Source organism: Patiria miniata, unplaced genomic scaffold (genome assembly GCF_015706575.1).
Source record: "Patiria miniata isolate m_02_andy unplaced genomic scaffold, ASM1570657v1 HiC_scaffold_3, whole genome shotgun sequence".
In the NCBI taxonomy this organism is placed as follows: domain Eukaryota; kingdom Metazoa; phylum Echinodermata; class Asteroidea; order Valvatida; family Asterinidae; genus Patiria; species Patiria miniata.
Genome location: NW_024037069.1, coordinates 25,834,427 through 25,906,515, shown reverse-complemented (window position 1 = coordinate 25,906,515; position 72,089 = coordinate 25,834,427). Strand labels below are relative to the sequence as shown.

General features: G+C 41.1%; 4 protein-coding genes across 4 annotated transcripts; 1 reads left to right on the top strand and 3 right to left on the bottom strand.

The window, feature by feature from the left end:
- Window positions 1-66: 66 nt before the first annotated feature.
- Window positions 67-6,600, bottom strand: LOC119736584 (fucolectin-5-like). The gene is made up of 5 exons (XM_038210601.1): window positions 6,504-6,600; window positions 4,592-4,708; window positions 2,809-2,895; window positions 1,192-1,452; window positions 67-329 (listed from the first exon to the last, which is right to left on the bottom strand). Exons 1-5 carry the CDS (start codon window positions 6,598-6,600, stop codon window positions 67-69), a joined length of 825 nt encoding a protein of 274 aa, XP_038066529.1.
- Window positions 6,601-13,826: 7,226 nt separating this feature from the next.
- Window positions 13,827-35,565, bottom strand: LOC119736877. Its single transcript, XM_038210887.1, has 6 exons — window positions 35,135-35,565; window positions 33,131-33,209; window positions 26,768-26,931; window positions 22,765-22,955; window positions 17,838-18,019; window positions 13,827-15,961 (listed from the first exon to the last, which is right to left on the bottom strand). Exons 1-6 carry the CDS (start codon window positions 35,465-35,467, stop codon window positions 15,909-15,911), a joined length of 1,002 nt encoding a protein of 333 aa, XP_038066815.1. The 5' UTR covers window positions 35,468-35,565; the 3' UTR covers window positions 13,827-15,908.
- Window positions 35,566-41,677: 6,112 nt separating this feature from the next.
- LOC119736583 lies at window positions 41,678-53,404 on the bottom strand. Its single transcript, XM_038210600.1, has 7 exons — window positions 53,072-53,404; window positions 51,080-51,158; window positions 47,593-47,756; window positions 46,362-46,546; window positions 44,820-45,010; window positions 43,110-43,309; window positions 41,678-41,800 (listed from the first exon to the last, which is right to left on the bottom strand). Exons 1-7 carry the CDS (start codon window positions 53,402-53,404, stop codon window positions 41,678-41,680), a joined length of 1,275 nt encoding a protein of 424 aa, XP_038066528.1.
- Window positions 53,405-59,849: 6,445 nt separating this feature from the next.
- Window positions 59,850-68,399, top strand: LOC119737089. The gene is made up of 6 exons (XM_038211181.1): window positions 59,850-60,221; window positions 61,137-61,218; window positions 64,336-64,499; window positions 64,625-64,809; window positions 66,014-66,201; window positions 67,446-68,399. The coding sequence occupies exons 1-6, from the start codon at window positions 59,889-59,891 to the stop codon at window positions 67,496-67,498; spliced, it is 1,005 nt and encodes a 334-aa protein (XP_038067109.1). The 5' UTR covers window positions 59,850-59,888; the 3' UTR covers window positions 67,499-68,399.
- Window positions 68,400-72,089: the final 3,690 nt, after the last annotated feature.

The window sequence follows — 72,089 nt, the reverse complement described above, 5'->3', positions numbered from 1 at the left end:
CCAATGTTTTTGCCAAGGTTAGTCCAATATTAGCCCTGCGTCTGAGGCTTGCTTGCTTGGTTGATTCTATTTGGACTGGAACTTCAGAACCACATAGACAGAGGAACCCTCGCTGGGAGTTATCCCAATGTAGGTTGCGTTCAGATTGTGGAGGTGGCACTGCTTGCCGGAGCCGTAATCAAAGGAGAAACACTGGCCATGTTCCATACAGTAACCGGCGCATAGTGCCAGCGATCGCGCCACTTCGGTGGCCAGTGGGCTCGCGTTGGCGACTAAGCTGTTCTTGTGGAGTACTTCGAAAGTTGCCGATTCGAATTTGGGAGCCAGATCTGCGTGGAAAGGAGTGAGTGGCTGATTTATGAGATCATACCTTCGGAAGCGTAATGCTGCCCCCCCCCCCTCTCAAAAAAAGAAAGAAAAATTGCCCCGAAATTTTGGTTATAGCCAAAAAGGAAACCAAACATTTTTTCGCTTTTTGACCAGTTTGCCCTGGTCTTCCAAAAATGGCCGCCCATATTATATTAACGTTCTACGCGTACATACAACGAGCGCTGTATCATGATTTGACGCGTATTTTTTGTTCATGTAGGCCCTACATGTTTTATTATGTTCTAAAAAGGACAATTTACGGCGAAACGATATTTTCAAACCTCGCAAAAATTGAACTGCGGCATTCAAAAAGTGAACAACGACGTTGGAACACTTGTGAATCGTAGTCAGTGGTAGTGATGAACGTCGACAAAAGGTAGACCAGGTGAACCATGATGTTACAAAAGTGAATCACAACTGCTTTTAGGCCGTCTTAAAAGACGACAACTTGTCCTTTATAGAACACCAACCGGTCTCCCCAATATGGCTTCAAAAGGTTTTCTTATGCGGTTATCCGTACGCTATCCATGTCTTTATGAAGAGATCAGTGAGCAGCACGCTTCCGTACGTACCAGACTATTCCGTGCCTCTCATAAGGTTTTTGAACATGGAAAATAAGTGTCCAGTAAGGGTAAAAGAGTTGCTAGTGGGAGAGTAGTGCTCAAAGCTATGGGGATGAGGTTGGGTAAATACGCCCGCGTGCATGTTGCACGCGTTCATAAGCTAGAGTCTTGCATGCAATTTGGTAATTGTATTGGTCAAAAGAGTATCGAGTGCGCGCGTACCACATGGCGCAAAATCGTTGTTTAGATCCATACTTACTGCTATTTTTGGTACATTCTCCCGATGTGTACTCGTCCACCATCACTTCAGCAAGCTGCAGTATTGGAAGGGTGACGTCAGGACTGGCTAGGTCTATGTCCAGGGTGACATACCTGGCCATACGTGGGGTGTCACACGGGAAATCCACCGTTGCACCAGTGGTAGATTCGGTTCTTGTGGCCGGCGAGCCGCACGGTCGGTTCTCGGCGTAGTTTGGGCTCAGACCTGCTCGGGCTAGTGCTGCAGTAAATCTGTATTGGTCTTTTTGGCGGAAAAAGAGGGTATAAAAAGATTTGTACACGTCTTCCGTCTTTCTTGACGGAGTCCTTATCCAAAACCGAACCCCAACAGAAATCCATACCCTAACCCAAATTTCTGACCCAAATCAAAACCAAAATTGGAACTTAACCCCGATCGCAAAACCGAACCTAAACCTGCATCTTAACCCACAAAAATCGAAACCCTCCCCCAACCCCAACTGTAAACCAAGATAAAACTCAAGCCTCAAACCCGATGGTCCAGTGGTTACGGTATTTGACTCATGTACGATGGTTTGTGTGTTCGAACCCTGCCAGGAACATGGAGTTTGTGCACTTGGGCAAGACACTTAGGGCCTGTTTGTTTCGCGCAGATCCGGATCGCGATCAGTGATCCGATGCGTCGATAATTGCTCCGGATATGGTTTTAATGGAGGTGGGTTCGCAAGAGCAATGATAGCGACGTGCGCGACGGACAGGAGAAAAGGTGAGTAGATTTGAAGCATCAAATGAACTTTTGTGACAACATTTCTTCGTAATTCTTTTAGAGTGTATTTTCGTGATTTAAAAAATAGAAGGATTGATTTACTTTTTTTCTGGAAAATTATAGATACATTATCCTATAAAATAGCCCTTCTGCCTACAGAATCTAAAGGAGACAACAATCGTGTGCGCCCTAAATGATTCGACGCGGGAGAGCTCCTGTTTGTTTTCGCATCGCGCTTGATCACATGACCTCGATCAGGATCTGCAATGAAACAAGCGGCCCCAAAACAATTGCCTCTCTCCACCCAGGAGTAAGAATGGGTACCTACCTGTGAGGGTAGAGAAACGGATGTGTGCTGATATCGGCTGCCGCGTGGCGCCGTGGCCTGATGAATATTATTTTGAAGCGCTTTGAGATAATGCAATGGAAAGCGCTATAAACATTACAATTTACTTAACTTATACATTTAACCCCATGCCTCAAACCTCAACTTCACACACAAAACCAAACCTTAACAAAAATTCCGAACCGAACCCCAAATCAAAAATCCCCAATTCGATACTAAGACTTAAGCCAATACCCTACCCCAGACCCCCGAAACCAATACTAAAACCAATACACAAACCCTATCCCAAAATCGAAACCTAAATATTAACTTAAACTAAACCTCGAACCCCAACCTTAAAGTCAAATCAAAGCTAAAACTAAAACCCAAACCTAAATCAAAAATCCAAAACCCAATATCCAACACCAACACCAACACCAAAAACAAAATCTATAACTAAATCACAATTATTTTTGTAACGAACCACAAATAAAAACCCGCTTGGAAATCATGGACAATGATATAGCTAATGAAAAAATGGGACTTACCACAGCACCCTTGTCGAGTAATGACAGTGATTCTACCCAAGCAATGCGGGGTACCGAGGTCCAATCGCCACCAAGGATGCGGATCGGCTAGTACAAGGCGGGATGAGGGAGGGGGGGGGAGATGGTATTAAGCTATAGCTATCATTATACTGGAACTGTTAGTGTGTCGATCATTATACTCTTAAACTGTCACAAGGCTATGTCCGTGTGCTGCCGAAAATATCATTCGCCGATAGCGAATTCAGGAAGAACTGTGTACTGTATATTGTGTGATGGTATTGATGAGAAAATATACGCAAAGTTATGCAAATGACGTCAAACTATTTGCTTAAATGAATATTTGTTTCATTTAGGTAAAACAACTAGAGTTTTCATTTAAACATGTATTACATATAATATATAGGCCCACCGTTGGATGAGATAATTATTCAATTGGTTACTTATCGTGGGCCGATTTCTAGTTCTGTGTGCGATGTTTTCTGGAATGACGTTAATGAGCAATTTAATTTCAAGCTTAAAGGGAATATACATCATTGGCTTTTGCTGCAATTTTCAGAAATGAACTATTTGAGGGGTTAGTATAATAGATCAAATATTGTTTAACTGACATGTTTGAAGTTTTGTGTTACGAAAATGCTTGAAAAACCAAGAAAAACAAAAATATTTAAGTAGTCTGGTTCCCTGATTCTACTAAAGAAAAAATGGATCAAATTATAGATGTCAGAAAATTGTAAGGTAAGGGAACCAGTCTAGCTGGCCTGCACCCGTTCATGAACATGTAACCAATAACAAACAAATTTTGGACTGATTTTTTTTTGTAAATTTGGAGCAGTAGTTGAAAAATAGTTAGGTTTTTCCAACGGTGGTCGGCCGACCACCGTTGGAAAAGTATACAAAAATACAATTTTCTTGAAAATGACTTGACACCAGGTGCCATAATTTTAAAGGATGCTTTAGGCTGGCATTTACCAACATCCTAGTAAGGTATTTCGTAAAAACTTGGTAGTTTTATTTTTCGATGTTTGCAAATGTTGTATATTCCCTTTAATTTTTGCAGGACATCATGTACCATAATTATACAATGGCGTAGCAAGGTCCTTTTTATTGGGTGGGGGGACATTTCTTGAAAAGGGCACTTGCACATCTGTGCTGAAATGTAGACACGTTTTTCTCTCCAGACACTTGGCCTCCATAAAATCAAATAGTGGGGGGGGGGGGGGGGCTGGGCTGGTAATATCTGTCGATGGGGCGCTGTTCAAAACCGACAATTCTCCACACTAATGGACAATAATGGTGCTTTTCAGGGCGAAACATGCGTGCAATTTACAAAAAGGGCATCTGGAACGGCCAATGGTACAAAAAAGGGCACGACTTCTTTTTAAAAAGGGCACTTGTTCCGAAAAAGGCCACTTGTTAAAAAAGGCAATCTTTACAAAATATTTGGTAAGCGCTGTTGAAAAAAGGGCATTTCAATGGAAAAGGGCAGTCTTTACAAAATATTGGGGGACCCCCCCCCCTCTGGCTACGCCTATTATTTACCAAAAAAATAAAAAATTGACACACTTTACATAATAGTTCAGACTTTTCTTGGCCATGTGAACATTCTCAAATATTTCCATTTTGGTTTTGGAAGCTTGAGGGTATTGAAATGAAATGTGTTTAAAAAATGTACTTGAACGACAAATTTGTATAAATGTTTATAAAGTGGCGAAGGCCAGGCACAAATCTCTAAGCCATTATACGGGTGGCAGTTTGCCATGGAAAAATATCTGTTTGTACTTACGGAGATGTGTGTGCGACGATGAATAGAGGTTCCCATCAACAGCATAGTCTGCCGTGTAGTGCACATTATCGGTGAAATTGGTGCTTTGTACGGCAGTCTTTCCAGTTACATACACGGCTTAAACATTAAAGTATTAAAAATAAATATGTAAGTTGCGGGAATGTAGAGCTCAAACAACCTGACCGTTCTTTACACTAACCTGGTATCGACATTCAATTTCATGATGCTGTCCAATACAGAAGATTTTTTTATTGATAACCTGTTTTGCTAAGCAAATATTCCCTATTCTCGGGAACTTACGTACTTAAAGGTATAGAGTACATCATTTGCAGCTATCCAAAAACTAACTGACGAAATTACTGTTGAAAAGCTTACTTGGTTTAAAGATATAGTAATTGCACCAAACTCCCTGTTGAAATATTCTTTCTGGCATGCTGTCATTTTGAGGAAAACAATAAAAGAAGACCATTTCCAAAGATTCGTCAAGTGACGCATTTTGGGAAATATCTGTTGGTAGTTGATTTGTGATTTGGCGAATCCGTGGATGGGTGCTCGGCAAAAGCGTTGACACAACGCACACACGCGCGGTTGTTATTATTCGTCAGTTCAGTGCGTGACATCGCGTAGCTGCAATCGGCCGAATGAGAACCAGTCCCGGACGCTGATTTCGGGCGCAGTTCAAAATATGACTCGGCAACTTTTGAATTGAAACCGATATCCTAAAATATTGTTTTCTTGGAGTTTACACCATTCAGAGAGCTAAAACTTCATCAGGTAGTTGTTAAGCATGCACCCGTCTTTAGATTTTGAGCACTTTTGTTGCTTCATACGAAAAAAAATGCGCAAATGACAAATGATCTACCCTACCTTTAAAGATATAGTCCATCATTTGTAATTTATGCATTTTGTTCGTTTGAAGCAACAAAAGTGTTCAAAATCTTATACTGAACAACTAACCTGATGAAGTTTCAGCTCAGCTTCAGCTGTATATTGCGAGAAAAACAGCATTCTAGGATCTCAATTTCAAATCAAAAGTTGCTGAATCACGTTTTGAATTGTTTTGAATTGCAGCTATACGCGATGTGGCGCACTGTTCCGACGAATTATAGCAACCGCACGCGCCTGTGCGTCGTGCCACTGAGTGCGCGCGCTGCGCCGAATAACAAAACGAACTACTAATTTGAATTTTCCTACGGTGCGTCTTAAGACGCACCATTTGAAAGGCCTTCTTTCGTTGATTACTTCAAAATGACAGCTTGCCAGAAAGATTAATTTCACAGGGAGGTTAGTCCACTTACTCTCTTTCAACCAAGTATGTTTTTCAACAATAATACGCCAGTTACTTTTTCGGATGGCTGCAAATGATGGACTATAGTTTTAACAACACTACTCAACTGTATCAACGATTCAACAATTCGCCCAAGCTGATTCGAGTAGCTTTGTGAAATTGTACTATGAGAAACTGTTACGCCCCAACGATAGCACTGTCTCAACTATACAAGGGATCGTCCCAACTATAGTTGGGATATCCCCCTATTTGGGACAGGCCCAACTAGGCCTATAGTTTGGGCTATTGGGTTAAACTATTACCTCTAATCATGTGGTACTTTTTGTGCTTGCACTATTTTTACGGTTTGTGTTCGACTTACAATTCTGCGTCCAGACTCAATTTTACTGCGGACTATTTTCGTATCCATTGTACTGTAGAATTTATATCGATGTTGTTTCTAGGTTTCAAATAAGAGTCGAAATGCAAATGTTGTCGCCATCCAAGTACAGGCAAATCCAAAGAAAGCATTGGTGTAAATATAAACATGGTCGCGGTGTGCCCCTTAGTTAGGTCGATTTAAGTTTGTCTTATTATAAAGCTCACATGTTCTAGTAGTGGAATAAAAAAATGAATTCTACCAACCTGCTAATTCACAATGAGCGGAGTGAAGGATGATGGATATCATCATGAGCATCTTCAACAGAAGATTGCTCACGAAGCTGCACCTAACCGTCGACATTCGTGAAGGAGCTTTAGCTGCACATGTACCGTCCAGTGTGGGCTCAAAAGCTAGAATGTTCCAATTATAGGGCATCGCACCGAACGAAAGGCTTCGTCAATCATTCATTATTAATTAATTTGACGAAACGAGTACCCAAACCAAACAGAAGAGAGCCCTGTCCATCAATACTGTCATTAAAAATTGAAGGAATGATTGACTTTGGTATTCGCTCGTACCCCAGCACCTCATTTCGCGCACAATACGATTATTATTAGATGATGTTTACATTCTTCTCACGCATGGGTGACAGTTGAGCAACTGGCTATCTGGAGCACGTTTTGGCACATTGACCGTAAACATGTTTCTGGTTCGCGGCCGTTTTGGCGCTTCGGTTACACTGAAATGACGTCATTGTTTCGACCAAAGTTGAACCGAGGTTTCCGGTCGGTTCACTTATGTTTCAAGATGGCGGAAAGGTGAAGCTCAGCAGACGACGTTACTTTTTACCATAAATGGGGTTTAAATAGTGGGTTTTTACCTTCAATCAAACCTCCCACTTTTGCTTAGAATGTTATTGTTAATCACGTCCGGTCGCCGCGTGATTTTTTGGGGGGTTGTGTGCAGTCACGTAGGTAGTAACATGACGTCATGAACAATTTTCCGGTCAGTCGTTTTCGCGGTGCACAGGAAACATGTTTCAGGTCACGGCTGTGACGTCAGAAACATGTTCCAGTTCACGGGCCGCCAAAACGTGCTCCAGATAACTGGCTCTCAATAACCAGTAGGAAAAATCGCCATTATGTCTTCACGAAATTAACTTGTCAAGTATTTCAACTGCATAGGTTTGAAATACTGAAAAGGAGTGCCTCTCTATGCTAATTTACATACACTTGGAGGAATTCATCCGGAATTCATTGCCCGCTGCCAGTCCCTACATTCGAAGTTGGAAGAACAATTGAAGGCCGAGAACCAGTCTATGGACGCTACGTGGTATAGCGCCCTCGGCCGTCAAAATTTCGAGCTTTCTACTTGCACATTTCCGATTGAGGGCGCTTTCCGGGCCAGGAAGCGGCCATGCCATGGCATCAATAATAAATAATTCGGACAATTAATTTGACGATAAACATGTCAACTCCAAAGCGGTAAAAAATTGCTTCTTGGTATATGGCTTGGTTGTTGCATGTAAATGCTGACATTTTTCTCTGTTATTAATTTGCGTAAAGGTTAGCCTTGGTCAAGGCGCTAGTTATTATTCGTAGCGCGGTAAACGATATCCTCGCTAGCGCTATGCACAGTGACCTCACGCGGCCACCATTTCTATGCAAATCAGTTGGACCCAATCTAGCGCCTTGGTTCAATCGTCGGCAAAAGCTAATGTTTTTCTTTATTTTGCGCTGGATTTCTAGCGCACGACCTCGTATGCGAATACAGATAAGTGTAGGCGGGGCTAATAATTTTGTGGAGTGTCCAATCACACCTTGGTAAATCCGAACGTCATCAATTTTTTTGCAGCTATTCGCCTTTTGCGGACGTGACAGGAACCACAGCTGTTGTGCATTGGTGCCGTGTGCAGAGACACACAACGTGTACGTGTATGGATTATGTACGGTCGCCACAGTGCGGTGCCACGTTTCACTATGCAAGTTTCCACGCAGCGATCGACAATAAGAAAACGACATTTAAGGTCAGCTAAGGCTATTAACATAATGAGCACCACCCCCAAAACCTCCCATGGACGATTGAACCAAGGCGGTAGATTGGGTCCAACTGATTTGCATATAAATAGTAGCCGCGTGAGGTCGCTGTTCGCGCTGTATTTTTAATGCACTGCTTGCATGGACATATGACTGCATGCATATCGCTAGCGAAGATATCGTTTACCGCGCTACGCCCGGATGAATAACAACTAGCGCCTTGACCAAGGCTACGTGAAGGTACGATTTTGCATGCCCAAATTCTGTCGGATATGACTAGTTCAATAATGAACTTCCTTCATGTAAAATCCTGCATCCGATATTACTAAATGAGTCACAGTGTTTTGTTATACTTTTGTCAATCCTGGCCAGCTTGGATTTGGTTGTTTTTGTTCAATTTTGTATTTATTTTCTGGATTGATTGTTGTAAAATTTTAATAATAAAACTAAGTATTTCTCGATAGTTTTTCCACCACGGCAAATTTTGTTGGTTGCAGTTTGGCGCTTCTTAGTGTACCATTTAATGTATCTCTTTCTTTAAAAGATGAGTTTTTATATTTTTATTTTTAGATGAAACATGTAGTTCATTATTAACAAACGTGAATGGTACTAGTGTCGGTTCGGCCTGACTGGTTTGCATGTTGGGAACGGACAAGCATGACGTCACTGCAGTGGCGTAACTAAAGGGGGGGGCATGCATGGGGAACACCTCACATCTTGATGTTCGCACGCGCATTTGGAAACCCCGCACACACGATTCTCCCTGCATCTTTTGTGTTGATGGCATCCGAGCATCTTGCGGAGAAGCCAAGCCAGGATTCATGACTTATTCAATGAAAAACAATTTAACAATTTACCATGTCCAATGCAGCCCTTGCTCTAAACTAATAACGGTCCATAAAGTACGTACACACGAACGGGGGGGGGGGGGGGGTTCCACGCCAATGCGTACATACACAGATCGATCATTTGTTTTTATTAAATAATGTCATGAAATCAATGTACTTTCTCATATTTAATACCTGCCAGGCCCATGCCAGCTTTTATGCATCCACAATCGTTATAACACTGTAGGCCTACCCCTCACCCCCACCATTAAGATTCATCTTCCCAGTGTCGCCACGCAGCCAACGCTTCCATGGGTTATTAAACCTCAGAGACAGTGTTACTAAATAAAAAGACTGCCTCAATGGCAAAGTTACGAAAGCCCTGTAGTGCCATCAAGTATATATTTTAACAAAAGTGAAGTATATTTTTTTCCAAGTTCGTTTTTACGAGATATATTTTTTCCAAGTCCGTTTTTACGAGATATATTTTTTCCAAGTCCGTTTTTACGAGATAGTCCAGTCAGTACAGCAGGGCGACACAGGATCTCTGAATATGCAGCAAATAAAACTTTGCTTAGTTCCCGCGTGCCTCAGGGGCCTGTACTGTGGGCTGGGCCTAGGATCGATCCAGAACTCGCATGTCCTCACAGAATTACAAGTGATGAACGCCAAAGCGCACGTGACACTTTGCACACAAGAACATCTCGTAAAAACGAACTTGGAAAAAATATATCTCGTAAAAACGAACTTGGAAAAAATATATCTCGTAAAAAAGAACTTGGAAAAAATATATCTCGTAAAAACGAACTTTGGAAAAAATATATCTCTTAAAAACGAACTTGGAAAAAATATATCTCGTAAAAACGAACTTTGTCAAAATATATACTTGGTGGCACTACAGGGCTTTCGTACAAAGTTCTGCTTTTGCTAAATCAGCCCGTTATTCAGCCACGGTGAAGCCCGCCGCGATTCAGCACCGCGATCCGGCCCGAAACTTGGTGGACAGGTACCCCGAAGCACACGGTTATATTTTTTCCACTCGTGCGGAAAGGAGCCCTGCTGATTTCCTTGGCCCCCGAGCGCACGGAACGAAAGCAATTTTTACAGTTTTTATTCTGTGCCCCAAAACACACTTAGGCCAGAGAGTAATGCCTATGGCGATCTAAGGGGGTTTCAAAAGAAAAACAGTGACAACTCCTGGACAAATTGAGAGAAAAGGACCCGAATATTTTGACCCCTGGATATTTTTCAATGGACCGCGTTCGCTTCTCACCGCCAGGCCCATTTATGCACATGCAGGCATAATTATTAATTTATTAGTAAAAATGTCCATTACCCGACAAGCGTAGCGCATTCGCCTTCATGTATCTTTTTAGTCTTGGTTAAGTTCCAAGACGTCCTCAGCGGTGCGATGTTTCAGCTACAAAGGCTGTATACCGTGTTATCATAAATTACCCCGCTAAGAACGTCTTCGCACCAAGACTAGTATCATTCTTGTATCAATCATATTTATGAAATGCGTATGCGTACAAATTTAAGGAGGGGTTGGAGCCACTGTGTATGCCATGCGTACATGGCGGGGGTGGGGAGGGGTTATAAGAAGTCGACATTTCATGCGTATACGAACTATATAGACGATCCCTGCTCAAAGAACAGTCACCCTGTTCGAGTATAATTCTGACTTATTATTCATGCTTGCCTTGACCCTTCAACGTGCTTAATGGAATGGAAGTGCCTGAGGTAATTCCTCCCTTTTAGGCGATAAATTAACAAATGGTGAGAATATTAAACACATAGCAATTCAGTACTTGATGTATTACCTTGACTTAACTACTGCATCAGAAACGAGAATGCATCGTTTTGGTTTCAGTCTTGCTGTTAATGTTTTCAATGATATTGTCGTATTGCCACCATGGACAAATGTTAATTATTTGCAAGATGGGGAAAACACATTTTGTTTAAATAACGTCATCCCTTAAATATGGCCAATCTTGGTCTTTTTAATGCGTTGACTGCAATGCCTACCACCCCCCCCCCAATGGCTTTCAAAGATCTTGGATTTCCAACACATCATCAGCTACCCCGGCCCTTGATCTTGACTTGCGATTCAGCAACGCTATTCACAGAGAAAGTGTGACGTCACCTCCTTCCCAGGTCGGGCTCACTCCCTCGACAATGTGTTTTTATTCCTCCATGGTTCAAGCACATGCCTAAAGCCCGGTTCATACTCTGCGCGAAAGCGAACGCGAATTTGTGACGTCGTGGCAAGTATTCGCGCTGCGAATTCGTAAATCCCGGTTCATAATTCTCGCGAAAGCAAGTGCGAAGTGAAATCCATGTCGTCAACACTGGTGGACGCGCTTGAAACGTATTGTTGGCGTCACGAATATCGCTTCGCTTTCGCTTTCGCGTGAAGTATGAACCGGGCTTTACGAATTCGCGTAGGTTTGTGCACAAACGTGCATTTTTATGCCCATAAAAGCAACATTTTTGACAAGTTCTAATTATGTCTCCGACAAAATTCAAAATGCATTATCAAGCTGGATAGTCACCTCGAAGTTTGCTCCATTTTGCTCCATTTTCCCCTCGTATTTAGTTTTCGTTTCAAAATGGCGGTGCCCGTTGCTTAAAATATCAAAATAAATGTAATACTATCTGATAAAATTGTATATAAAAACATAGTTTTAAACGATAAAAAGAAAACGTGGAATGTAAAAACTGCTTTAAATTACCGTTGAATTATTAAAAATTAAAATTGTGAAATGTTTCAATGTAGGATTTTAGATATTTGTGTTACAATATCTTATATATTATCCTGTTTGGATGAGAACAATGTACTTGGACTACATTCAATATGTATGACTTTTAATGACAATAATATTGCCCCTGAAAACTTGAGGATGCGTTTTGAGAATGAAATTAAATTACACTCCCATAATGTTCCTTCTGCATTAGCGGATTCGAACCTTTTGGGAGGATGGGTTAAGGGGGTTTGGATGTGGGTGTGTTTGTTGCGAATATTCCGAAGAAGTATCGGAAAATTTGACCTCAATATATGACGCTAAGAGCGGTGGCGTGACCAGGCTGGGAGGGGGGGGGGGCATTGGGAAATTGCAAAATCATGGAGATCTTAAAAGCGGAATCTGGAAAGCCGATAGAAGCGAAATCGGGACGGTGAAAATCATCTTTTGCAACGGGCAAACAAAAACCACGGCTACTCATAGGAAAACAAGATCGGAAAACCGTAGAATTTTTTTTTTAAATCTACTCCTCGAGTTTATTTATACATGTGTTCTACCAATGTTGTTCAATATTGTGAGATTCTTGCACCTTCTTGCAGATTTTGAGATGCTGGATACGTAAGAGAGCACAATCATGCAAATTAATTAATTAGTTATGTAACACCTGAATAAATGAAATAATGGTAAGAATAATTTCATGAGGTGACAGATGAAATGTTCCATTCCACGAGGCGAACTTTCTATTGCACGAACGTGAAACATTCATTATTTGTTTTATATAACACCTGAATAAATCCTCGTCATCTGATTGGTTGACTTTTCATAGCTAATTTATTCAAGTTAAAAATTGTTTACAAGTTTGACAAGTTCAGAGTTATCATATTTAATTTATGCAAACTGTTCAACAGGTTGAGAACTATCATATTCAATTTATCTCAATTTAAAACTTTTCCATAAGTTTAGAACTTAAACAGTTCAATAAGTCCAGAACTTTTATTGCCAATTTAAACACCACAGCGCCACCTTCGGCAACATGTGCAGTGACAGTGCAATGGTACTTCTAATCACAGTGGGATAGTACTTCCATTGCATACATGCGCTGCGCACCACGCGCGCGCCGTGCATTGGTACGAATAATTCAATGACATGTGATCAACGATCCACCAATCAGATGACGGGGATTTATTCATCTGTTGTATATAAAACAAATAATGAATGTTTCACGTTCGTGCAATGGAAAGAAGAATTTCATTCGGTGACATATGGAATGTTTCATTCCACTCGGCTTCGCCTCGTGGAATGGAACATTTCATCTGACACCTCATGAAATTATTCTTACCATTGCACTCACAAACATTCATTATTTGTATACTATTCTTTTGTATCTGATAACGGCGTGTGTCATGTCCTTAGGAGGGACAATGGGGAAACAAATGTTCCGGGTGTTGTCCCTTAAAAACTGCCATGAATTTAAATTGAAGGACAAGGCAACTACTACACACAAAAAAGACATTCAAAATGATCATCATTCTGCAAGTTGATGGATGCTAGGGGGCTGTATACATGTACTCTGTTTTAATTCTGAAGCAAATAGCACTTAAACAACTGGATGCGGATTATTTTTTTTTTTAAGCAACGCGCACCAGTAGTTTAAAACGGAAAGTAAATACGAAGAATAACATGGACCAAACTTCGAAATGAAAGTATAGCTTGGTAACCCATTTTAAATTTTGTTCGGGAAATAACTACTACAGGTCAAAAATATTACTTTTACGGACATAAAATATACCTTTCCATACAAACTTACGGAAATAAAGGTGCGCATAACGTAGCTACGTAGATACGATCGAGTATACGCTTTATGTGGCCTCTCTGGGCTCCCATACATGTTGCACTAAATTTAGTCGGGCACCGTACAATGCAGTCACCAGCCGACATTTGAAGAAAAAGAAATAAAAAAAAAAGCCGCGTCGCCGCACCACTTTTGGGGCAAGCTCCATACCAAAAACCGAAGATTTGTTTTGGCCTTAGTGACGCATTACACGTACTTTTAACATACACGATCACAGACATCAATTTGACATCCTATACTTTTATAGAACATTTTCACAAGGAGGCCTCTGTCTGAAAATAGTTCACTGCCTTTTAGCACATCAGTTACAACCATTGTTGGGCTTCTTTTCGCTTCAAAGAGGAGAATCAAGCCAATTATGAAACAGATTACTCACAACCACCATTCAAAGTGAAAACGCGGGTATTCATGGGCCGTTGCAGTGCGCGTGAACAATGGTTGCGCCAGAAATTGACCTCTGATGAGTGAGTGACGCGCGTCACGACTACGCAAGCGAATACAGTGGGTTTTCTGCATAAAAAAACATCCACGGTTTTGTTTATGACATGATAATTTCCATTAAAAATTAATGATAAACAACAAGGGAGGCCTTGAACAGCTTGGAAAAGAACATAACAAAGTCTGGATTAAAGGATTCCGTTCATACCTTTTTTAAAGGCTCATCAAAGAGTAGATGAGTCCGGAATGATGCAGTTAATGGCTCTTTTTGCATGATTAATTTAGGTAGCTCATTTTGTATGCACCACGAAGCACAGACAAACGACCCAATAGAAAAAGCCTTCTTATTTGTTTTTGGAGTCTATGCTTAGTATATTTCAACTATTTTATTGCACCTTAAATTAAAATTTATTTGGTGATCCAATACAATGTCTAGCTACACACATAATATTTACATACAATAAGATAAAATATGGATGAAAGGTATTGTAAAACAGTTGCATTTGTCGAAATTGTAAGAAATGGACTAAATCGGGTGTTAGTTATTTCAAGCAGATATCGTTTCATGTTTTTTTTGGTCAACTGGTGCCAGAAGAAGAAAAAAAGGAGAAAAAGTGATCTTTGTTTCAACCGTCCAAGTGCAGTTCGTTAAGTTATCCTGTTTAAGATTTACAGGTACAGGGCGTCCCTGCGTGCCGGTTGTGTCGTGGGAAAAATATTAGATGCACGTTTTTGCGTAACTGAGCATAAGCACGATGTCAATAGCTGGCTTGCGCCCGTAAATGGATGTAGTTAAAAAGAAACGCTGCATTCACAGCTACATCGGTACGGTCGAAACCATTGTGAGATTTGATACAAAATTCAAATTTTCCAAAAAAGAACAGCATAGTATACGCAACAATTTCACAAAACGCTTAATTGATACTGTCATTTACATATAGTTTGTAGGCTATTTTATAATAATTTGGTAATTGTGCATTCATTATTACACCTTGTTTGATTGAATAAATGTATCTTATTTTTACACTATAAAAATGCGATATATACATTGCTTATTTGCTATAGTGCATCTTTCATCAGGCATAAAAATCCTGACGGCAAGTTGAAATGTGATAGTGAGACGCCTATCACATTGTCCCTCCCCACCCAAAATAATCTACCAGTACCTCAAGAATTTTAACAAACTTTCACGATACCCTTCTCAACTTCTAATCAGCCTATATAGATAGTAACCCTCCACTCTCAACAAATCGTCAATACAACAGTATAGTTGTTTGCGTGAGCGTGGAAAATGGAAAAAAAATTATCCACAAAGGTCTAATGTTTGTGGGTGTACATGTAAATGTGTATATGTAAACATTTTGTATATATAGCTGTTTGAACAATTTCAAAAGATATAATCATAAGTGAGTTGGCGCTCCCCCCCCCCCAAAAAAATGTTGTTATATATTATATTACCAAAGATAGCGACATGTCCAAATAAATACAAAGGATTTGTCTCGAAACACAAGGTTAGAAGTGAAATGATTTTTAGATGAACTAAAATGGCGCGAAATATTAAAGTTGCTCTCTTTCAGTAAGCCAACTCAAATAAAGTCCAGATCCGCGCATGCGTGGCTGAAGAATTCCGGCCGGGAACATAACATTCAAGCACAACCATCTATACGTGCGATAAATGTCCGTTAATTAAAATGTAAAAGTTGTCACCGGAGAGAAAAACGGAGCTATGAGCTGCCCTTCCCCCTCTTGATACGCCATAGTTGTAGATCCACCCTCACTCAGTATGGATGTGGATGGTAAGGCTATCTGCAATACCGACTGTTCCAGCTGTGAGAAGGTATAAGAATAAAAACAAATAAAGCAGATAGCTTAGCACTACGTGTTTACTTCTTAGTTGGACCCAAGTACTAAATTCTGTTGGTAAGGGCCTATTTGAACACTTAACAAAAATGCAAGTTTGTTTTTATTCCGACTTATTAAACTTGAGAAAAATCGACGAACCAAAATGGTTTGATGAGCCAATGTGCATTAAAGAAATAATGTCCAGAGTGACTTAATTTGCGCTAGCACAATTAAATTTCTCCTCATTTTTCCGAATTTAATTCGTTCACCCCGGCGTGAAAATCGATGACTGTTAGTGTGTATGTGTGTACGTGAACTATATACACCCCGAGGACAGACAGACTAAGGGAGAACAAAAGATTCTTTTTTGTCCTCGAGAGTTCATCTTTTGTTGAAATCGGTCCTCGGTCATGCGTTTGTGTGCTTAGTCTATGGGAGAGTGTTAAATTACAGGGACAAAGGAAAAGACAAGGCATTGTCCTCGAGATTATAGTAAAACACGACTGTATGTGTAGGGGGGGGGGGGTGTGTGTGTGTGTGTGAATGTAGACTTGATCTCAAGTCGGTATTATTGGCCGGGTTTTGCTCGCCCGCCGCCGCGATATGGTATTGCATTGACAGTAGATATTAGCAGCGCCGAAAGACAAAACACGACTGTCTACAGTGTGACTTGTCCTCAAGTCTAGTGTAAAATTCAGTCTATATCTCAACCTTGCAGATGCGGTATGTTATGACCAAGAAAACCATAACCATAAAACGTAGTGTCAAAACGTGTGATTTGACTGGCGAATTGGGATGTGGAAACTGGAATTCTAAAATGCATGTAGTATGATTTGATTTGAGGCCGCAAAATCTTGAACAATGCGTGCTTTTTTGACAGCTATAAACTTTCCGTGTTTTTTTACTTTTTGTGAAGGGTGACGCCTCAAATTTAGTATTCTTTCAAACCACTGAGGAGGTTTAAAATGTGGGTAAAATATTGCTTTAAGTAAAACAAGAATGGGGAAGTCGTTTAGAGATTGATGTAATTTCCGAAAATGTTGTCTGTCTTCCGCTGACGAAAATCCCCTTTTAAGACATCCGCATTGCATGCTTGGTATATAATGTATTGGTTTGATTTTTAATCTGCGTTTGATAAAGAAACGAGCCTTCAAAAGATCGTTCTCATTTCACTAGACTTGTGGACAAGTCGCTAGACAGGTGTGCTGTGTGTTATGTCTTTTTATATTAAAATTATGCTGGGTTTCGTACTACATGCATATCGGGGTCGAGTATGCACAACCGTCCCCGCGTGTTGGTGCCATACCGCTCGCCACGGGATACATTGTATGAAGAGAACCCCGGAACGGTACGCGTATTTCTTTTGCAGCATACATCGCATTTTAACCAATCACATCTCGCACCCTAACATGAATATTTATCACGCTGTGGGGATGGAAGACGCTGAGGTTCTAGTAGTGTTTTCCCTTCAATTAAACCTATCCCAACCAACACAATTATTTGATGAAAACGGGTATGGGTTCGAACCACAGATCTTGCAATCCTTCATTCCACTATCAAAAGAGGCACTAGGCCACTGGGGCAGCTCGACGAAGGCCGTTCTTTGAAATTCTTTAATGCACATGGATGACTGAGTGATAGCAATAGTGTGACGTCATTGTTATTTTCTTATGAATAAACATCGAACTAGCTGAATAATCATGATCCATTGACGATGTGTACTGCAAATAAAAACACCGCGAACGGTACGGCCGGGTTATCTGTCCGTTTCGCGGGGCGCGGCGAGCTGCAGGCGAACAAAACCCGGACAATCACCAACTTTAATTCACGTCTATCGTTAAACTCGCTAGTTCGCTTATACCTTGAGACCATACGACCTTCTGGTTGGTTGCACTGTAGAGTATGATTGAGTAAGGATGTGCTGCCGTGTCTGTCTCCCATAGGCATTTTCCTGTCGCGGCAGACTCGGTCACAATCAGCCAGCCGTTATCCACCTCACATCCACCATAGCCGTTGTTGATAAAAAAACGCCGATCCAGCACCCTTTAATAATAATAATAATAATAATAATAATTATAATAACACGATTTATAGCGCGCATTTTCGCAAGTATCAATGCGTTAACTCCAGAAGACAAGTTACAGGTTATGTGGAGAGAACAGATCGGTTTTCAGTCTGCCCTTAAAGTTGTCAAGAGAACTGATGTTGCGGATGTTGTGTGACAATGAATTCCAACACCGGGGACCAGACACTGAGAAGGCCCTGTCCCCTGCCTTTTTGAATGTGCGTGGAACTCTAAGGTTGTTACTGGAGCGGAGGCCACTACGGCTGGGTGCATTAAGGTTGAGTGATCCCATTATGTACTGCAGCATTGTGTTATGAAGTGCTTTGTGCATGAAAACTGCTGTTTTGAAGTTGATGCGTTGTCTAACTGGTAACCAATGTAATTGTTGAAGGAGTAGAGAGGCATGTGTGTATTTGGGTTGAGATAATGTGATACGAGCGGCATTGTTTTGAAGCCGTTGGAGTCGATCAACCTCATACTGATTAATACCATTGAGAAGAGAGTTGCAATAATCGAGTCTGGATAATACAAGTGCTCGGACAGCAGCGTGGCATGTGTTTGTGTCTATGTATTTACGAATCTTGGATATGTTCCTGTTGTGGTAGTTGATAGATTTGCATATGTTTGCTACGTGTTTGCTCATTGTCATGGAACTGTCGAAAACAACACCCAAGTTTCGGACTGTCTGAGATGGTTTGATTGTTGTGTTACCTATCTGCAGAGTTATGTCGATTAAGTGTTTCTGATGCTGATGATGAGAAGATGCGGCAATGAAAAATTCAGTTTTATCCTCATTTAACTTGAGTTTGTTTGTTATCCAATTCTGCACATCGGTGATGCAATTTGACAATCTGAAAAGGGCACAAGCTGCGTCGTTCGGTTTGGATGGATTGAAGTCGAGATAAATGTGGATGTCGTCTGCATATATGTGGTATTTCACATCATGTCGGTGCAGGACATCACCAAGAGGACTCAGGTACATGGTGAAAGCGAGTGGGCCAAGGACTGACCCTTGAGGGACGCCAAAATGGATATGGCTCTTCATCTGAGTCGACCCCTGCAACGGTGACATAACTCCTTCTATTTTTGAAGTAGGAGGCACACCACTTAAGAGCAGTATGTGTTATGCCAAACCGAGTTTGGAGGCGACGCAGCATAATGCCATGATCAAGAGTGTCAAATGCAGCAGACAAATCAAGAAATAAGAACATAGCATTATTATTATCAAGAGTTTTCAAAATGTCATTTTGAACACAAAGCAATGCAGTCTCTGTGCTGTGGCCAGCTTTGTAGGCGGACTGAAGGGGATCGGCATGGGCATGAGTGTTGATGTGCTGCTTGAGTTGCAGGCAGACGACCTTTTCGATGAGCTTAGCGAGGTAGCAAAGGTTGGACACTGGCCGGTAGTTCCGAAGTTCATCTTTATCAAGAGAAGGCTTCTTTCAGATCGGCATGATCATACCGACTCGAAGTGCCTCAGGAAAATTCCGAAATGAGAGGGATGCGTTCACGATTTCAGTCAGTGATGGCAGTAGGATTTTGATGTGCTGTTTGAGAAGCCAGGTTGGGATGGGATATAACTGGCAGGACTCTGTGGCAGTCTGACTTATGAGTTCACCAAGATCTTTCTCAGAGATGGGATGAAATTCTGATATGGTGCAGTCCGGGTGCAGAATTGTATCTTCAGTTGAAGGGGACTGTACATGAAGGTCATCTATGAACGCCCGAATGCTTTTGACTTTTTCAGTGAAAAAGTTGCTGAAATCGTTGGCAAGGGTACAGGGTGTGTCCGATATTGCCGGTGTATGTCGGGGTGCAACTCGTTAATAACCAGGAAAGCCTGTTTTGGATTAGAGTTGACCAGTGAGTTTCTGAAGAACTGCGATTTAGCTTTAGTCAAAATGTCATTCATGGCTTGCTTTGTGGCATCGTATGCAGCGCGGTCAGCAATGGATTTGGTCTTTCTCCACTTGCGCTCCGCTCTTCGACGTGCGCGTTTTCCCTCAATCACAGAGCTGTTATACCATTTGGGCTTAGGGCGTTTGGACTTATTTGTGGCTTTCCGTGGTACATGCTTGTCCAGGACGTGCATGAGAGATGCGTCGAAGCCATGGACAAGTTTGTCGATGTCGTTGCCATCGAAGTGCACATCTTGAAGCTGGATGGACAAATCATGGGCCAAGGATTCGTGGTCAACATCGTGAAATTTGCGTTATTGACGGTGCTGGAGTTTCGAGACGGGGCCAGCAAGAGATGACACCATGATCTGAGATGCCATACATGTCGACAGTGTGGGTGACAAGTAGGCCGTCCTCATCACTTCTAGTGATGATCCAGTCTAAGGTGTGCCAATGGGTGTGTGTTGGCTCAGAAACATGCTGTAGCAGTCTTGAAGCAGCGAGCGCAGAGTTAATATGGGATGTATCAGGTTTCAGGACAGTCGAAGTGGATATTGAAGTCGCCTAGAATGATTAATTTCCCTGTCAGACTGTTGACAACATCAAGGAAATTATCGAATTCAGTCCAAAATGTACATGTTTTCAGTCTTTTCTTCGCAGATGGAGGTGGTCTGTAAATAATCGCGTAGTGAATGCGCCGTTTGACATCTGCAATGACTGAATATCCAAAGGTGCTTACATTGGATTGAGTGGTACTAGAACAAGTCGAAGGTTAAGTTGGGATTTGAATAATATTGCAATTCCACCGTGTCTGTCAGCAGGGCGTGGAACATTGAAAAATGTATACATGTATACAGGTGGGGTAATTTCATTTATGACAACTTGGTCATCATGACAGAGCCATGTTTCTGTCAGGAGCAGAATATCAACGTTATTTGATACAATGTAGTCATATATTAGCAAAGTTTTGTTGCAAACGGAGTGAGTGTTCCAATGAGCTACATGCAAATTGCCATTGCCAACGAGTGTAACAGGTGTCATTGTACTCGTGCTGTTGTTTTGGGAGAGTCTCTGTTTGGCACGTATATTTCTATTATACTATGAAGCCCGGAAAGGGACAGGGTGGAAATGTTTTTCGTAATTTGCTAATTCGTTCCCACGAATTGCTAACTCGTTCCCACGAATTGATATTTCGCTCGCACGAATAACTAATTCGTTCGTACGAATTACCAACTCGTTCCCACGAATTACTAACGCGTTCCCGGATCCACGAGTTAGCAGTTCGTTCCCACGCATTAGAAATTCATGGGAACGAAATATCAATTCGTGCGAACGAGTTAGCAATTCGTGCGAACGAGTTAGCAATTCGTGCGAACGAATTAGTAATTCGTGGGAACGAGTTAGCAATTCGTGGGAACGAATTAGCAATTCGTGGGAACGAATTAGCAAATAACAAAAATATTTCCACTCTGTCCCTTCCCGGACTTCATATTATACCAATTGAGAGATTAAAACAAAACCATAAAGCTCTCAATCATAATGTATAGAAGCTGAGGGTGAGGAAGTGGAGTCCGCCTACAGCAAGTTCGGGCGAGGACCATAAGGTTGCAGACCAGTAAATAAACTGCCATAGACCCCAATGATAAATGCCCCCACTTCAGAAATGCAGGAAAAATACTCACAACTCTCCAAGGTGTTCGAGATACACATCAAATTAAAGCTTATTTCATCATCTTTCATTTTCTCTTCAATTTTTTTTAGGAGAAATTTTAATCCGAAGATGAAAAACGATGCCTACACTGCACTGCAAAATAAAGCGCTTTCAGGGCCCAATGTCATCTAAATTGCACAGAACTATACAAGCTCACAGTCCTGTGCACGGTTTCCACCCATATTTTTTACAAACCCTCAAGTTCATTGCCCAAAATATGCTCAAATACCGAAGAATTTGAGGGCATGCAAATCGTGATTTGGCCGGCGTAGGCAATTTTGGACCGATTTACTGGCCTGCAACCATACGTCGAGTGGTTGGTTCGACACGAAACTTACGCCTGTGCACTATTAAAACAGCAACAAGTGAACGCCTTCAATCACACTTCTTGAAGGCTTGCTCCATGCGGTCATTATGGTGCGCCCTCTATTGGTAATCAGAGGTGCAACCGTGCCCAGGCTTCGGTTCCAAATAGTCAACAAGAGAAGACAGTTCAACCAATAAACGTTCGAGTGAAGTTAGTCGATTTATACCTAACCATAGTCATCCAACTTGCTCTCTGGCTTAAAATAAAGATGAAGTGTCCGTGCAATTTTAAAGTTTCGCCTCGAAAAAAAAATAGATTTTATTCTTATTTTGCATTTTTAGTTTTCTAGCACCATAGTTTAATCAATTGAACGGTAAAAGACTGACCACGTTCACTACGAACTTCGAATTATTTGCGGACCGACAGTAATACAGTTCTGGTTGGGTAGATTGGTTCACGCCTCTATTAGAAGCGATAATATAGGGGTTGTGAACCAGTCTACTTGCAGGGCGGAGCCATTAATGTGCGCAAAAGCAACCAAAGTTGAAGCCTTTCTTCAGACGACTGCCAAACAGAGAAATCAATGCATTTTTTTTCGTTAAAATAAAAATACACAAGCAGAAAATTCGACAAGAGCCATTCGAAAGTGTCGATGAGCACGGACGATACAACTTTAAGTGTCTCTACATAATTTTTGTTTATCGGCTGCCACACTACAAACATCACAAAAGGCGCAATACACATCAAACTAACAACATATAAACAAGACCAACGAACAAACAAGAAACACCACCAGACTACACTTACTCTCTATCATCACCGTCGATACTGAAGAGCTGACCACTACCCACAGATCCGGTAAGCGCAGCCGATTTGAGATCATCCCAGGGAGATGAAATCAGGCGGGTCTGTGTGAACCAATTCTTGATGTCGGAGCCGGTTCCATCGAAAATCAACTCGGCTGTCATCCTCGCACCTTCATACAGTGAAAGCTTCACCTTAGCAGAAAAGAGAGGGTAATAATGTGTCAATGTTATTAATTGCAAGGTATTAGCTTTATTAATCTGTTGTTATTTCTCTATTATAGTGCATGTCCGTCATATTTCTGTTTGTATCACGCAATGCCCACAGTGGTCGATTCAATTTCAGTTTTCTCTCTTTTTTCTCTCATTTCGAAACAACACATACTGTAAGTAGATTATAAATATATATATATCTATATTAGGACGCAGAGCAATATTCAAAGTTTTCAAAAACGATGGCCGTGCACAGCGAAAAACAATTGAAATGAATGACTTTTGTCATAGGTAGAAATGTTTTAAGTAGAAACGATTTTAGAATTTTCGACTTTTCAACACTTGACAATAAACTATAAATAATAAGTATTTTCGATTCTTATGCAATGTACTTTGTTTTAGGTTACCCACAAAATGACCAACTAAGCAATAGCCAACCAAATCAAATTATAGGAATACAAGTCTAAACCCTCTGCAAACAGTTGAGTAAGTTCTGAATAAAGTCGGCGCATCACTGCTTTTTATGGCGAACAATTATCAAAAATCTCAGTTTCAATGAATGGACGCACGAATGTCACCTGGTAACCTGAAAATAATAAACGAACAAAAAGTGACAAATTCTATCAAAACACAAACATTAAAAAGTCGACCGAGGACTGAATCAGAAAAAAAGTGATCTTAGGGAGAAAATATTGGGTAACTAGTTTGCATTTGGAACTAACTAATAAAGCGCAATATGTGCCTCTAAGGTCAAAAAAAAAAGTCTCTGGTTTCTGGTATGGAGCTTGCCCAAAAAGTGGTGCGGCGACGCGGCTTTTTTTTTTTTTTTACCTGTTTTTTTGCTTCAAATGTCGGCTGATGACTGCAAATGGTGCCCGACTAAACTTAGTGCAAATATATGGGAGTCCAGAGAGGCCACATAAAGCTTATTCTCGATCATAACCCCATCTAAAAACACGTTAAAATTGTGCAGCAGCAGGATTCTAGTCAAACCAGTGAGTTTGGCGGTATTGAGACATCATCTTTTATTGAAAAAAAAACCTTTTTCATTTTGCCGACGCGCATGGCTACGGCGACGCGCGCGCAAACCAGAAACCGGAGACTTTTTTTTTTTTGGCTTAAAGGGGATCATTTGCTTTTTGTGCACTTTTTTCCGTTTGAAGCAAAAAAAGTACTCACTATCTTAAGTAAGGTGCATAACAACTAATTTGTTAAGGTTTGAGCCCAGTGACAATATACATTTAGTCCGTGGGACGAGGCCTTTTTTTTCGCTGAGGTTGAGGTTTACTGGTGGTTTTCACAGGAATGGATGGAGCATCAACAAAACATGAACAAATAAAAAAGATAAGACGATTTCAGCTGAAACAAAATAATTGCAGTTAGCTGCCACTCAAAGCTTCCAAATAGTGGAAGATAAATTCATTTTCTCTTAAAAACGTTTGCAAACAGAAATTGGGTCTTTCAATTTGATGAGACCTTTGACAAGTAATATATCTACAACAATTATGTAATCGGTCTGTGATGCATACAGGTGCTCACATAACTCGTTTTGTCAGTTGAAAAAAAGCGAGTAAATCTCATTCAGTACAGATTGAACAAACCTATGTAATCTAAATACCATTCTTCTTGTGTGGGTAAAAACTGCGCATGTTTATATTGCCCCCACAAAAAAATTAGATTATATTAAATAAATAACTATTTGTATGTCTTTTGGTGATTACTTAAACCACGTTGTGCCTGGAATATAAAAAAAAAAATATTTGCAGTTATTGCCCTGTTTGTATTTATGAGTATTATTTTTTTTATAAAAAGTGCAATCAAAATAAAATTAAACCTAAGTACACGTAATGTAGAAGAACTTGAGATGTAATTTTTGAGTGGTTTTGTAATAAGACGCTTCAACTTATCTCATATACATGTATATAATCCCTTTTTAAAATTTTGCGTCACTGCTATTGAAAAGGGGGAAAGTCTGTTAAAAAAAAATTTATTAATGGCTTTTCGACAAATCCCCCCCCCCCCGCAAAAAGAGGGGGGGGGGGGTAGAACTGAAAGATGTTACCCTGAGATTCTCATCTGAAGTACGGTTTAACTACACCAATAAGTTTTTATGTAGCTAATACATAACATTCGATCTTAAAACTTGCATTGATCATTTTAAGTTGGACAAACTGTAATAAAAAGGGTTTGCCATTCTGATAAGAAATAATAACAAAAATCTAGACTATGCATGTAATATGAAACTTGAAAGAAGTATTATCTGGCAAGCACTCATTGCGTGCGAAATGGTTTGTGACTGTGTCAATGGGGGCGCTATTTCTTATGTTTTTGCTCATACAAATTTTCGGCGTTTTTATCCCAGCTTTTCTCATTCCCAAACGAAGTTTGGATCGGGGAACAAAGCTTTTTCGATATGGTACCACTACATGTCTGGAAAGCTCTATAAAATTCGGCGGACCAGATCGCGTATCTCAAAAACTAAAGCGTTTTCGGCCTCTCGTCCCACGGACTAATTTGAGAAAACAGAGTAGGCGTAGGCCTAAAATGCACATTTTCGGCATCTCGTAACTGGATTCCGTTTCTTGTGCACGTAAAAAAAACCATGCACCTTCAAAAGTTGGTTTCTTCCTAATGAAACCATTTTATGCAGACGGACGGTACATACTGTAGCAAAAATAGACTTTTTTATTTTTTTATTAATTTGTTTTGGTGTATTTTTGTGATACCTCAATTTAGTTTAACATAATGTTTTTGTACAAATTGCTCTCCATAGCATTTGACCTGATTCTAAATTTGGACTATACCATTATTTTACTAGTTCTGTCACATGCAACAGTCCAACTTAACCATTGTTAAGTTTCTATTCTTCACTCTGCCAGGGCCAGAGAGTAAATCCCCGGAAAACTAGCTGCTCATTAACCTCATTCCAATCATTACTCCAACAAGTCCCATGAAACTGGGGCGTAAGGAATTTCACCAGGGACTAGACTCTAGTGACTGGGATACACCAGAGAACATCAAGAGCAGTGAGATGTTCTTGTTTGTTTCGTTCTGTATGTACGTTTGCATTTATTTTTAAGAACTTGGTTACAGTTCCAGCCATATTCCTTGTTATTTTGAGTTGTTTGTTTTTGTGCAATAGGCCGGGGTTTATTTTGTTACATATCCACTTGGGGGGGGGGGGGGGGAGGGCGTCGCCCAAATTGAGGCAGGGTTTCTGGTGCATTAAAATTCACTCTGTACTGCATGCACTTGAATTTGGCCAACATGTTCAGGAACATACATGCTCGTTGCATCCCGTGCATGAGCGGGAAGCAACTAGCTCTGTAATTAATCTAGTTCAATTTTTTTCCATCCGTATTGTCATTTATTGCTTGTCCTATTAACATTTCGTTTAATTTGTGTGCTAAAAATAAAATGTCAAAGAAGTCGCAAAAAATTGTTGCAACAAGGCAAGTTGCCATTATTCGTCTTAGATTTTAGTTGTTTAATTAAGTCTTCACCATAATTAATATTTTTCTTCGAACCCACATTTTAATGGCGGAATCGGCAAGGGATTTCGTTACAATACTACCAGACTCATCTTAACTTTGAGCAATGTTTTTCTCATTAAATCGCTAGTTCCGTTTCTGTGAAGTTACCAATGCTCTTACGCGCGTTAAAGCTCGTAGTTTTGAACGATGAATCACTAGAGAAAAACTCTTTTCACTGCAGCTAACTAATATGTCATTGTTCGTTTTGCGCAAAAAGCGGTAAAACATTTGTTTCTAAATATTGATAGCAGGCCTACTTACCCTTCGGATATTCAGCTGTCCGTTGCGCCAGGCTCGGTAGAGGGAATTATTACGGCGATGGCAACTGGCCTCATAACTCGACTTCCAGTTCATTGTGGTCCACATGTCATGCAGCTTGACTCCAGTTCCTGCCACGCCTTTGAACACCAGCCGCCACTCTGGGTCTGTATAATAGATAAGACAGTATTTTCCCCTTTTCTATTCTCTCCGATAACCACACTTCAACACACTTTTATTACAGTGATACGAATCACGGATTATTTGATAAAAAAAATCCCGAAAAAATTTACTTTGTTTGCTATGTTTCTATCAATTACAAACGTTATTCACTATCGAGGGAGACATCAACCGAAACCAAAATCCGTCCATGGTTATTACTTTACAAATTTGGAATTACTTGCGGCACGACAATAATTCCGTGTTGCAGGTAAGCTGGCTACCGTCCCGCAATCAGTATCGATAGTGTACATTTTTCCCAGGTTTGTAAACTCCCGCCTCCCCCCCCCCAAGACTTGGGTTGGGGTTGGAATAAAAACATGCGCAAGTTGAACATTTTATTGAGAGAAATAAAAACCGAATTTGTTGAAGACTGTGGCGTTAATCTGTGTGTCCGCACATGCTAGTGAGTTTCTTTCTGCATTCCACAGGGGACGTTGAACAATAGCGGACAATAGGGTCCCCAATTCCCGAGAGGTCCCCACTTTGGATTCGTGTAAAAAAACATATAGGAGGTCTTTCTAAAAGTTCAAACAAAGAGTACAAAGAGAGTAAAACCAAAAGAGAGGGACAATGGGGGTCCCCGATTGCAGGCAAATACACACAATGTGTTGGGGGGGGGGGGGTGAGAGGGGGATATGGTTGGTGTATTCAATGACCACTTCTCAACAATTGGTGAGCGCATGGCAGAAAAAAAATCAGTCAAATGTTGCTTCTGATGGGGATGAAAGTAACATTGTTCATGCCGCGGCGCACTACAACTTTGAGGAATTTATTTGTCCTGATATTACTGAAGATTTTGTTAAGAAACAGATTAGTTCAATGCCTACCGGGAAAGCAACTGGTCCCGATGGCATAAGCGTTAAGCATGCCCCTATATTATTGGGGCGCTTACTTTTATTTTGAACTTGTCACTAAGAAGTAGTCTTTATCCAGATGCGTGAAAACATGCCTCAGTTATTCCCATCCACAAGGGTGGAGATAAATGAAGTGTCAATAACTATCGGCCAATTTCTATCTTGCCACTTGTTTCCAAAATCCTCGAAAGGGCAGTTCACAGTGCATTATATTCATACCTCGATGATAACAGTTTGATTCCAGCTTGCCAATCTGGTTTTAGACCACTGCACTCGACGGAGACGACTTTGCATGGATTAATTAATCATTGTCTTTATGCAATAGATAAAGGTAAAATGACAGGTACCGTTTGTATTGATCTTAGTAAGGCATTCGATTCTGTCAATCATTTTATCCTCTTAGAGAAGCTACAGAATATGCACTTGTCAGGGTCTGTTTTAAACTGGTTTGGTAAGGGTTCATACCTAACCAACCGCAAACAATCTGTGTGCATCGAGCGGAACAAATCCGCTCCCGTTAAATACTGGTGTACCACAAGGGTCAATCCTTGGGCCACTGTTGTTCATTGTCTATACTATGGACCTTCCTTCTATAATTCCTGAGGATTGTCAATTGTACATGTATGCAGATGACTCTACAATAACATGTAGCTCCTCAACATTAGAAAGGAATCGAGAGCAGCCTCAACGAAGCAATGGCTAGATTAAACGATTGGGCAACGAGAAATAAGTTAACAATCAATGCTTCTAAAACCAAGGCCATGCTCATTGGATCAAAGCATAAGATTACGTCAAATGACTTGAATATTTATATTGTTGACTCCTTAGTTGAGAAGGTCAGCACTTTTAAATGTTTGGGCGTTATTATTGATGACTCACTCACTTGGTCTGCTCATATTGAACATGTTCAAAAGTCCATCTCTGCCAAACTAGGCATGTTGTACAGAATTCGTCACTGTATTCCAAAAACTAGTCTTTGCACTCTTGTTCAGTGCCTAGTCATGCCTATACTAGATTATTGCTGTGCGGTATGGGAGGCAGATATGAACGTCACAATCATACGCTCAATAAATTGCTTAAAAGAGCAGCCAGATTAATTCTAGGCTGCCAATTCACATCTTCGTCTGCTGATATGTTTACTTCGCTAAAATGGCTTCCATATTCAAAGAAAGTAATCTATAAGAAAGGAGTTTTTGTCTTTAAATGTTTAAACTCTATGGCTCCTGAATACATGACTGATTTCTTCTCATGTTTTGCACAATACCAAGTAACTAGACAGAATACAAATAACAGCTTGAAGCTTCCCATCTCTAAAACAGAATATTATTCTCAAGGTTTTGCAGTCACTGGAGCCAAAATTTGGAATAGTTTCCTGCCCAGCTTAGAGTTACACGTTCGCTTCCTGTTTTTAAGACTGAACTTTTTAATTACTTATATTAACATTTTTAATACTTTTATCATTTTAGGGTTTTTTTTCTTTTCTTTTCTTTTTCTTACATCTACCAGTTTTTATGTTCGTATTTTGTTTAATAAGTATTTGTATTTGTTTTATAATAATGTTTGAGTATTCTTTATGTGTTATTTTTTTTTTACTTGAATCTTCTTAAACGTCCTAATTTTTAAGGGATATATGTTTGTTTCATATTTTATAGATATAGATATATATATTTTTAAATTTGTCCCGTATTGAAGTCCCTCTGTCTGTCTGTTTGTTTATACACTCCTTTTTGGCACTCTGTTTTAGTAACGTTATTTTACCGAGAGAGTGTTGATTTGTTTTTGTTGCTGGTTTTTCTTTCATCTTTTCTTAGTTTTTGCTTTTTATTTGTGTTAAGTGCATATAATTTTAAGCCTTCGATTTTGTAAATTTCATATTATTAGTTAATTTAATGCAGGGCCCTTATGAAAACCAGCTTTGTGCTGTTTGGGTTTACCCTGGATAAATAAAGGTATAAATAAATAAATAAATAAATAAATAAATAAATAAATAAATGGGAGATGACCAAAATTGCCCGGTCGTGGAAATTTGAAAGCAAGGGAGGAGGCTGGATGCTGGATACTAGAAACCACATGACCACAGAAGGCTAGTCCTTCTCTGGATGACACCCCCATTCATACTCCAATTCTGCTTATTATTTAACTACATGTATTTATATTATATTATGTGAACTGTTGCTTATGTATGTACATGTATGAATGGAAATAAATCAAACAAACAAACAAACTAGGGGGCGCTTTTTATGATACAAGTTCTTATGCGCTATGCAAACACGATGATTTGTTGAGCTGCTATCCGCAACTGAACAAAATGTGAAGGAAATGATACAACTGCGCATCCCCCTGGTCAAAAAGTGTGAGGGGTATACACACACTCCTCCACCCGGATTAACGTGTTTGGTTGACGAGCACGAGTGATGGAACGTCTGTGAATTATTAAACTACGCAGTAAAGTGACATTAGTTCCAGAGTGCTTGGTTTTTGGCATTGGCGGGTCTCCGTACAAAAAAAATAAACAAACAAAACGTCAAAGAGAGAACGAACAAAAAGAAAGAGTAATTGATTTCTATAATTAATACCGATACGAAATACCATGTGCATTCTCTACAACGCAGCCTTATAACTAACTGGGAGAAAGAGTATTTGTACAATCGTCAAGAAACAACCACCTGTCATTCTGTCTTCAAACAAAATTAACATTTCATTAAAAAAAATAATCGATGAACGTTTTCGAAAGGGAAGTCGAGGTATATGCATGGCAGGCAGTAGTATTAAGTATATTTTTATTGTGTACCTTATAAATGGGCATAGTAGCAGAAGCAACAGAAGAAAATGAACACAACCAAGATTAATTAATTTAAATACACTTGCTTCACCGCATTCCATCCCAAACCCATTCAACTGAATGTGATGTTTATATTATCATTCGAAATACCAGCCTAGCACGAAGTGTTTTGCCGATTGGCTGCCTTTATGTGTGTTTCCGTAGTTACTGCATTATAAATGGTGGCGGTTTATTATAAATTAACTTGTCAAAGGTGTACAAAAAGACATACATAATGGTTCGCAGAATCCAGCTCCTATAGGGGAACCAAATGACGATTATTTTGAAATACCGAATGGGAACATGTTATTGGCATTGTATTAGCGACCACAATGTGAGTGTATAAGCCATAATAAAAAGCACACCGTTCCGCTTGACCTAGTAGGTGCCTTTGTGAATAAAAAACACAAATTATTCTGGTGAATGTAATGTTCCGCTGCGCCATGTTGAACGGCTTACGAGTGAATTAGGCAATGGGTGTTTTGGTGTGGCAGCTTTGGTGAAATATGTCAAGTGTATCATATCTATTTGGGTGTTCAGATCTAATGGGCCTATCAGGACATTACTCAGGGCCGCAGTGAGCCTGTTAGAAGGGGTTTGTCGTTTTTATCATTAAGTGGACCTTTTCATCATAACAAAAATCTTTTGAATAAGGAAATAGATGTGTGCTTGGCCGGTTTTGCACACTCTGTTTAAGACCAACCGAACAAAGAAATGACTCCACAAGGATACAAATTCCTATATGTCTGGAGTCTTGATGCTAATAATTACCCGAGCGGAAACATTTCTGTCAAAAATCAAAACCTTTAAGTCCTAACGTCAAAACAACTCCTTATATGGAGGTTGGCGCACGCGTCTCGCGTAATGCGAGACGTGACGCAGAACGCAGCTGTGCCGGTGTAGTGTGAATTTCTATGAAATACCAAGTCTGGCTGCCTGACCCCATTATCCCTTGGACTTTAAAAGCAACTCCGTTGCTAAAGTGTTAATTTTGCGGATTAATTTCACACGCTATTTGGGACCAGTCCTTTGTTCACTTTGAGCAAGTTTCTTTCCCCCGTAAATCGGCCGGTGGTTTTCGCAGTAATTACCAATGTTCCTACCTGCCTTTAATGAATGAAGTCTTCACTCAAGAAACACACGCAAGGCCCAAATAAAAATTTCTTTGCAAAGACATCCACTTTCGCGAAAAAAGAGAAGTCTAAATTGAACTTTGTGTTGAGTTTTATTGAAGCAGGATTATTGGCACATTTCAATTTTGGCACTGAAACCAAGGGGCCCAGTGTTCTCTCTTTGTTGAGGATTAAAAAAGAAAGGGTCTTTAATAGACCTAAGACATAATGACGTCACGCCTTTATACATGTACTCTTTCCTATAAGAGCCAGGTGGGGATGATTGGCTGCAGTGTTGTAGTCGAGTACTTTTTTCCGAGTACCGAGTACTGCCGAGTACTTAGGTACGAGTACTTGTACCTCCGAGTACAAGAACGGGTCTCCGAGTACGAGTACCTGTACTTCCGAGTACGAGTACGAGTACGAGTACTTAAAGTATCGATAAAATAAGGCCATGGTAAGTGAAGCTATAACATTTTTCCCCCGAGTACTGCTATTTGAGTACGAGTACTTTGCTGCCGGAGTACGAGTACCGTCATTTCGAGTACGAGTACTTTGACATTCGAGTACGAGTACGAGTACTCAAAAATAAGTACTCGAGTAGTACTCGAGTACGAGTACCGAGTACGATTACTACAACACTGATTGGCTGGCGTTCCCACCTGGCTCCCATAGGAAAGTGTACATTGTAAACAAAGCGTAACGTCTTAGGTATTCGTGCAATGGCTTAGCACCACTGATCTCTATATAAAGACTGGATAGCTAATAAAGACCCGCACAATGTACGAATTTGACGCCATATTGGTGAGACCGGCTGGTGATCTACAAAGGACAAGTTGCCGTCTTTATAGACAGCATGATTTCTTTTGTAACGTCGCGGTTCACTTGACTTATATTTTGGCCACCACCACTGACCAACTGACCAAGGTTTACTACAATTTTTCTAACGTCGTGGTTACTTTATAATGCTGCAAATCACTTTTTCGGCGTTTTTGAAATAATAATTACTACGGAAATGTGTCCTTTTTAGAACATCATAATATGTGTACGTGACCAAAATGCGCGTCAACTGTTGATACAACGCGCGCGTATTTACGCGTAGAACGTTCGTATATACGCGGCCATCTTCGTGAGACCGGGGGCGAATTGGTCAATATGCAAAGTCTACTGTGTGAATGTTGTATGCATATCCGCTATCCAGTCTTTATATAGAGATCAGTGCTTAGCACTCGGTTTCAATGCTAATTTGAAATTCGTCTGTACACCCTAAACATTTATAATTGTGAATACTGGCCTATAGGATAACACGAACCGGATCCTTGCGAGAATGCGAGTCTGTGGCTCTATTTATACTTACCTTGTATATCATCTGAACAATGAGTCTTGGGTTCATTGCCATGGCAACTGGACTCTGAATAAACGTCGCATCCGGCATCCTGACACAGGGAAGTAAAATGAATATTTTAATATTGCGACCGGCAATTCATTTACACGAGACAGTTCAGCCATGAACAATGATCCGATGCGGGTCAGTAAACAGGTAGGCAATATCGAAGTGGAATCGACATTATCGTGTAAGCCTACATTATTTTAATCAGCCTTGAACGACAACTAGAGAAAGGGCTGGCTGAACAGTTCAATGTCATTTGCGCCGTGCGCTAACGATTATAGTTGCAGTGATGTCCCGAGGGTGTGTGGAATCCATCGGGCTATTTTAATTAATGGGGCCTCGCCTCACTAGCGAGATAGTCGCTTAGCTTATGGACAAAAATCGTCTCCCATATGCAATTTGGGGTACAATCTTTTTGAAAATTTCAGGGATTATTAAGGACACACTGTAAAACACAAATCCTCTTCATACCATCTTTTTTTACCGCCAGAAGAGTGTTTAAGGGGCCATGTTTTATTTAGGCGAAATAGAGACGTACATTATTGAATACCCATTTCCCTTGACCTTTTTTTTTTGCAGGTGGGGCGTCCATTTGGCAAAGTTGACGGAGTAAGCCAAAAAGGAGAATTATGCAAATCGAGACCTTTCCCGTTGATGAACAATTTCAATTTAGAATTGCATGTAGAAACACAATTTTGGACAAAATTTCTCTTTGGGGGATGGGGACACATTTCATAATTTGGGGGTGGGGAAAAAGAATTAAAAAGATGCTACGCCGTTTATCCAAACTGTTGTCAATTTCTTTCTGAATTTCGGTTTGGCAGTCTAAGCGGTAAATTCAAAAGCAAAATTCTAAAATGTCGCTTTTATGCAAGAGGAAGTACAATTTTTTTTAAGAAATGGGGAACGATAAAAAAGTTGAATTTTGTCCTTAAAATCCATTCTATTTTCATTAAAATTAGAAAAAAATAGAGCTGGGAGACCTATTCTCTGAAGCAAATCCGACGTATTAGCGCACCGACGTTCGGTAATTTGAATGCGTCAACAGTAAAGCTGTCAAAACTTAATTTTAAGAATGCTGCAAATTAATCACGTCGGTGAACGGCAAAAATTCCATCTTATGAATAGCTGCAAATTAAGTCTTGAATGCACCAAAACAAAATAGAATGCCCCAAAATGAAAACAAACGTTATGAGCAAAATGAAACTGAATGCCCCAACAATGCAAAAAGAACACCCGCCCTATAGTGGTAGTGTGTAGGCCTAGTGGTTATTATAAAGGGAAAGAGGAACATTTGCTTTGTGTGATTTTTTTCTTTTGAAGCAACAAACTTGCTCAAAATCTTAAGAAGGTTGCATTTTTAATAACAACTCCCTTGTTGAAGTTTCAGCTCAGTGGATACTATCAATTTTGAGAAAACGGAGAACATATATGCAAATTTGTTTGGGGTGTCGTAACTGGATTCCGTTGCTAACCCACGTAAAAACTTAAACTCCCTTCAATGATTGAGTACTTTCTTCCCAATGATACCATTTCCCGCGGAATAATTTCGCAGGGTACTAGTCAAGGATTTTCTTCTGAAATATCATCTTATGTTTCTGACACGGAGTTCAAATAACTGTAAAACAGTTTTGCAAATGGTTTTGTATTTTTCGCGATGTAACATACTAAGTACTTACAGTCTGGGTAATTAATTCTTCCTAAACGTTGGTACTTTTTTTTACCTGATGTAACCAATAATTGAGTTGATTTCATGCTAGAACTGGACAAATAACACCTCCCGGCCCAACAGTGTTTTACCCACCTGCTTTTTTGTTTGTTTTCTTTTTAACAGTGTTCAACATTTTGAGTGAGGAATCTCGAAAAACAAATTTTGGAATTGACTTGCATATTTTCCAGCATTATCAATCTGCATCCCAGTCAAACCCAACATATAAATGGAAATAAATCAGAAATAAACCACTCACTGACCTGTTGGGTGAAGGTATACACGGAGCCAGCCTTCTCGACCAAATGACGGCCGGAGACGTTCCAGTGCGACACGCTGTTCAAGTCGCACTCTTTTTTCCGGTACCAGTAGTTGGCCGATTGGCAACCGGGGGCGTCCAGGCAGGCCAGGTGGCATAGTTTGTGCGTCGGGGTTGGACTCGACGAGACGTTCCAACCGACCAAGGCTCTATCTATCACGCTACACCAGGGTTGCATTAGGGCGTCGACGCCGCCCGAAGCCCAGAGCCCGGCCAATAGAGCCCAGGCCAGGAGCAACAGGCTGCACCGTCCGCTAACGGTGGGCTGTGCCGTCATGATCAAGCCGAGCTCACGTACTGTCTGTGTACTAAAAGCGATCGCGGCTCTTCTTTTATACCAATCCTCTCCGCACTATGACAACAGCACACTTCTCAAATTTCAGAGCTAAGCGAAGCAAACTCATTACCAGGGTACTAAATGTCAATTATTGTTGACGTCATTAAATTAGCTTCGATTTTACGTGAAGCAGAAACCCGCCCTTAGCGAAAGGCTTGCAGTCATGATACCAATGTCAGCGGCATTTATGAGCTGCAAACGCTGTGCTGCCAAGGACTCGTTAGATAGCAACATGAACATTTCAAAGCTTTCGATGTTTTTTCTTGCTCACCAGCAGTGCTTGGTTGTCATAGTAACAGACTCTTGCGCCCAGGCACGTCAATTATAATATGGAGGATGGTTATTTATTTCTGAGAGCTTGACTACCAAAACACTTTTCTTTCGATTCTCTCCAATTGTCAATGGCTTTGCTGAGCTCCTCTTGTGTAGGGTCCATGTCAAGGTCCTCCATCACAGAAGACCCATGTCATGGGCAAACAAGTGGAAACCCCACCCTCTATCTCTGAAAATGTAGACAGGGTTTATTCTCCGGACACTTGGCCTCCGTAAAATCAAATACTGGGGGGGGGGGGGGGGGGGGGGGGGGGGGGGGGGGGTATTACCATATTTCAATAGGGGGTGCTGTTCAAATTCGACGATTATTAACACTACATTACAGAAGGGTGTATACAATACCCCCTATCTAAGCTGCCTCTGTCCGTATTTTGAACAGGCGGACATTATACCAGTAGATTTTTTTCCTGGGGGGGGGGGGGGTCGGGGCAGGGGGGGGTTTCGCATTATTCTTTAGGAATTTCTATGGATTTTTTTTTTGACAGAGCTGGGGAGGAGGTTTGACCCCCCCCCCCCCTCCCGGACCCGCACCTGCACCCTGTATAGGGAGTTTTACTCAAGACGGATTGAAAGTAAAACCTCGGGACCGCATGCTAAGATGGCTTTGCCCTAAGCCTCATTGGGTGGGATGGGATGGCCAAGGTGAGCATTGCATACCCCCAATCATTTTGAAACTGTAGTGCAGGGTTCCCATTCAGCAGTGCAATGCACTACAAAAAAAATGGTAAGAAAATCACGCCAAGAAACTGGGGAGGGGATTATTTGCTAAAGCTGGATCAGATTTTGATTTTGAAAAGTGTTTTTATGCTTAACAGCCATTCTGTTTGGATTGCCAGCTGATTTGGATTGCTAGCTGATTTGGCAAACATAATTATCTGGTAGCACCATAAAACAGACCCTTAAAGAGTTTTCACCTGTGGCATCAGTCGAAATTTGGCTGAAAGGCCACCGGGTATTTTATTCCGGTCACCCAGCCGCCTCAAAATCAAAAGGGGAGGTTGATATCCTCTGACTGTTGGGGGCGCTGTTCATCACGGACGATCTTGGATACTATCATCATGATCGAACATTCGAATGGTGCATCGCACCGTGATCCGTGATGGCCTATTCCGTTTTTACGTCGTATTCCGTTTTTTCGTTGAGTCCAATGACAAAAAAATATCATCTTAAAGGGATATTACGGCCTGGAATACGCCAAATTGCGATACAAAAGGCGGTTTAAACGAAATGATATTTAATGGAAAGTGCATTTAAAAAGTTGAATATAATTGTATGCAACCATTCTTTTAAAATTGGGCGATTTGTGTTATTTCGGGGGTCACAATTTTGTCCCGAAAAATTGAGCTAAGTGCTAGTTGTGATTCCAGCCGCAAAGTGGTAGCCTTCTTCGGACGTGTCAGAAACAACATTTGTGTATTGGTGCTGGCACACAACGTGTATCGTACATTTAATGGAAACGACAGGAAAAACGTATGCGTACTCCGTCGTGTTCGATGTTGACAACCGGTTTTTTTTGTCTAGATCTTTTCTCGGGAACGGTAAGATATTAGGTTAGTTTTCTTTTAATGAGACCTTTAAAATAGTATAAGTAAACCATCCAAAACATAACATTTTCGGGGATTTCAGGCCGTAATACACCTTTAATTTTACGTGCACGTGATAGCTAGCTCGTAGTCTTGGCAAAAAGGCTAAGCCATTGTTTACGTCATATGCCGCCGATGTCAAGCGTTGCCGAGGTCATGCACCCCGGACAAACCTGGCGATTGATAGCAAGGTGCCCAGTTTTTTTTATCCGTTGGAAAATATAAATAACGGCATCCGTGACGGTCTGAGTGATGAATACAGACAGCTTCGAAGCACTGTCCCGATTTCCAGGCTTATTTATTCTTAATGTCTGAGAAATCTCAACTAGAAAATGTTCACCTTAATTGCCCGTTCATAACGCAAGGTAAAAATGGCGGACGAGACACTGTGTGGAACGGTCACTTTTGGAGACAACCCCGCGTTACATCACACTTCGAGAAGGCGTATTCTTTTCACGTAGTGCGCCATCTAACGGCACGATTATATCAGCTTGCCTGCTCGTAATTAAAGTCCAAAACAGCTGTGCGAGGGCGCTCTACAACGAATAACAATCGATGTTCTACAAAATGCAACAATCGCTATCGATCACTGACGTCTTGGGCCAAGACTAGCTAGCTCGATACGACTATTTTTATGTTTTCAAGGCGATTATGAAGCGCGCTCTCATGTAGACTTGGCCAAGTCTGGGTTGCGCTCGGTCTGTATCTAAATGTGCGCATAGCGCATACGTAGTACGTACACTGTCAGCCTCGACTCCATGGGCGCGTGCGCGTTCCTTCACTAACCCCTGGTCGTGATGTACACGTAAATGAAGCTGACTTGCTATTCAGAGCGTACTGCGCGGGCATTTCGAAGAGTGCACGTTGGGCGCGCCCATAATGCACTCGCGTGCTTTGCACACGGATATCACCCGATTTCATCAAACTCTTCGTAACTTTTACGATGCATCGCAGCGATGCCACGCGTCGTATCTCTACGATGCGTCGCAGCTGCGACGCGTCCTGCGATTCATTTCACAAAACACGTCGTAAGTGCGACGCGTCGTAGGTGTATTTATAACACAACTCGGTGACTGTTTTATGTAATAAGTCAGCGTACAGTAAATAGTCGTCTGATATTCATCAAAGAGTCGTCGGATCTCAACTCGAAATTTGTTAAAACGTAAAACAAAATGGAGGCCGTGCGATGCAATTTTGAAGGAAAACAAACTCTCATTGGACTATAGCTACTTTCTAATTTCAATTCTAATATTCCGGTCTAATTCATAATTATTCAATGAATTTTCTATTTACAACTTTACACACATTGCCTCGGTACTCGGTACTCGTTAATGTAATGTTTATGGCATAAAACTGGCTTAGAAATGACTCTTCTTATTTTGCGACGACCACAAGACACGTCTTAACTTGCGACGTGTATTAAGCCGTTGTCAAGGAACTTACGACGCGTTCAACACATCGCAACTTTCGTGAAATGGAAGATACGACGCGTCGCGAGTTGCGACGTGTCACGTCGTAACTCCAGTTGCGACGCGTCGCAGCGCTTCGTGAAATCGGGTGCAGGATAAACGACTGTTCTGAGCTCTAGTACAAAATGCACTCAGTGGACTTGCCTTAATTGGTTAGACGCGTGATAACGGGCATTAATAAATACCTTGGAGAGTTGATGGCTTCTGATTGGTCGAGACTTGATCACGTGGGGGTGTATTAACGGTGATATAAAGACCGGCTTCAAAAGAACAAGCGAATAAATGGCCCCTGAACCAGCATTGATCCAGCCCCATGCAAGCCTATAATTGGCCAAATTTACAACAGTCGTACGGCAGCTTGTAACAATACAGCACTGCACATGCGCTCAACCACCATCGCGTGAAGACTTACGCGCGCGTCGCAAAACAGTTACTATGGGTGCGCGCGCGTAAGGAAGTTTTCAAACGTACGACATCGTACACGGCGCGTACAGCAGTATAGACCGCTTGCAGATGCGTTCGAGGGTGACCGCTGGGGGTGACCGCTGTTAATGGACCTCGACTTCGTCTCGGTCAATTAACAGCGGTCACCCCCACACCCGGTCATTATCACGCAGTGAAGACCGGCTCCTCACACTGTTATTCCCTTAGTAATGGAATCGAGCGCAGCACTGGAGCTAGCGCAGCGCCCGCAATGTTTTTGGTTATGTTAATTAGGCGAACGATAAACGCGCGCCTTTTGACAAGTTGTTACATTTTTGGCGGGATGCCGAGGAATGCTTTTGGGGCAGACACGTTTTGGAGTACTGTGGGAAAGCTGCAAAAGCTGCGTTGGTACTGCGAATAACAGGGTGTAACCGGGATCTTCTTGAAGTGAGTAAACGTTAATTGTTTGCGGATTATCTCATTGATGAACGTTACAGAATAAAACAGTGGAAAACACAGAGCTCGTGTGTGGAGTTTTTTTTATTAGAGTATACTGCATTTCAACCAAAGACCAAGTTCATAATCCTCAAAGAACCCGACTATCTTTTCGACCCCAGACCGCTCGGTGAACGTTACATTGGTCGCAGCGTCGGGATTGAAACTGTGTATTTTGTGTTGAATATTTAGCTCGTTTGTTCGATGGCGGTGAAAACCCAGCCGAGAATAGATGGTAGTGGTAAAAACCGAATCGAATGAATCATTTCAGTAGGCCTAGACTACTGCATTAGACCACCAGACTTTGAGTCATTTCGACATTGTTCACTTCGTATACACTGCTTAAAAAGTCCAAAGCTGTATTAACATGTAGAAAGCACAACATTCAAATGTTTATACTTATTCATGTTGATATGATGGGTGCATATACATGATTTTTACTCTAGCTCAACTCCATAATAATGCTAATTTCTTGATAGCAATATATTGAACCCAAACTGCATTGACTGAAACAACTGTACTATGTAATTTTATAGTCATCATGCTTAAATATTATAAAAACATATATATGTATAGCTAAACACATAATATGTTGCATTTGTCGAAATTGTAAGAAATGGACTGAATCGGGTGTTAGTTATTTCAAGCAGATATCTTTTCATGTTTTTTTGGTCACTCGGTGCCAGAAGAAGAAAAAAAGGAGAAAAAGTGATCTTTGTTTTCAACCGTCCAAGTGCAGTTCGTTAAGTTATCCTGTTTAAGATTTACAGGTACAGGGCGTCCCTGCGTGCCGGTTGTGTCGTGGGAAAAATATTAGATGCACGTTTCTGCGTAACTGAGCATAAGCACGATGTCAATAGCTGGCTTGCGCCCGTTAACGGATGTAGTTGAAAAGAAACGCTGCATTCACAGCTACATCGGTACGGTCGAAACCATCGTGAGATTTGATACAAAATTCAAATTTTCTAAAAAAGAACAGCATAGTATGCTCAACAATTTCACAAAAAGCTTAATTGATACTGTCATTTACATATAGTTTGTAGGCTATTTTATAATAATGGTAATTGATACTGTCATTTACATATAAACTGTAGGCTATTTTATAATAATTTAGTAATTATACCTTGTTTGATTGAATAAATGTATTTTATTTTTACACTATAACATTATTGCGATATATACATTGCTTATTTGCTATAGTGAATCTTTTATCAGGCATAAAAATCCTGACGGCAAGTTGAAATGTGGTAGTGAGACGCCTATCACATTGTCCCTCCCCACCCAAAATAATCTACCAGTACCTCAAGAATTTTAACAAACTTTCACGATACCCTTCTCAACTTCTAATCAGCCTATATAGATGTTAACCTTCCACTCTCAACAAATCGTCAATACAACAGTAAAGTTGTTTTCGTGAGCGTGGAAAATGAGATTTTTTTATCCACAAAGGTCTAATGTTTGTGGGTGTACATGTAAATGTGTGTATGTAAACATTTTGTATATATAGCTGTTTGAACAATTTCCAAAGATATAATCATAAGTCAGTTGGCGCTCCCCCCCTCCCCAACAAAAAATATTGTTATATATATTATATTGCCAAAGATAGCGACATGTCCAAATAAATACAAAGGATTTGTCTCGAAATACATGGTTAGAAGCAAAATGATTTTTAGATGAACTAAAATGGCGCGAAATGTTAAAGTTGCTCTCTTTCAGTAAGCCAACTCCAATAGAGTTCAGATCCGCGCATGCGTGGCTGAAGAATTACGCCCGGGAACATAATATGAAAAGGAAAAACCGTTCATACGAGCGATTGATGCCCGTTAATTTAAATCTAAAAGTTATCACCGGAGAGAAAACGGAGCTATGAGCTGCCCTTCCCCCTCTTGATACGCCAAAGTTGTAGATCCACCCTCACTCAGTATCGATGTGGATGGTAAGGATATCTGCCCTTCCAACGGCTGTAGCTGTGGGGAGGTAAGAATAAAAATAAAGCAGATAGCTTCAGCATTGCGTCTTCACTTTAAAATATAAATTGAAATGTGGACTCTTCCAGTTCTTAGTCAGACCCAAGCACTGAATTCTGTTGGTGTGTGAATACCTACAAATGCACATGTTTGTTTTCATCCCGACTGATTAAACTTGAGTAAATTCGACGAACCAAAATGGTTTGATGAACCAAGGTGCAATAAAATATAATGTACAGAGTGACTTCATTAAAATTCTCCTCGTTTCCGACGGCCGAATTTAATTTGTTCACCCCGGCGCGAAAATCGATGACTGTTGGTGTGTGTGTGAATGTAGACTTGATTTCAAGTCGGCATTATTGGCCGGGTGTTGTTCGCCCGCCGCCGCGATATGGACATATTGCATTGATAGTAGTTATTGGTAGCGCCGAACGACAAAACACGACTGTCTACAGTGTGACTTGTCCCCAAGTCTAGTGTAAAATTTAGTCTAAACCTCAAACTTACAGATGCGGGATGGTTTGACCAAGAAAACCATAACCATAAAACGTAATGTCAATAGTATCGTTTAATTGATTGGCGAATTGAGACGTGGGAACTGGATCATTAATAATAAAATATCATTAATAATGCATTTGGCAATAAAAGATTCAAAAATTCGAGCTAACACCGTTGTCAAGGAAATGGGCCTCAGTTGATCAAAAGACAAAACATGTTTAGTTTTAGGAACTGGTATGATAGTGGCAGTCTTCCACAATTCAGGGAAATTACCCTCCCTCAAGCAAGAATTGAATACACATGTAAGTGGAAAGGCAAATTCGGGAGCAAATTCTTTTATCAGTGTGATAGGTAAGTCCGAAGGATGACCAGCCTTAGAGGATTTCAGTTTTTGAAGTGCTTTCAGAACCTGCCCTTGATAAATTACTGGAGGTGGTGTTTCTGCTGGCAGGTATGCAGGAAGACTTTCAAGCGCTAAAGCTGGTAGCTGATTGCATATTTCGGCAAATTGATTGTTAATAGCTTCAACTGTTCCTCTAGGATTCAATGTAGCTCCGAGGATAGTAGATGGTTTGGATTTAAGATGACACATCCTCTGTATGTGTTTGTGCCATTTAGCTGGCTGACTGTTCCTGAGGTTGTACACAGAGTCTGCGTAGAACTTTCTTTTGGCTTTGATTATGAGTTGATTCACTTTGTTGCGCAGCATACACCATTCCCTCTGATCACCCCGAGTAAAAGCTTCCTGGCGGTTTCTGATAAGTCGTTTAATTTGTATAGTCATCCATGGATTGTCCTTGAATCACAATACTGAACGGACTTCGGGAAAACGTTCCTCATAGGCGTCATTGATGGTAGATGAAAAATCCCTGAGCATGGCATCAGCTGACTGGTTTGAAGTAATGCTGTCCCAGTTACAGCCAGTCACCCATTGCCCGAATGACCGTACTGTAGAGTCTCGGTAGAGGCGCCTGTAGGTGGAAGTAGGCTTCACCGGTGGATATTCAGTCACTGGATTGATGAGAATACAGCAGTGGTCACTACGTCCAATTGGTGATAGTCGTTTGGGTTCAGTAAAAAACGTGGGGTGGTAGGTAAAAATCTTATCCAGTATTGCATTGTGCCGAGTAGGAAAATTGATCACCTGTTCCATATGTAAATTGCTCTCAATGGTGTTAGTTTGGAGATCATTAAAGTCTCCTAGTAGAATGATTGTGGCAGTTGCATCAATTGATTGGATATCGTCCACAGTTTGAAAAATGTGCTAAAGCATTTCATTGGCATATGTAGATCCTGGAGGATAGTAAATCACTCCAATGTAGAAATTAGATGTTGACTGATTGCGATTAAGTTTGAGCCACAAACATTCAAACTCACATGAATGGTTGGATAGTGTCTGCACATTGAAACTCGCCTTGGTGTAGACAGCTACACCTCCTCCTCGTCTTCCATCTCGGCACTTGGACGAACAATGAAATCCAGGGATGTCAGCAGATTGTATGGTAATGTCATTCAACCAGGTTTCTGTAACGGCAGCTACATCGACTGAGTTCTAACTGAGAACAAGCTGCAGATCTTTCAGCTTGTTATTCAAAGATCTTGCATTGGTCAGTAGAATTCGAAGTAGCGGAGCGATGTTGGTGTGGATAACAGGACAAGTGCTTGGAACAGGAACAAGGTGACGAGGGGTCCTTTTAGAATATCTAATAAAAGTCTCGTGGTATGTCGTAGCAGATGTCTCCATACGATGTCGGCCTCTTATATTGATAGTAACAGGGATATGCCTAAACGCCTGTCGACCTGCTCTACATCCTCTCATCTTCTTCAACAGCTCTAATGTCTTCAGGCTTTCATTTGTATCCGTGGTTTTTGCCATTTTGTGTATAGGGTGACGCCTCAAATTTAATATGCTTTCAAACCACTTAGAAGGTTTAACATATGCGGAAATATTTCTTAAAATAAAACAAGAATGGGGAGGTCGTTTAGAGATTGATGTAATTTCTGAAAATGTTGTCTGTCTGCAGCTGACAAAAATCCCCTTTTATGACATCCGCATTGCATGCTTGGTATTAATGACAAACCGACCAAATAATGTATTGTTTGAATTTTAATCTGGTTTAATAAAGAAACGAGCCTTCAAAAGATTTAAGTAGACTTGCGGACAAGTCGCTAGACAGGCTGTGGTGTTTGTTATGTGTTTTAATGTTATAATATGCTGGGTTTCGACGTACATGCATATATTGTTATGTAATGATCGTTAACTTGGTTATCGTTAAGATCGGAGTAAACCTAAAGTTTACACAACCTAGATATACCTGACGGTATACCAAACGTTAAATCTGACACCGTGGTAGCAAGGAGGTTTCGACCATTCTGAATATACCTTTGAATGAGCATGACGACTAGTTATAAAAGATCCAGACATATATCATACTTGGCAATATTGGGACAGTCAGTGGAAAGAACTTGGGTTAATAAGTACACAGGTGTGTATAAGGTCACGCGAAAAAACTTTTCTTACCGTTCGAAAGCACATCGTTCCACGTCACCGTCTGGTTGGTTGTGCTGTAGAGTATGATTGGGTAGGGATATGCTGCCGTCCCTGTCTCCCATGAACACTTGCTTGTCGCGTCAGAGTCGGCCACAACCAGCCAGCCTTTATCCATATCACAGTTAGCATAGTAGTTGTTGATGAAAAACCGCCGATCCAGGCTTTGTTATATGCCAATCGCGAGAGATAAACAAAACCATAAAGATTTCAATCAGGGGCGGATCCAGGAATTTTTGCGGGGGGGGGGATCATCAGCAAATCAATGCTGAAATGTAGAGAGGTTTGTTTGTCCAGACACTTTGCCTCCTCAACATCAATCGGTGTGTGTCGGGGTGTGTGAGTGTTTGTTTATGGTGTAAATCGAGGACACATACATGCAACATCATCGGTGAATTGAGGACAGGAACCAAATCGAGGACGACCTCGATTAGAAAACGTGTACAAAACCAATGAGAGCTGTTGCGAAAAAGTGAAAGTACAAACAAAGGAAAAGGGAAGAGGAACAAAAGAAAATGCTTGATTTACACCATAAGGTGTAATAGGTTGATTCGTGACGTAGCTTACGCCTGCACACTAACAGCAACGTGTAAACGCCTTCAGTCAAATGTCTTGAATGCTTGCTGCCTGCGGTAATTATGGTGCGCGCACACTAAAAAATTGCCTGGGTTAATTTTACCCAAGTAAGAGTGAAAACTGCAACTAGCCGGAATTGGGTTGTCCTTTACCCAATTGTTTGGGTAAGAATTTCTCTTCAATTCATGCGAATTTGTGGTCATACCAGACAAAATTTAACATAGTCTTGTATAACCACAAGTTTTGGTTGAATTTAAGAGAAATTCTAACCCAAACAATTGGGTAAAGGACAACTCAATTTTGGGTAGTTGCAGTTTTTACCCTTATTTGGGTACAATTAACCCAGGCAATTTTTCAGTGCAGGTATTGGTATTTTCAGTGAGGCAACAGTGCCCATGCTCCGGTTCCAAGTTAGTCTAACTATTCCTAACCATAGTCATCACTCCAACGCTTAAGATAAAGATGAACTGTCCGTGCAATTTTAAAGTTTCGCCCCGAAAAATATAAACATTGTATTTTTTTTTAGTCTTCCTGTACCACAGTTTATTAACTTTTGAACGACAAAAGTCTGACCACGTTCACCACAAAATTCGAAATATTTGCGGATTGACAGTAATACAGTTGTGGCTGGGTAGATTGGTTCACGCCCCTATTAAAAGCGAAAATATTGGGCTGGAACCAGTCTACTCCTAGGACGGAGCAACCAAAAGGAAGCCTTCCTTCAGAAGACTGCTAAACATAGAAACAAAGTAGCCTTTTTCGTTAAAATAAAAATACACAAGCTAAAAAACCGTCAACAGTTATTCGAAATTGTCGATGATCACGTAAAAAATCAAAAACAAAATCGGCTGCCACACTACGAACATCACACAAGGTGCAACATACAACTAACAACATACAAACAAGAACAACCAACAAACAACAGCAGTCTACACTTACTTATTAACATCACCGTCGACACTGAAGAACTGACCACTACCTCCAGTTAACTGAGCCGATTTGAGATCATCCCAGGGAGATGAAATCAGGCGTGTCTGTGTGAACCAACTCTTGATGTCCGAGCCGGTTCCATTGAAGATCAACTCGGCTCTCACCCCCGAGCTGTTATACAGTGAAAGCTTTACCTTAGCAGAAAAAGAGAGGGTAATAATGTGTCAATGTTTTTAATTGCAATGTATATGTGCTATTCGTTTATTTATCAACACGTTAACGACATATCCCACATCACAGTAGTCAACAATTGTTTTGTTACACCTATGTCTTGGATTCTTTGGATTTATTTTTGATGTAAAAAATCACGAAAACAACAGCAGTAAACACAACAAACGTGACAGTCGAACACCAACTCACATGCATGTCGCGTGCTCGAAACAGCCGATCGTCTGCTAGGTTCGCTGCCCCCACTTATGCGTGAAAACATGGGAAAATAGTGTGGGTACCAACGATAGAAGCGTTTCACACCGTATGTACTACACCTACAAAGTCATATCACACTGCATCTTTTAAAAACTTAACACGTTATCGTTCTAGGCCAATGAAAATACATTATTCAAGACAAAGGTATAACAAATATAGTTATTGCCCTATAGCGCTTGTGTCGCGTCATATTTCTGTTTGTGTCACGCACTACCCACAGCGGTCGATTCAATTTAGTTTTCTCTCTTTCTTCTCTTATTTTGAAACAACACACATTGAACGATATTAAAAGTTTTCAAAAGCGAAAGCCGTGCACAGCAAAAAAATGATTTGAGCATCTTCGACCTATCAACACTTGACAATTAACTATAAATAATAAGTATTTTCGATTTTTATGCAATGTACTTAGTTTTAGGTAACCCACAAAATGACCAGCTAAGCAGTAGCCGACCAAATAATTGATTAACTCTCTTTAAATTAAACAGTTGAGTAAGTACTGAATAAAGTCGGCACATCAATGCTTTTTATGGCGAACAATTATCAAAAATCACTGCTTCAATGAATGGACGCACGAATGTCACCTGAAAATTTCTAACCTAAACACTATAAACTAACAATAAGTGACAAATTCTATTAAAACACAAACATTAAAAGGGTAGAAGTCGACCGAGGACTGAATCAGAAAAAAGGTGATCTTATAGGGGAGAAAATAATGAATAACTAGTTTCCATGTATTGATAGCAGGCCTACTTACCCTTCGGATATTCAGCTGTCCATTGCGCCAGGCTCGGTAGAGGGAATTATTACGGCGATGGCAACTCGCCTCATAACTCGAGTTCCAGTCCATTGTGGTCCACATGTCATACAGGTCGACTCCAGTTCCTGCCACGCCTTTGAACACCAGTCGCCACGCTGGGTCTGTATAATAAGTAAGAGAGTATTTTCCCCTTTTCGTTTCTACCTGATGAAACCACACCTCGACACACTTTTATGACAGTAATACGAATCACGGATTATTCAGGGGAAAAAAAGATCCCGAAAAACAGATTACTTTTTTAAATTGCTCTGTTTCTTTCAAAACAAACGTTATTCATAATCGAATGAGACATCAACCGAAAACAAAGTCCGCCCATGTTTATGACTTTACAAATTTCGAATAACTTGCGGCCCGACAATAGTTCCGTGCTGCGGGTAGGCTGGTTCCCGCACCACAATCAGTATCGATAGTGTACGGACCGGGAACCAGTCTGCTTCTTATGCGGCGACTCATTTTAATGCCAAAATTAAAAAGCCTATTTTTTCCCAGGTTTGCAAATACCCCCCCCCCCCAAAAAAAAAAGGTGTTGGGGTTGGAATAAAAATATACACAAGTTGAACATTTTATTAAGAGAAACAAAACTGAATTTATTGAAGACAGTGGCGTTAATCTGTGTGCGCACACATGCTAGTGGGTTTGTTTTTGCATTCCATATGGGACGTTGAACAATAGAGGACAATAGGGTCCCCAGTTCCCGAGAGGTCCCCAATTTGGATTCGTGTACAAAACATATGGGATGTCTTCCTAAAAAGTACAAACAAAAGAGGGACAATTGGGGGTCCCCAATTGCAGGCACATACACACTTATGTGTGATGTGGGGGGGGGGGGGGGGGGGTTGGGGGGGGGGAGGAGGGAGAGGGGGGTGGGGATGACCAAAATTGCCCGGTCGTGGAAATTCGAAAGCAAGGGAGGGGGCTGGTGGCTTGATGCTGAACACCAGATGAGACTAGGGGACGCTTTTTATGATACAATTTCTTATCCGCTATGCAAACACGATTATTATTAAGTATTTCTGGGAATGAAACCAAGGATTCCTCAAAAGCGCTCTTGGCACTGTAGCTCGCAAGCCTGAGGAATCCGGTAGATAGGAGACAATGAGAAGAAATTACCATTTTAGAGGTGGGAGGAAAACCCCAGAAGAATATTCACGGCCGAAAACCCATGGAATCATGAAATACACATGTTGGCCCAGGTGGGATTCGAACCCTGGTCACAGCGGTGGAAGGGACGCCAACCTGACTCCCCTAGGGGTCCCCGATCGAGCTGCTATCCGCAGCTGGGGAAATGGGGGGAAATGATACCATGGCCCATCCCCTGGTCAAAAAGTGTGGGGGATATAAACACCCCTCCCCCGGATTAATGTCCTTGGTTGAAGAGCACGAGTGATGGAACGTCTGTGAATTATTAAACTACGCAGTAAACTGACATTAGTTCAGGAGTGCTTGGTTTTTGGCAGTGGCGGGTCTCCATACCTTATCGACAAAAAAGAAACAAACAAAAAGTCAAAGAGAGAACGAACAAACACGAAGAGATTTCTATAATTAATACCGATAAGAAATACCATGTGCATTCGTTCTCAACACCACATCCATATACAAACTAAGTGGGAGAAAGAGTATTTGAACAATCGAAACAGCCACCTGTCATTCGGTCTTCAAACAAAATTAACATTTCATTAAAAAAAATAATCGATGAACGTTTTTGAAAGGAAAATCGGGGTATATGCATGGCAGGCAGTAGTATAGTATATTGTATATCATGTAAATGGTATTGCAGGAGCAAACAACAGAAAAAATGAACATAACCCCGACGATTAATTAATTTCAATACACTTGCTTCACCGCATGCCATCCCAAACCACTTTCACTGAAAATAATGTTTATTATCACTGGAAATGCCAGCCTAGCATCAATTGTATTGCCCGTTGGCTGCCTTCACTTGCGTTTCCTTCCTTACTGCATCAATATTAATGGTAGCGGTTTATTATAAATTGACTCGTCAAAGATGTACACAAAGCTTAGACGTTAACAGGTGGTATATTCGCAGAATATAGCTCCGTTATAGGTGAACCAAATGACGATTATTTTGAAATACCGAAGGGGAACATGTTATTGGCATTGTTTTGGCGACCACAATGTGAGTGTATAAGCCATAAAAGCACACCGTTCCGCTTGACTTAGTAGGGGCCTTTGTGAATCAAAAACACTAATTATTCAGGTGGATGTAATGTAATATTCTGGTGGATGTAATGTTGAACGGCTTATGAGTGAATTAGGCTATGAGTAAAGTGAATATAAAGCTTTGGTGAAATATGTCAAGTGTATCAGATCTATTTGGCTAATGAGCCCATCAGGACATTACTAAGGGCCGCAGTGAGCCTGGTAGAAGGGGATGGTCGTTTTTATCATGAAGTGGACCTTTTCACTATACAAAATTCTTTGGAATAAGCGAATAAATATGTGCTTGGCCGGTTTTGCACACTCTGTTTAAGACCAATCGAAAAAAAGAAATGATTCCACAAGGATACAAATTCCAGTATGTCTGGAGTCTTGATGCTAATAATTACCCCAGTGGAAACCTTTCGGTCAAACATTCAAAACCTTTAAGTCCTAACGTCAAAACAATTCCTTATATGGAGGTTGGCGCGCGCTTCGAAATATATGGCGCAGAACGCAATTGTGCCGGTGTAGTGTGAATTTCTATGAAATATTAAGTCTGGCTACCTGACCCCATTATCCCTCGGACTTCAAAAGCAACTCCGTTGCCAAAAGTGTGCCCATCGGGCAAAGAATTGTTTTTAAACCATCTGCAATGATTCTTTTCTTTCGATCGAATTCATTCCACGCGGATTAATTTCACACGCTATTTGACACCAATCCTTTGTTCACTTTGAGCAAGTTTCTTTCCCCCGTAAATCGGCCGGTGGTTTTCGCAGTAATTACCAATGTTCCTACCTGCCTTTAATGAATGAAGTCTTCACTCAAGAAACACGCAAGACCCAAATAAAAATTGTAAATTTCTATGCAAAGACATGCACTTCTAAATTGTACAAAAGGATACAATTGACACATTTCAATTTGCCACTGAAATCGAGGGACCCTGTGCTCTCATTTTGTTGAGGATTAAAAAACGGTCCTTGATTGACCTAAGACATAATGACGTCACGCTTCGGCTTTGTTTACATGTGCGCTTTCCTATGGGAGCCAGGGTGGGGACGACTGGCGTGACGTGAGGTATATAAACAGTGATCACCTTATACATGAGGTATATTCATACCATAGCGCTCGGCTTCAATGCTAATTTTACATTCGTCTGCGAATACAAAAAGGTATTGGTCAATATAATAACATGAACCGGATCGTGTTCCAAATTGTCTCCTTGCCAGAAATATTAATGCCAGTGTGAGGCTCTACTTATACTTACCTTGTATATCATCTGAACAATGAGTCTTGGGTTCATTGCCATGGCAACTGGACTCCGAATAAACGTCGCATCCGGCATCCTGTCACAGGGAAGTAAAATAAATATTTTACTATTGCGACCGGCAATTCATTTACACGAGACAGTTCAGCCATGTATCGATTTTCCATGATCCAATGCGGGTCAGTACACAGGAAGGCAATTTCGAAGTGGAATCGACACAATCGTGTAAGCCTACATTATTTTAATCAGCCTTGAATGACAAGTAGAGAAAGGGCTGGCTGAACAATTCAATGTCATTTGCGCCGTGCGCTAACGATTATAGTTGCAGAGATGTCCCGAGGGTGTGTGGAATCCATCGGGCTATTTTAATTAATGGGGCTTCGCCTCACTAGCGAGAAAGTCACTTAGCTTATGATCAAAAATCGTCTCCCGTATGCAATTTGGGGTACAATCTTTTTGAAAATATCAGAGATTATTAATGAAGCACTGTGAAACACAAATCCTCTTCATACCACTTTTGTTTTTACCGCCAGAAGAGTGTTTAAGGGGCCATGTTTTATTTAGGCGAAATAGAGACGTACATTATTCAATACCCATTTCCCTTGACCTTTTTTTTGTAGGTGAGGCGTCCATTTGGCAAAGTTGACGAAATAAGCCAAAAAAGGAGAATTATGTAAATCGAGACTTTTTCCGTTGATGAACAATTTCAATTTAGAATGGCGTGTTGAAGAACAATTTTGGACAAAGTTTCTCTTTGGGGGATGGGGACACATTTCATAATTTGGGGGTGGGGAAAAAATTTAAAGATGCTAAGCCGTTTATCCAAACTGTTTCTGAATTTGGATTTAGCAGTCTAAGCGGTAAATTCAAAAGCAAAATTCCAAATTGTCGCTTTTATGCAAGAGGAAGTAAAATTTTTGAAAAAAATGGGGAACGATAAAAAAAAAGTAGAATTTTGTCCTTTAAATCCATTCTATTTCCATTAAAATTTGAAAAAAATAGAGCTGGGAGGTCTTTTCTCTGAAGCAAATCCGACGTATTAGCGCACCGACGTTCGCTAATTTGAATGCGTCAACAGTAAAGCTGTCAAAAAAATTAATTTTAAGAATGCTGCAAATTAATCACGTCGGTGAAGGGCAAACCGTATTTGATTTACATCACCCCGACGCAAAAATTCCATCTTATGAATAGCTGCAAATTAAATTTTGAATGCACCAAAACGAAATCGAATGCCCCATAAGGCTCAAAACGAAAACAAACGTTGTAAGCAAAATCTTGGGTGCCTAAAAATTGAAATTGAATGCCCCAACAATGCAAACAGAACACCCACCCTATAGTATAGTGGTAATGTGTAGGTCTAGTGGTTATTATAAAGGGAAATAGGAACATTTGCTTTGTGTTATTTTTTTCTTTTGAAGCAACAAACTTGCTCTAAATCTTAAGAAGGTTGCATTTTTAATAACAACTCCCTGTTGAAGTTTCAGCTCAGTGGATTCTATCAATTTTGAGAAAACGGAGTAAAAATATGCAATTTTTGGGGGGTGTCGTAACTGGATTCCGTTGCTAACCCAAGTAAAAGCAAACTTAAACTCCCTTCAATGATTGAGTACTTTCTTCCCAATGATACCATTTCCGGCAGAATAATTTCAGAACAGTTTGGCAAATGGTTTTGTATTTTTCGCGATGTAACATACCAAGTGCTTACACTCCGGGTAATTAATTCTTCCTAAACGTTGGTACTTTTTTACCCAATGTAACCAATAATTGAGTTGATTTCATGCTAGAACTGGACAAATAACACTTCCCGGCCCAAAAGGGTTTTACGCACCTGCTTCTTTTGTTTTGTTTATTACAGTGTTCAACATTTTGAGTGAGGAATCTCGAAAAACAAATTTTGGAATTGACTTGCATATTTTCCAGCATTATCAATCTGCATCCCCGTCAAACCCAATATATAAATGGAAATAAATCAGAGATAAACCACTCACTGACCTGTTGGGTGAAGGTATACACGGAGCCAGCCTTCTCAACCAAATGACGGCTGGAGACGTTCAAGTGCGACACGCTGTTCAAGTCACACTCTTTTTTCCGGTACCAGTAGTTGGCCGATTGGCAACCGGGGGTGTCCAGGCAGGCCAGGTGGCACCGCTTGTGCGTCGGGGTGGGACTCGACGAGACGTTCCAACCGACCAAGGCTGTATCTATCACGCTACACCAGGGTTGCATTATGGCGTCGACGCCGCCCGAAGACCAGAGCCCGGCCAATAGAGCCCAGGCCAGGAGCAACAGACTGCACCGTCCGCTCACGGTGGGCTGTGCCGTCATGATCAAGCCGAACTCACGTACTGTCTGTGTACTAAAAGCGATCGTGGCTCTTCTTTTATACCAATCCTCTCCGCACTATGACAACAGCACACTTCTCAAATTTCAGAGCTAAGCGAAGCGAACTCATTACCAGGGTACTAAATGTCAATTATTGTTGACGTCATTAAATAATCTTCGATTTTACGTGAAGCAGAAACCCGCCCTTAGCGAAAGGCTTGCAGTCATGATACCAATGTCAGCGGCATTTATGAGCTGCAAACGCTGTGCTGCCAAGGACTCGTTAGATAGGAACATGAATATTTCAAAGCTTTCGATTTTTTTTTGGCTCACCAGCAAAGCTTGGTTGTCATAGTAACAGACAGGGGCGGCGGAACCGGGGTGGGGGGGGGGGGCTGGGGGCATTTGCCCCCCCCCCCTCCCCGATTTGTCCAAGTGCCCCTTTTGCGGCCATAAATGTGCCCCCTCGAGCATAAAAGTGCCCCTTGAGATTAAAAAAAATTGCCCTTAAAGTATCTTACTATTTCTTAGAAGTAACCATTTCCCAATATTGGTAAAGATAGTTTTGATATATACGAGGATTATGTAAACCAAGTCCCAAACCCATACAATACGCCCTGATAATGGGCACATAATGCATAGTGAGCATGCAATCATTGGTTTTGAAGAGCGCCCCCTATGTAAGATGATGGTTCCAGCCCCCCACCCCCCCCCCCCCCCCACCCCCACCCCCCACCACCACCCACTACTATTTGATTTTACGGAGGCCAAGTGTCCGGTGAAAAAACGTGTCGACATTTCAGCACGGGTTTGCAAGTGCCCCTTTTTTGGTGATGCCCCCCAGTTTCAAACCCGTTCCGCCGCCGCTGGTAACAGACTCTTGCACCCAGGCACGTCAATTATTGACCGATTAAACGATTGAACTTTCGTAGAATTGAAATGGGTTTAAAGACGTGCACGTCATACGCCGCCGATGTCAAGCGTTTGCCGAGGTCATGCGCTCCACACAAACCTGGCGATTAATAGCAAGGTGCCCAGTTATTTATCACTTTTTTCATCCGTTGGAAAATAAAAAATAACGGCATCCGTGACGGTCTGAGTGATGAATACAGTCAGCTTCGAAGCACTGTCCCAATTTCCAGGCTTATTTATTCTTAATGTCTGAGAAACCTCAACTAGAAATTTCAACTGTTCACCTAAATCGCCCGTTCATAACGCACAGTAAAAATGCCGGACGAGACACTGTGTGGAACGGTCACTTTTGGAGACAAACCTGCGTTTAATTACATCACACTTCGAAACGGCGTATTCGTTTCATGAAGTGCGCCATCTAACGGCACGATTATACCAGCTTGCCAACCAAGCGTAGAAAGGTCTATAAAAGTCCAAAACAGTTGTGCGAGGGCGCTCTACAACCATTAAAGCTATAGTCCATCATTTGCAGCCATCCGAAAAGTAACTGGCGTAATTATTGATGAAAAACATACTTGGTTAAAAATTAGTAAGTGGAATAAACTCCCTGTGAAATTATTCTTTCTGGGAAGCTGTCATTTTGAAGTAATCAACGAAAGAAGGCCTTTCCAACGGTGCGTCTTAAGACGCACCGTAGGAAAATTTAAATTAGTAGGTCGTTTAAATTAGTAGTCGGCGAAGCGCGCGCAAGCATTGGCCCGACGCACAGGCGCGCGCGGTTGCTATAATTCGTCGGATCAGTGCGCGACGTCGCGTATAGCTGCAATTCAAAACAATTCAGAACATGATTCGGTAATTTTTGATTTGAAATTGAGATCCTAGAAAGCTGTTTTTCTCGGAATATACAGCTGAAGCTTAGCTGAAACTTCATCTGGTTAGTTGTTCAGTATCCTTCATTAGATTTTGAACACTTTTGTTGCTTCAAACGAACAAAATGCACAAATTACAAATGATGGACTATATCTTTAACCATCGATGTTCTACAAAATGCAACAATTGCTATCAATCACTGACGTTTTGGGCCAAGACTAGCTAGTTCGATACGACTATTTGTATGTTTTCAAGGTGACTATAAAGCGCGCTCTCATGTGACAAAACCTTTCAAAAAATTTAAAATTTGAGAAACTATGTTTAGTCAAATAAAAAAAAAAAGAACATGGTCAATTCTTAAATATTATTTGGGTTTTTTTTAAAGGAAGGAAAAGGTCGCCCACTTTATATGCGAGCATGTGCGCCTGCGTTGTGTACACAGCTGTATATCGGCAGCGCATCGATACTTGAAAACGCTATTTTTGGACGAGTAATAATTTTATTTTTTGGGGGGGGGGTAAACATTTCTTGACAAAGGGCACTTGCACATACGTGCAGAAATGTCGACACCTTTTTTTTTTCTCTGGACACTTGGCCTCCGTAAAATCAAATAGTTGAAGGGGGGCTGGTACCATCTGTTGATGGGGGCGCTGTTCAAAACCGACGATTGTACATACTAACAGACATTCAGTGCGTTCGATTACTTCCCCCGCGCTTACTCGTGCAAGCGCGACAGCGTTCGATTTACCTCTCACGTGACTTCTCGGGCTTACTCGAGTCTGGCCCAAGTCAACCTAGTGCCCCGTGGGTACGATCTTGCAGCGCCATGTTGTTTCTCATCATGCCTTGTGCGATCGTAACCCCTGGAATTGTGTAATTTAAATATACCAAAATACGGTACATTATAATTAGGGCTGCAGTTTATCCGTTTTACGTGCCGGCGCCATCTTTAAAATTTTAAAAGTTGTGATTTTGAAGAATCGATCCTTTCAAACACAACGTTTGGATGTTGTGTTAATTAGCAAAGATTTGTATTAAATGTACGTACCCCTTTAGTGCCTTTACAACCACAGATACAGGGTTTTTTTTAGCGAAAAACGCGGCTGACATAATCCATATCGTACAGGCTTTGCGACTTTTGAATCATAATTTTTTTTTTTCGTACGTGACGTTACGTGCAAAGCTAAGCACGCGAGCGCGAGCGCATTATGGGCGCACCCGGCGTGCAATCTTCGAAATGCCTGCGCGCAGTACGCTGTGAATAGCCACTCAGCGTCAATTACGTCATCATCACAGCCAGGGGTTAGTGTAAGGAACGAGCACGCGCCCCTGGAGTCGAGTCTGGGCCCAAGTAACTGACTCGCCGAGCCGGTCACTCGAATAAGTATCCCATAAGGCCATGCAACGTCCGGCGGGCGCCTCATCAGGCCGTGTCCGAAACGGCTTCCACGGAGCATAGAGCTACAAACCCTATGAACGGAGCTACGGCTACGAATTATTGTCAGCGCGTCCCCGCGTATTTTCAATGGGCGTGGACGTGCTCTGATCTAGACAGTTAATTGATTAGGATGCAGCCTGGGAAAAATGTTGCAACCTGACGCCACTTCCGCGATCGTGTACAAAGTCTATGGAGAGTCAAGACAATTTTTCCTAACAAAATTGGAAATATTTCTCAGTCCCAGATTCATATCTTATCGTCATTTCTGCAATGTATGACCTTTATTGAGATGATATATAAAGAAAAAAGTGTCGTCAGGTTGCAACCTTCCCCCCCCCCCGGAAAAGCAAAAAAAGAAGTCATATTGGTGTAAATTTAATGGGGGGGGGGCAAAATGTCCCTTCCCCCTCTAAAACTGATAAATCGAGAATATGTTGAGAAAAACAGGATTAGAAAAAAATCCTGGCGACGCCCATGTTTCCAGGTCTTGCACGAAACTCTACCCGAAACCGTTCATTTATTTAGCTCCACTGCGCATGTCTATCATTACACGAGGAGCCAGGCGCAAGTAAGCTGGGGGAGTAATCGAACGCACTGATTATGATGCTTTTTAGAGCGATACATGCGCGATAATTCAGAAAAGTCACCCGTAACGGCCGATTGCACAAAAAGGGAGCGATTTTTTAAGGGGACTTGTTCAGAAAAAAAGGCACTTGTTAACAAAAAAAGGCACTCTTTACAAATATGGGGGGGGGGGGTTAAGCGCTGGTGAAAAAAACATTTGAATGAAAAAGGGCATTCTTTACAAAATAACCCCCCCCCCAACCTCCCCCCCCCCCCCCTTTAACCTCCCCCGCTGGCTACGCCTTTAACACATGTCCACCTTGTAATGCTTTTAAATAGCAAGTCCAAGTAAAACACGTACCTTTTAATTAAGGTTGACCTTACATTATTCTGAAATTGTAATATTTGAATAAATTTATTGTCACTGTGTCTTTTAACTGTAAAATCTGGGCTGAAAGTCTACGACTAGAACCATGTTCATTCTTTGTTCATTGTGATGTGCTTGATACTCTTTATGGAGACATATTGTTGCGCCACCTATTGTCCGATAGGTGGCGCTATTCATCGTAGCGCTATTCACCGATATGGGACCCTCTCCCCATTGCGAAGGCAAGCTCATTTACTGCGAAGAACGGACGTTATTATATTCCTGTTCGGCGAATTACTCGATCAACTTAAAGGCAAATTTGTTTTAGGATCATATGCATTTATTCTAACCGGATAATTTATCGAAAAGCTTAGTACTTAGTATTAAAGAAAGTACTGGTACTCCGTGAAATTATTCCGTCTGGCTTGCTGTCATTAGAAGAAATCATTAAATGTTGGTGTTTTCCATCCAACGATCACTCAACTGACTGATTTTTTTACGAAGATTGCTTTAAACGAAATCATGTTTCGTGATCAAAAAGTGCGTGTCGTTTTTCATTGTTTTTCTTTTTGGTCTCAAAACGTGTTATATTCACTGAGCTGACAGTTCATCAGATTAGGAATTGAACATTTTTCGTTCTTTTTCAGTGGTGTTATCATTGAAGAAAACAGGTCCTTCGTATTATTGATTGTACCTTGCACCTGGGCGCAAGAGGCTGTTTTATGCTCAGTACCTAACACAATGAAAAAAAAAAATTTGTTCGTCTGTTACTATGGTAACAAGTTGAACAGAACTGCTGAGCCAGATGCAGAATTTCAATATTCCAGTCTGAAGTGATCGTGGTGGTAGAGTTGCTGCAAATTGTCGCTGACATTTGGACATCACGACTGCGACCTTTCACTAATGAACGACTCCTTTATTCAGGCGAAAGCGAAGCCTACAATTAATTCAAGAAGTTAACGACAATTATTGCAGTTTCATTGTGCCTCTCTTTTTCACCCGCTAAAAAAATCGTCCTTCCGTTTTTGGTATTAATTATTAAAGTTAACAATACCATGGTAACGAATTTGCGAGGGACGGTCATATTAAATATTAATGTTATTTATTATTTATACAAGTGACCTACCGCTTTGTATATCCCTAAAGAGTGTAATTTGTTCATGTATGCTGACGACTCTACATTGACGTGTAGTTCTACCAGGGCGAGTGTTGATGAGATAGAGAACAACCTCAATACAGCCCTAGCTAGAATATACGATTGGTGTGTCGGGAACAAATGTATCAATAAACGCCATCAAAATCAATCAATGCTCACTGGAACTAAACTAAACGTTCGCAGTACTAACCTTAATGCCAGTATCGCTGGTGGTGCAGTCGTACAGGTGAACACATATAAATGTTTGGGTATTTTTATTGAGGAAACTTTAAGTTGGGGCCCAAACGTTGAATACATGAATAAAACAGTTTCCTTTAAACTAGGTATGCTATATAAATAGAATCCGCGACTGTGTTCCCCAACGCAGCATGCACTCTTTGTCAGCTTAGTTATGCCATCTTTAGATTATTGTAGTATTGTCTGTGGAGGACGATACATATCTCATGGCAATATTCTAGCAAAATAGTGTCTGGAAAAAAACGGCGCGGATCACCTTGAAGTGTGGTCTTAACTCCATCAGTCGATATGTTTGCTAGACTATCGTGTCTTCGGTATTAAACCCGTTGTATGGCAAAAAAACATTACAGCTATTGACCAATCAAGAGCTTTGGCCGAATATCTACTGTAAGGCCAAAAAAAAAAAAAGTCGGTCTCTGGTCAGCTCGCGCGTCGATTTTAATCATGCGCGTCGTTCTTTTTTTTTTGCAAAATGTTCCGCGGTAGCTCCAACAGCGCCCTCTATTTCCGCACCTCCTCAATTTCTTTTTACCAAAGAGCACCAAGGAATAGGAAATTGCACCAAGGCAAATTATGGAGGACACCGATGTTCATGAGGACACCAAAAGAGCAAAATAGTACCCACCTTGTCTGTACAATGCAAGCTTGAAGAGAAAAAAAAGCAAAAAAAAAAAAAAAAAGCCGCGTGGCCGCGTCAATTCCGGAACTTTGGTCTGACCAGAGACCGAATATTTTTTTTTTTGGCCCAAATGACGTTATAGCTTCTAAAGGCGGCTACGATTGGCTGGTGTGCAGTGTCGCATAAAAGTTACATGTACGGATATATCAGTCGTTCGTAGTGTGGCTTTGCAGGCACACGTGAACGTCTGATCCGCAGCTTTAGCCTATTATTGGAGAGGTTTTGTAGAAAGGAGCCCAGTCTGTGCGAGCGCTCGGCTTGATCATGACGGCACAGCCCACCGTTAGCGGACGGTGCAGTCTGTTGCCCCTGGCCTGGGCTCTATTGGCCGGGCTCTGGGCTTCGGACGGGGTCGATGCCCTAATGCAACCCTGGTGTAGCGTGATAGATACAGCCTTGGTCGGTTGGAACATCTCGTCGAGTCGCACCGCGACGCACAAGCTGTGCCACCTTTCCTGCCTGGACACCCCCGGTTGCCAATCGGCCAACTACTGGTATCCGAAAAAAGAGTGCGAATTGAACAGCGTGTCGCATTTGAACGTCTCCAGCCGTCATTTGGTCGAGAAGGCTGGCTCCGTGTATACCTTCACCCAACAGGTCAGTGAGTGGTTTATTTCCCAGATCGATTGGATTTAAAATTGCCCGCGGCGCAGCAAGGAAGTTTTTTTAGAAGGGGGGGGGGATACTTTTCAGGTATTTTTTTTTATGCATCCCATTTTATTTCTTTGGTTCTCGTTTCTGACCAAAGAAAAAAACAAAACCTGCTTTAATTTTATTGCCGCTGACCCTCTCTGGAACCCATCAGCGAAACAAAAAAAAAAACACAAAAAACACCCAAAAAAAGAATAAGAAATACAAAATTCTGGCAACCATGCTTTGTGTTATTTGAAAAGCTAAAATGATTAACATATTTTAACGCGAAGTACAGCATATAGCAGCCAGTGGAATCCCAGAAGGTGAGGGGATGTTGCCTCTCGTATTAGGTGTCTATGGTATACCATTACTGGTAAATAAGGCTGTCACTATACAGCCACAACGTTAGTGAGATGCTTAGTGCAGATAGAATGTAACTCGACTACATGTTGCCAAATATGGTTTTGTTATATTAATGTTTAGTCGGTGATATGATATGAACTCACGATAAACTCATTGCAATAAACAAAATTAAAGGCAACTCGTACTTGGCATAATTTAATTTAGCCATCTAGCCTATACGGGTGCAACTGCCTCTTTCCCGACCAACCAGAGGCAAAACATTTCAGAGGCAAAAAAAAACCACATGAAAACCATTATAAATAAAAAGGGGACCCCCTGATCTGAAAAAAAACAAACAATACTACTAGACTTTCACTTTCCGCTTTGCAACATACACATCCCACCAGTTCCGCCGCTGAATAATTAATGTAACAATGATACAATAAATGGGGACACAAATATATTTAACGTGCATTAATGTCAATTACTATAATATCGAATCGCAAACATTTATTTTGTTTTATGTATTTTCCTCAGAACATCGGATGCAATTTTCAGTCGACTGCTGCCAGTTGCCATGACGATGAGCCCAAAGCTCCGTGTGCAGATAATATGAGAGGTAAGTAATATTGATGAGCCACATAAAGTACTGGCGTAACTGCTTTGAAGGACACAAGATGAACCACGTTCAAGGCTCATCAATGATATTAGAAAGCGTCTATAGGGTCTACTTTTAATTAATTGCCTTTTCTGTTGATATTAACTCCATACCAAAATGTAATTAAAATTTAATCAAGAAAGTGCTTGTCTGCAAATAGAAGCCTTAATTTGGCGGCGATTTCTTGTCAATAATAGGAGACAAACTGGCTTGTAAAATCCGAAAAACGGGGAACAATTGTTTTTTTACAACAATGGAATGGTAGGGCGGATCATAAGGCTAGAAGACGAAACAATGATGCGAATCTCTTTCACTGTTTACTGTGCATGAAGACTTGTTTTTCGCTGGTCGGTAAAATATTCAATCGTCATTATCATTTCCCTCGGACACTGAAGAAACGGTCCCACAATGTCATACAATGCCTTAGTACCAGGTGCCTCGGTTTCTATCCCAATTGAAATTCGTCTATTTAGTTATTTAACAATATTAAGGGGCGTGCGTGAGATGGGTCTCCGTTAAACAGCGTTGATAAACCATTCTCGCATATATAGAAAAAAAATACACGGTATACCCCAGATTGTTGGGTAAAAAAAATCCCAAAGGGATGCACGACACCTGCCTGTAGCATGTAGGCCTACAGTCTTTTGATAGCAGAGCTGTTTGAACGAGCGGAGTGTTTTAATATATAATTGCACTGTGTTCGCCAATGAAATTGCCGCCGTTTTTGATATTTCACTATAATTACCATTTTGGTTCAACAATAATGAGCGGGATTCATCGGGCCTTTCTGTTTTTTTTCTCTTTTCTTTTGAAATGTTAATGTACATTAAGCCGATTCTTATATATAATGCAGTAACTACGGGAATACACACAAAAGAACGCTTATTAAGACAACACTGTCAATAAAATTCAACACCAATAAATATCTTTTTGTTTAATTGATTCGAGGCGGGATTCAACGTTCATGTCTTCCACCTTACCCTGTCTTTTTCGGCTTCCCATTTATAATGCATTAACCAAGGTAACAGATTAACAATGGTATAAAACCATTAATGCCTGCCATACAATGACTTCCCTTCCCAAATCGTTAATAGGCTTTCTAAATGAAAAGTTAAATTTTCAGTGTTGGAGGTCTCGAGGCCGGCCTCGGCCTCGAGGCCGGCCTCAAGGCCGATTTTCGTGGTCTTGGCCTCGGCCTTGGCCTCGGAGGTGCAAGGCCTCGGCCTTGGCCTTGGCCTCGGAGCCTTCCTATCTCGGCGAATCGGTCGAGGTCGGCTCGAGGCCGCCCATTTTGATGTGTTTTCTATTCTAATTAATGTTAATTTTTTACCGTATCAAACCCTCGAGATTCTGCCGCAGTGGGTTTCGTGAAACGAACGCATATACAATGTACGCACGAATGAACTGGAAATGGTTGCATTGAACGTACTCACGTACGTAGCATCTTCGCCTAGCCTGCGCTTCAGCTTTCCACGTGCGTGCAAGCGTTATAACTGTTACCGCGTGCCAGACTACATAAGTCTGGCACCAATCCCATCTGCCTACAATAACATGTGGTAGTAGACTAGTCTGGTTGCAGTGTTGTACAAAATTGTCTCGTTTCGCCTCTGTACCCCGACCTTTAAAAATGATTTGCGGCAAGGTGCAGCAAGCTTAATCATTTCTTTTTATAGGCCACTATTTCAGTAAAAGTCTGAACTTTCTTGGTACGATCGAGTGTACTAGTCCGTACCTTTTTTTTTCTCATAAAGATATAATTAAAACAGTTACGATTTATCAAGTAGATTTTATTTTTACACGGTGATTTAAATGAAAGTTCCGGCTCATACGGTAATGTTTGGCGCAAATTGTCGATATGGAAAGCGCGATTTCAGAATTCGTTTTTCCATCCAAATGAATGCAAAGTTCTAAATGAATGTTTTAATAATAGGAGTCAGTACCAGGATACTTTTTTGTATTTTTAGAGCCATGTTGATACTTATTACATGTATAAGCACGGTTTGAAATTGACTAATTTTGCGTGGTTACAGATATACGGCCAAAACCTCTGGACTCCCTACCTCTTGCCATGATCTTAAAATTCTTCGAAGCCATTGGATTCAAATCAGATGATCCGAGAATTCATGGTCGTTTTGATGAACTGAGTGATATCATGCACGCATGTTCCGTGTTGCCGTGTTGTTTGGAGCGGGATTGGCCATTGCCAGACTTTGTCTGGTACCGCGGTATTCACAGTGATAATGCGTGGACACTTATCCCGTTGGGTGGAGCGCGGGATTGGAACTATGCTTTGCCCGTGCGTAACGGCGGGCCGTCTGGCATTGTCTGGTCGCATCGCGGTGTTTGCTCGGCGCGCGCCCGGACAGTGCGAAGGTCGGGGGGGTCGTAACTTTTTGGTTATGAGATGAGTGGTAAACCTAATTGAAAAATCAAGTTGTTGTTTATTTAATGGGGATTCCTATAATATTAAGCATTTTGATAGGTTTTGAAAATAAGATATATAAAACATGCTAAAAGTAAATAATGTTAATCTTACAGAATAGAAAGGGCAAACACCTATGAGCCTGATTCAAACGCCATTGATTTTGTTGTGTAACACAACATGAGAAGGGCACTCTTTACTAATATTGGGGTAGGGGGTAAGCGCTGATGAAAAAAAGGGCATTTGAATGGAAAAGGTCTTTACAAAATTTGTTTACATGTCAGTCTGCGTTTTGTTTTTATTATTATCTATTTTTGTTACGCATTATGTTTATTTTATATACCATAATTGTATACGTTTTACACAGTTTTTATCTGTAAACTGTTAACGCAGTGAAATGTGATGGGCCAAATACATGTAACATGCAAAACTGCTTAAATGTTTGCGCTGCCTGTCAGTTTCCTGTTGGTATGACGTCACAGGTAACATATGCTATAAGCCCCCTTTTGACCAGAAAAACTGACTAAATGATGTCATCGTTGATTGTCAACAAACGTTCTGACGACTTTTAAAAGTTGATATTGTGTTGGTGTAAGTATGTTAAAGTCGGGTTTGTCAGGGAGATACGAAAATCGGGAAAATGCTCTATTATACAGACCCAGAGTGGCGACTGGTGTTCAAAGGCGTGGCAGGAACTGGAGTCAAGCTGCATGACATGTGGACCACAATGAACTGGACCTCGAGTTATGAGGCGAGTGGCCATCGCCGTGATAATTGCCTTTACCAAGCCTGGCGCAACGGGCAGCTGAATGTCCGACGAGTAAGTATGTCATGAATACACTGTAATAATTTGGTTAATTTCGAATGCAAACTAGGGAATGATTATTTTAATCTTGCGGTAAAAGATATCAACACATTTTACACTCTTCCTTTTCTGCTAAAAAGGTAAAGCTTTCCCTGTCTAACAGCATGGAGGTGAGAGCCGAGTTGATCTTCAATGGAGCCGGCTCGGACATCAAGAGTTGGTTCACACAGACCCGCCTGATTTCATCTCCCTGGGATGATCTCAAATCAGCTCCATTTACTGGAGGTAGTGGTCAGTTCTTCAGTGTCGACGGTCACATTGAAGAGTAAGTATAGTTTAGTATCCCCAAGAGATTGGCTGTCGGTAGTCCAACCAATAGATAGACTGACTGATGACCCCCCCCCCCCCCGCCCCTCCGAAAGATCATTAATAAATTGAACATCACAGAGTCCTTTTGTATAGCTGCAGTTTTAGTTTATGAAAACAAAAATTATATAAAGACATCTGGGCTATAGTGTCATTTGCATATATCCCAAAAGTTGCCTACCGAATTGTTATCATTAAAGATCGGTCTTGGATTAAAGATTGTACTGGTACTAAACCCCCCATGATATTGTTCTGCCTGGCTTGATGTCAATATTTTGGAAAAAATCAAGACATGTGATTTCCAACGATCAATTGACTGATTTTTGGAAATAAAGAGTGATACAGACGAAATTGTGTTTCGTGATCCAAACGTTGTGCATTGTTTTTTTCGCTGTTTTATCGAAAGCGTAATTTCCACTCTGTGCTCAAAAAAAAGTGTAAAAGTCTATCCAATGAGCTAAACATTCTTTGGACTTTGAACAATGAACATTCTTTGGACTTTGAGTGGCGTTGTTATTGCAAACTAACAAAATGCGTGAAACGCAAAAAAAAAAAAAATCCCTGAGCATTGTCGCCACTCAATGTTACAAATCTTAATTTATTGCTTCAGGCCTTTTGTATTGTATGCGTAAACCGCAGTGCCTCATTCAGCCCCCTTGAAAAATCTTGGATTTAAAAACGCCAGTCGCGCCCCCATTTTGGAAAATCCCCTATCCGCCGCTGTCTCTTATTGTGACCGTATTTGTGACATGATGTGTGATTGACTCGTGATATGACATTAGACGGGACTTCAGATGGGCTTGATTACAGCTCTTGGTACACGTATATAGTTGCGAGCTACGGTCTAAAACCAAAGACGGTAAGATTTGACCTGGAATACGGGTTCTATTTGTTGGCACAATACTTTCAGGGCCAACATGACACTTTTCGGGGCCAAAATGATACTTTTCTTGATCATTGTCATCGTTAGTTTGGCCCATGAAAGTTTCGTTTTGACCCCAAGATGTATCAGGCCAAATAAAACCTGGATTCCGGGTCAACTCTCTGACCTGGGTTGTTTTAGTCTTAGAGTGAAGGTGGGATCCATTTTTAACCCAACCCTCTATGGTAGAGTGGTTGTTTAATTGGTTCTTTCTCTATCTCTCGATTGGCATAAAACAAAGGGATCGGCGGTTTTACATCAACAACAACTATGGTGGATGTGGAGTGGATAAAGGTTGGCTGCTTGTGACCGAGTCTGCTTCGCTAGTGCACTGTCCATGGGAGACAGAGACGGAAGCACATCCCTACCCAATCATACTCTACAGCACAACCAACCAGAAGGTGACGTGGAACGATTTGCGTTCAAACGGTAAGAAAAGGGTACTACATGTACTATTGTATTATTATGTATAGAGTTTTTCTGATTACTAAAAGCCGGTATCCGCCATTGATTTCATACATCCCCCTCCTCCCTATGCATCAGTCTGCGTTTGCTTATGGTGTAAATCGAGGACACACACGTGCAACTTAATCGGTGAGACGAGGACAGGAACCAAATCGAGGACGACCTCAATTAAAAAAGTGTACAAAACCAATGAGAGCTGTTGCGAAAAAAAGAGTACAAACAAAGGAAAAGGGAAGAGGAACAAAGAAAAATTCTCGATTTACACCATGAACGAACGTGCTACAATCCCGGCCAAAATGGTTGTGACACTTGGAAATAACCTTAGCCTACAACAGTCACCAACTCCCCTGCTCCCCCGGTCAATGTTGTTCTCTTTAGCGGATAGAGCACACACCGCGCAATGAGAGACAACATTGACCGGGTGCTGGGGGGGGGGCAGCGAGATTTGGCCAGGATTGTAGTTTGTGTGTGTGTGGAAATGTCGGCAAAGCGGCCCATGTGAAAGATGGTGTACATCCCACCGCGTCTCTCACGCGATTGTAAAGGCGGTAAACCGCGTAACTGGAAAACTCACTGGTTTCGTTCATAAATGTATTGTTCTATCGCTTGAAACCAACCGACTTTGCGGGCGCTATTCGTCTTCGGCATATTTGCCGTCAGACACACAATTTTGTCGACAGACAAGGGCGGATCCAGTACCAATTTTTTTTTGGAGGGGGGGGCAAGAGGGTTCGAGTATTTCTCTTTCAAAAAAAGGGGAAGAGGATGAAGTAAACAATACCGTCCGCTATTTCCAAATTGTAATATTAAAACTAAAAGGTATGTGTAGCTGATGGCTTGCGGGGAAGAAACGCAACTTTTTAATTTATTTCCTGAATTTTTAAGACAAAAAAAGTGTATTCATTCCTGTCGATAAAAAAACAACGTTTCGCCCCCGTTGCCTCCCCCCCCTTGGGTCCGACAATGTCGACGAACGACGAATTTGCAGGGGGGAGGGGAAACGATTTGTTGGGGAGAGGGTATGAATCCCCCCCCCCGCCACCCCTCACACCCCCCCCCCCCCTAACACCCGTGATGATAAGTTGTTGCAGAAGGTTTGTGAGCATCAACATAGGCCTAATGTCATGGTGCGGGTCTAATCAAGCATAGGGAATAGTCTACATGCTAAGCTACATGATTCTGCTTTTTTTATTCTTACCTTCCTACAGCTGGACCAGTCGTTAGGGCAGATAGCCTTACCATCCACATCGATACTGAGTGAGCCTGGATCAACAACTATGGCGTATCAAGAAGGATGGAGGAGTGATTGTAGCCCCGCCCCTCCCTCCGTTGAATTTTTAAAGTTAATTAACGGACATTAAATGCACCTTTTTCAAAGAGCTACATTAATTTAATATAGTTCTATGACCTTTTTACAGTTTTGCTATTCACAAAATGCGCTTGGCCGTAATTCTTCAACCACGCATGCGCGGATATGAAGTATATTTGCATAAAATACAACTTATTTCTCGCCATTTGGCGCTTCAAAACTTTTTCGCTCCTTCGTACAAACTATATTTTAGAAGATAATTTTCTTGGTTATATTATAATTGTGTTTATTTACCATTACTGTTATGGTTATTTACTACCAACAAAACAAAACAAAAATGCTGGAAAAAATCGCTCAGAAGTTATAAGTTCACGATTAAAGCAAAATTCGGGCAACAGTGTTCCCCGTGCTCAGAGTGTAAAAGCACAATTAACTTAATCTGAGATATTATGGACTATATATCATCAATGGGAGGAGCGTTATTGTGAAAACAATTCGCCCCAAAATTGAGGCTGTTTAATTGGCAACAAAATACCCATTCGCGTCATTAATATTCGCGTTTTGAGCTGTTACGAGAGAAACTATTGCAGTCCAAATCCTCCCTTTCAAACTTACCGTGCAAAGGGAAAACATAACAAGTTTCTAGAAGTTTGATGATGCATGGCAACTGGGACATGAATACTGAGCCATTCCTTTAGAAGGGACAATAAACTAAACAGATACCGTGTACTGGATCATTGGACAAGTAACGGAATGTGTCGTGCGTGTGTGTATTTGATGCATACAGTGAAATCCATTTTGTAACCAATTTAGATCCGACTTCCACCATAATTAAAGGTATTACTGGAAGATAGCACATCAGTCTTGCTCATGTTACACACTTCCCTACATTTATGGCGCATGGGTCGTTGGCATAGATCACGTGCGTTTCAGCCGCACTTTTCAACTGCGCATGCACGATTCTGATGGCTATTTGCATACGAAATGAGGGCTGCCGATTTTGCACCACTGAACTAGCTATACAATCTTTGTGTAAAAAATTGTTTTGGGTAAAAGATTTCCAGGTGAATTTTTTTTTAAGTTCAGTAATGCAATGCCCTGTGAAAACTTAGATTGTCTTGAAATCTGCATCGGAAAGTGACACATGAATGATCGAAAATGTGGATTTTTTATTGATACATATAGCAACCTGTTTAAAGGGGAAAAATGATTTTCCCGAAACGAATTTCTGGCTAAGGCATTTTCAGGGCTTGTTTATTAGGCCTACAGAATATTGGTTTTGTAGTATTTTTTCTTTAAATAACGCTTGTAAGAAGGAGAAGAGTTGACGATTAACTAGATGAAGTGTCTGGTTGCCAGGGCCGATTTCGTAAGGTTTCCAAGGACGCTGTGAGACGCCATATCTACTCTAAACATAAATGCTGCGCATTCCCGGTATGATATAATCAGAATAATAAAATATATTACAAAAGAAATAAAGAATTTCAATGCATTATGTCGTGCGCTTGATTTTCGTATTCTCGAAAGAAATTATTTTGCGTGCGCTCGACATAATACATTTCGAGAATACAAAATAGATTTGAGAATACAAAATAGATTACTTTCAAGCGTACGAAATGACCTCGAGCGCACAAAATGATTCCGAGCGTACAAAATAATGCAGTGAAATTATTTGTTCCTGCGTGAAATTATTAATCTTCTTCTGATATGTATGCTCCATCCATGCCAGGAACGCGCGTTTGTACGCATGGCCAATCTAGTTATTTTAGTTCTTCATCTATGACTTCGACCTTTTAAGGGCTCCGTAGATTCACCGGACATTCATCTCGACAACGTTTTCCTCAAAGTAAGATTTCGTTTCACAATGCAATTGCGCGTTGGTCAAAAAACGCCCTCTCTGTTCACGCACGGAGCCCATAGCAACCAATGCAATCCTAGAAGATGTGAAGGTTTTGCCGTTTATCACAATGGTTTACCAGGCGCGAATCCAAGGGGGGTGGGTGTCAAACCCCCCCCCCCCCCCGGCTCTCTAAAAAAAAGTTTTCATAGAAATGCATTTAAAATAATGGGACCCCCCCCCCCCCCGCTCTGACACCCAAAACGTTAGGCCTTTACTGGTAATATTTAATGTCCGCTGTGCACAAAATACGGCTTTGTTGAACAGCTCGCCCCCCCCCCCCCCCGCCCCACCCCACCTATTGATTTTACGGAGGCCAAGTGTCCGGACAAAAAAATGTCTACATTTCAGCATTGATTTACTGATGAAACCTCCCCCCCCCCCTGCAAAAATTCCTGGATCCGCCACTATTTACCTTTATTGATATGTAATGGCTCCCACTACAGCCAAAACGTTTGTGATGGTGTAATTTATAATGCAAATCGACTACATCGTGCCAAAGATGGCTTTATTATTTAGTTAAGTGGCATCAAATCATGATAATCTCATTGCAATAAACAAAACAAGAAATCACAATACATGCTTGGATTTATTTTATTTTTAATAGTCATCTATACGAGTGTAACTGCATTTTTTGTCTTCAGATATTTCTTTCTTTTGGCCGACCAACAGACCCTATTTACTTTGAAGCACTCTAGTTAAATTTGACTAGAAAACGGTCCAGCGTGCACACAGCTGGCCCTTGCTGTTGTCGGCTGGGTGCAAAGTGTTTTTACAGACTACTTCAGAAGCAAAACAAAATATGAGATGCGCTCTAAGCCAAAACACTCTATTAAAGCTGTTTTAAAGGCTTTAAAAATCATAGGCTTATATCATTTTCGAAAACAACAAAATCTAGCAAAAAGAAATATGATGTATTTAAAAGATTGCAACATGGATTTGTATGTTCAGTATTGCATTGCCCTGCCGAAACATCGATAGTTTTGGAATCTTCAACGAAAATGTGATACATAAAACGATCCAAAATTCATTTTGTTGGTATCTTAGCAACCTGTTTACATGAGGAAAATCAGCACAATGGATTTTTTCCCCTGTTATGAATTGCTGGTCATGGCATTTTCAGGCCGCACACATAAAAGACTATATTATTTCTGTAGTTTTTGCACTTAACAGAGAGTTACACTTAACTTGACAGCTAAGAAGAGGGAGTGCCTGGTTGCCGGGGCCGATTCCGCATGGTTTCCGAAGGTGCAGTCAGGTTCCCGCCGCACCTACCCTGAAATCATCAATAGTGCACGTCCTCTGAGAGTGAAACATACGGATAGTGTGTAAATAATTAATGTATAACTTCCAGGTCTTTAAATCAACAAGATAAGGCTTGCGTGTCCAGTCATGCACGCCGGACCCGAAAGTTGCAGAAAGCCGAGTCTTGGTTCCAAGACGTCCTTAGCGCTGTGATGTTTCGATCAGCCCACACGGGTTATTGGACTGTACAAAGATTCACCGAAGCGGGCGCCCTTTAAAAAAAAAACCCAAGCATGACGCCAACAGGCTGGCCGCAAAGGACGTTCGTCGACCGAGTCATGTTCGTGGATGGTAACAGAACGCCCTCTATCGTAGCAATATGCGACATGCTGCTGCACAGTACAAAGGCTGTAGTCTATCGTAAATTACCCCGCTAAGAACGTCTTGGAGAAAGCCATGCCTTTAAATAACAACTAAGGTCTAGAAACTTATGGGACCGAACCTTCGATTTTTATGTCTACATGACAAATTCCCCCCCCCCTCCCCAACCCCGAGATTCACCTGTCAACGCCACTGTCCCCCTCTTCCCCCCCCCCCCAAATCCTGACTAGAAATCACCGCCGTTAGTCAATTTTATCACTAAATGATCAAATTATTTATAAGCAGCAAAACTTGAAATTGATCTTCCCCTGTTCATTTTATTATTAGATATGTTTTGCAAAAGGACGGCTAACTACCTGTAATAGCATCTCAGTGTGAATGCATTACATATACTGTTCTTTCTGTTGGCTTTGCGCTTCAGTGAACTAAACTGGAATGAAATGGAGAATCGAACTTAAAATATTTACATCAATACCTAATTACCATTTGGGCGATACAACGAGGCAGAATGGCACATAGTCCTGAATCGCCGAAATTTGTATGTTGAACATTGTGTACTTTCAAATTGTATTTCGAAGGTCTGGTTGAAAGGAAACAAAACCTAAGGTCGCACAAAAAAACAAACTCAGTTGTTTACTTTTGGCACGGCGGACATTTCGTGGCATACGCATACGTATTTCCAGCTGTAAATATAATGTCTCCATCTTGGACGAGGGGTTTGCCCCAGCCTCGTGTTCATGATGTCAGACGATTCATGATGTCAGACAGTATATGTACACGTACACACATCACCCACACACACACATGTTGTTTCCAGCACGTCCGCAACATGCAATGCACTAGTGAAACATGTGCGTCTGGAATCATTCTGCCACCAAAACAGCTCGACATTTTGAGTGTCAAAATTTCGACCCCGGGCCCCGAAATTCGTTCTCTCAAGAATAACACAAAAACGACGACTTTTTAAAGGATGGATTTTCGGAAGTATATTATTTTCTATGTCATTTCGTTTACAACCCG

Excerpts from the sequence above, each read along its gene's own strand:
- LOC119736584 (XM_038210601.1), bottom strand. The coding sequence starts at position 6,600 with ATGTCGACGGTTAGGTGCAGCTTCGTGAGCAATCTTCTGTTGAAGATG. Across the intron at positions 4,709-6,503 it reads CGCTCATTGTGAATTAGCAG|CCGTGTATGTAACTGGAAAG; the intron begins GTTGGTAGAATT and ends TTAATGTTTAAG. Across the intron at positions 2,896-4,591 it reads ATCGTCGCACACACATCTCC|CCGATCCGCATCCTTGGTGG; the intron begins GTAAGTACAAAC and ends GCCTTGTACTAG.
- LOC119736583 (XM_038210600.1), bottom strand. The coding sequence starts at position 53,404 with ATGACGGCACAGCCCACCGTGAGCGGACGGTGCAGTCTGTTGCTCCTG. Across the intron at positions 47,757-51,079 it reads TTGTTCAGATGATATACAAG|ACCCAGCGTGGCGACTGGTG; the intron begins GTAAGTATAAGT and ends CTTATTATACAG. Across the intron at positions 43,310-44,819 it reads GAACGATGTGCTTTCGAACG|TGACTGAATATCCACCGGTG; the intron begins GTAAGAAAAGTT and ends TCATCAATCCAG.
- LOC119736877 (XM_038210887.1), bottom strand. The coding sequence starts at position 35,467 with ATGACGGCACAGCCCACCGTTAGCGGACGGTGCAGCCTGTTGCTCCTG. Across the intron at positions 18,020-22,764 it reads ATCGACGGTGATGATAGAGA|GGTGCTGGATCGGCGTTTTT; the intron begins GTAAGTGTAGTC and ends TTATTATTAAAG. Across the intron at positions 15,962-17,837 it reads GAAGGTCGTATGGTCTCAAG|CTGGAACAGTCGGTATTGCA; the intron begins GTATAAGCGAAC and ends ACCTTCTCACAG.
- LOC119737089 (XM_038211181.1), top strand. The coding sequence starts at position 59,889 with ATGACGGCACAGCCCACCGTTAGCGGACGGTGCAGTCTGTTGCCCCTG. Across the intron at positions 64,500-64,624 it reads GGCAGCTGAATGTCCGACGA|GTAAAGCTTTCCCTGTCTAA; the intron begins GTAAGTATGTCA and ends TCTGCTAAAAAG. Across the intron at positions 66,202-67,445 it reads GAACGATTTGCGTTCAAACG|CTGGACCAGTCGTTAGGGCA; the intron begins GTAAGAAAAGGG and ends ACCTTCCTACAG.